General features: G+C 46.7%; 2 protein-coding genes across 3 annotated transcripts; both read right to left on the reverse strand.

The window, feature by feature from the left end:
• Nucleotides 1–8,876: 8,876 nt before the first annotated feature.
• On the reverse strand, nt 8,877–57,491 carry XPNPEP1 (X-prolyl aminopeptidase 1). 2 transcript variants are annotated; one of them, XM_054728976.1, is made up of 21 exons: nt 57,393–57,491; nt 48,755–48,831; nt 43,037–43,161; nt 37,164–37,227; nt 35,904–36,008; nt 33,028–33,120; nt 32,560–32,703; nt 30,671–30,766; nt 28,370–28,451; nt 26,685–26,895; nt 24,784–24,873; nt 24,112–24,162; nt 22,139–22,197; nt 21,933–22,010; nt 20,226–20,297; nt 18,367–18,427; nt 16,643–16,712; nt 14,975–15,148; nt 14,056–14,132; nt 12,923–13,021; nt 8,877–9,428 (listed from the first exon to the last, which is right to left on the reverse strand). In XM_054728976.1, exons 1-21 carry the CDS (start codon nt 57,422–57,424, stop codon nt 9,300–9,302), a joined length of 1,989 nt encoding a protein of 662 aa, XP_054584951.1. In that variant the 5' UTR covers nt 57,425–57,491; the 3' UTR covers nt 8,877–9,299. The 2 variants fall into 2 exon arrangements, with proteins under 2 accessions (XP_054584951.1, XP_054584950.1); XM_054728975.1 differs by having other exon boundaries at nt 48,743–48,831.
• Nucleotides 57,492–61,651: 4,160 nt separating this feature from the next.
• LOC103288660 (homeobox protein NANOG-like) lies at nt 61,652–64,841 on the reverse strand. The gene is made up of 3 exons (XM_054729373.1): nt 64,830–64,841; nt 63,232–63,320; nt 61,652–62,549 (listed from the first exon to the last, which is right to left on the reverse strand). The coding sequence occupies exons 1-3, from the start codon at nt 64,839–64,841 to the stop codon at nt 61,652–61,654; spliced, it is 999 nt and encodes a 332-aa protein (XP_054585348.1).
• Between the last annotated feature and the right edge of the window lie 6,877 nt (nt 64,842–71,718).

Genomic DNA, 71,718 nt, shown 5'->3' on the forward strand with positions numbered 1-71,718 from the left:
TGAGGAAGGTCATGACTGTTGCCTCCTGTGAAGTTGACCTGAAAAGGTCAGGAATCCTATCTAATAAAGAGGGAATATGCTAATTGACCCTCACGCCATTGCAAAGATGGCGGTGCCCACAGCCAATAAGGAGGGGATATGCTAATTGACTGTCACACCCTCAAAGATGGTGGTGCCACAGCCATTAAGGATGGAATATGCTAATTGACTATCACACCCTCAAAGATGGCGGCGCCCACAGCCAATAAGGAGGGAATATGCTAATTGACTGCCATGCCCTAAAAGATGGCTGCACCCAGTCCCCTCAGCCCCCCAGTCACCCAGGGCCAGCCTGAGACGCAGGCAAGCCTCAGATGGCAGCTGCCCAGATGCCCAGGGCTGCCTGAGGCTCAGGTAACCAGGGCTGGCTGAGGCTTGCACTACTGGCAGTGGCAGCAGCAGAGGTGTGATGGGGCATCCCCTTCCCCTGATTGCCGGGTTGCCTCCTGCCCCTGAGGGTTCCTGGACTGTGAGGAAGCAGGCCAGGCTGAGGGCCCCCTCCTCCAGTGCATGAATTTTCATACACTGGGCCTCTAGTGCTATATAAAAGCCTTACCTTTCCATGACCCCATCTGCAAAACGCTGTGACAAGATGAGATGGTCAGTTGAGGACAAAAGCACCTAAGCTTTGGGACCAGCCCCAGACTGGGACCCAACTCTACCTCCATCCTTTATAAGTAAGACTGAGCAATATATCTTGATGCTCTGAGCTTCAGTTTATTCATATGTCAACTAGAGGTAATTATACCTACAGAAGAGGTCATAGAAAGGCTAAAGGAAACTGTATGTGAAGTGCCTGGTACAGTCACTCAAAGACACTGAAGCATGTGCCATTCCCCACACCCACTGTAAATCAGCATTGCTCTTAATTAGGCATGTGACACAGCACTGATTAGTAATAATGACGATAATAACGTTGCTGATTGTTCCTGATTACTAAGCATACTCTGTCACAGGCACAACACTAAATGCTTTTTCTGTGTTATCTCATTCAATCCTCGCAACAATCCTGAGAGTGAGACAATCCAGTACAAGTTTGTCCTTGTAAAAGTTTTCCAAAGAAATTATGCTCAAATTATGATCAGATTTGGACAAATAAGAACTTCTCTGTCATGGAGTTGGGCACAGTCATGAAAACAAATGCTCTCCCTCAAACCAGAGCCCATCAGGCTCTGGAAAATGTGAGTTCATTCCGTCACAAGAAGTGGTAAGGGGAGGTGGTTCTGGTCCAAAGAGCATTGACTGCTGGTCAGTCAATAACGTGAGAAGAAAGCAGTTGGGTGAGTTGAAAGAGCAGCATATAGAAAGGAGACTTTGGTCCTAGGTGCAGATTTGCTGTAAATTGGGTCTTTTGTGTGACCCTCAGACAAGTCACTTGACCTCTCTGAACTTGAGCTTCTTCCCTTGTAATAGGTAATGTTTTGTCAGGTAAAATTTAAGGAACTTGCCCCAGTAGGGGGCGTGCAGGAGGCAGCCGATCAGTGATTCTCTCTCATTATTGATGTTTCTCTCTCTCCCTCTCCTTTCCATATATACACTGAGTGGCCAGATCATTATGATCTCTGAACACATAATAATCTGGCCACTTAGTGTATATCCTATATAATAAAAGGCTAATATGCAAATTGTCCCCTTGACCAGGAGTTTGACCAACAGGCAGACCAACCAACTGCCCATGTCCCCTCCCCCTGGCCAGGCTGGCCAGACTTCACCCATGCACAAATTCATGCACCTGGCCTATAATATATATATATATATATATATATATATATATATATATATATATATATATATACACACACACACACACACACACACACACACACACACACACACACACACACTCTGAGTGGCCAGATTATTATGCGTTCAGAGATCATAATAATCTGGCCACTCAATGTATATGGAACTTGCCTTAGGCCAATGCTGTAATTCCTGGTTTACACGTTAGAATCACTTGGGGAGAGTTTTTTAAAAATAGGATGTCCAGGTTTCTACTGAGGCCAATTAAGTCAGAATCTCTGGAGAGTGGATCCCAGGCATGGAGTTATTGTGTGTTTTTTTAAATTCTCCCACATGACTTTAATGTGCAGCCGAGTTTGGAATTCAGTGAGCTAGGTGATTTTTAAGAGCTCTTTCAGGTTTAAGATTCAAAGCACCAGATATTTGATACAAGAAGATGGAGAAAAAGTAAATAAATGCCTCATTGCTTAAACTGAAACAGGTCAGTGAACACGGTGTGGTGCAAACAGAGGTGTGGCTGCCTGGGATTTGGACAAACTATTTGAACAGATAAGCCCAATGTGGAGAAAAGACATATGAGTCCCAATAAAGATGGTGGGATTGGTAATAAACTGAGAGATCAGCATCCTGGCAGATTTACTGAAGGTGTTCATCAATATTTGTGGAGCATTTACTATGTATGGGTCAATCCCCGTTGGACTCTGTAGCCGAAACACAGACACGTTGGACATGGATGATTAGATATGAGATAACAGAAACACCATTGCTGAAGGCATTAATCACTTCTCTGTGGGCACCAGGAAATGCCTCATGGAGGAGGTGGTGTTTTAATTAAACCTTGAAGAATGGGTGAAGGCATATGCACATGAGCTCAGGTTGGGATGGAAAGCACATTCAAGGCAGAGGAAGAAGAGGACAAATAAAGCTTCGCACTTCACTCTCAGCAAAACTCAACTCTTTGTTTCTCCACACACACTCTTTCACGTCCCCATACTTTTCATCAAGGTGTTCTGCCTGTCCTCTTTTCTCTGGATAATTCCTGCCATTTTTAAAAGCAGCTGAGGTTAACCGCCCCTAGGACCCCATTGCTGAGGCACCAGCTCTGTCTCCCAGTATTTCCCAAGTTCTCCTCCCTCATGACATTGACACATAATAGCCCCAATCCTGCTGTGAGCTCTTTGAGGACAAGGATGTCCTATAGATTCATTTATGGTCTTGTTTCCAATGCCTTCTTCATGTCCTGCCTCTTAATGAGTCATAAATAAGTATATTTTTAACTGAACCAAAAAAAATGAAGCCATCTTTTTAAAAGAATAAGTCAGATTATGTTATTCTCTAGCTGAAAATTTTCAAATGGCTTTTTACTTACTTATAATAAAATCCAGACTCCTTACTGGCAGTGATTTGGCCCCTGGATATTTTTCTAACTTTAAATCACGATATTTTTCTAACCCTTTTTCACTCTGTGCATACAACAAGCCTTGAAAGGATCCACAGGTAAATAAACTGCCTGCCAAAACGAAAACTTAACACTTCTATTCAGGAAGATGATGAAATACAGATAATCACACCACAGCATCCAGCATACAGTCAAAACTTTCCAGGTATGTGGAAAAACACGAAAACATGACCCAAATTCAAGAGAGAAATCAGTCAATAGAAACAGATACAGAAATGAAAGGGGTGATGGAATTATTAGCAAGGGATTAAAAACAGTCATTAGAGGCAATAAAATAACATGCTAAAAAAAAAAAGAGGTCTATTACTCTTAAAGAATGCAGGGAAGGAGGGGGAAGGAAAAAAGAACTCATGGCCCAAATAGAAAAACAAACAGCAGTATGGTGAACTAAAACCCAACTAAAGGAAAGTAGATTAAACTCTCCAATTAAGGGGCAGGGGCTGTCTGATTGAATAAAGGTAAAACAGAAAATAATCACACGGTAAACAGCAAGTGACCAATTCACCAGGTTTCATAAGTAACAGGAGATAAGACTGGGAAGTTTGAATGGAGCTAAATCATGTTGGATCATAAATGTCAAATCCTATACTTACTATAGACACTTGTGTTTTCTCTGTGCAAATAGTTAGCTCACCCTGTGGAGATGGAATGACCTTCTGGAAAAACAAGTATAAAGCTGACTTACTTTTCAGAATGTTTTATTTGATAAAGAAAGTACGTCTTCATCCCATCTCCTGATTTTTACTTTCCTGGAGAGGAAACAGAGTGGCCGTGGCCATACCTTTCAGTTGCCCAAGCCTGCAACACATAAATAAGCCAGGTGAAGAACAAAACCACCTTTCAGCTACACACTATGATCTTTCCTTTAAAAGTGAAAATGTACTTGGAAACTGAAGAAAGTACTAAGTCTAATCTCCCCTTGTCATTAAATCAATAAAAAAAATTAAAGACAACATTACTCAAAACTGCGGTTCTTGGAAGATTGTCGTTTTTTATTATTGTTGTTATTATTATTGTTATTTCATTTTTCAGTGGCCACCGAGTATGAAGGTTCCTAGAGCTAAAGGCATGGCCAGATATAGGAAAGATATTGCTCTTGCCTGAGTTTCATGAAGCTGATATCAATCTATTTCATAAACTTCAGGCTGGTTATTGCTTCAAACACGGGCTTTGGTGCAGTAAATGTGGCGCCGACAGGAATACAAATAAGAGATTTCCCAATGATACTGAGCAGGGGGGATGAGGAAGGACTGGATTTCCCCCACACCTGAGAAGGAAATTCAGGAAAGGTCACAAGGCAGCCAGACTGACTCAAGGAATGACTCCAAGGTACAGTTTTTGTTGCTGTTTTTCCCCAGTAAGAGAAGAAAGGATAAAGGATTTGATTGAGCTCAGAAGGTCAGACTTGGGGAGGTTGAAAGGGCCCAGACCTCAGAGTCAGAAGATGTGGAGTTTACCCCAAATTCAGCCCCTAAATAGCCCACCTCTCTGGGCCGTAATGAGATCTGTATAGCAGTTCATCTCCAAAAAGTCCTTTCTGACCTGAAATGTTAAGGACCTACGTGGGGCAATCATTAATATTTGGAAAATATTTTCCAAAACACAGTTGTCTTGATGCTAATGACAACCTTGGAAGGAATGAAGGGGGTAGTGGAGTAAGCTGAGGTTTAACTAAGCTGAAGGACATACAATTAGCTAACGAGTTGCTAGATCTGGTCCCAGGTCGAATGTCTTCTAGCTTCTAATCATGGGTCCTTTATCCCTCACTGCCTTTCAACAAAGAGAATACAAGACCTATTTAAAGGGAACAATCACACCTGGCCTATGTGGCTCAATGGTTGAGCATCAACCTATGAATCAGGAGATCATGTTTAGATTCCTGATCAGAGCATATGCCCAGGTTGCAGGCTCAATCCCCAGTGTGAGGCATGCAGGAGACAGCCGATCAATGATTCTCTCTCATCATTGATGTTTTTAGCTCTCTCTCCCTCTCCCTTCCTCTCTGAAATCAATAAAAATATATCTAAAACAAATAAAGGGAACATTCACACAAAACAGGGAAAGGGTGCTTTTGAGTTCTTCAGGAAGGATTTGGATCTGGGACCAAACTGTAACAGCATCAAGACTGGAGTTTGCCCTACTCCTGGGTGTATACTCAAAAGAATTGAAAACAGGTTCTCAAATCATTGTACATAAATGTCATTAGTGTTGGGATAAGAACAAGTCCTTATGTTATAGGGCATGTGGATAATATCTCCACAGATGATGTTTTAAGGCAAAATCCTTAACTTCCAAAGTCCCCCCCCCCCCCCAAGTAATCTATTCTTGTCTTGCCTTTCCAGGCTAATCCTCACCACTCCTCAGTGCTACACTCTCCGATTCTTCCCTGCACCTGTCCACACCTTCCTGCCACCCTGTCCTTCCACTGTTTCCTTGGTCCCTAATTGTATCCTCTTCTGTCATGTAAACACATCTCCATGGTTCTAAAAAGCCGACTCTGATTCTTTGAGCTGAAGTACTACTCTTTCTCCTCTAACTTTCCTCTTTCTCTTCTGTACACTTTACTTCTAACACTGTAACTATTCCTGAACTCGGCCTTACTTCCCTCTTAAGTGGTGCACTCCTTTAAGAGGAATGTGAACTGTCACAGAACATGGACTTAGGGATTCAAACCAATATTGATCTCTGGGGTGCCAGGAACCCCTAATCTTTATCTCAAATTTGAGATTAAATGGCTCAATACATAGTAAGTGCACAATAAAACTTGTGAAAAGTGATTTGTTTGTTCATTTGATCTCAAGCCCACATCAACATTAAACCTCTTTTTCAATCTTTATTCACCAATTTATTTGAAAACTGGCTTTGGAATAATAATATTTGCTGCCCAAACAAATGTGCAAAATAAACTAGTACCTCCATGAGCATTTGTAGGGGATTTTCTCCTAGAAAAAAAAAGTGGAGGCACCAATGACCTTGCAAGACTCAGGATTCTCTCTTTCCCATTGCTCAACTCTGGCATCGCCAGCACCCTAGCCTGGGAGAGCAAATCTTCTTTGTGGCATATTTTTAAAGCCTCCAGGTGGAAATGCTCAACTGAAAGAAAATGCCTTCATTTCGTTGCTCTCAACCCTCACTCAGTTGACTACTGAACACACACCTGATCATGGCACGTTTAAGCCGTGAAGTATTTATGGCGCAATCAATGCCTAAGGCAGAGGATGTAGTTTTATTCATTCTACCACTCAGTGAATTCTGAATGCAGAGACTCCGACTGTGCAAGAAAACTTTCCTTAAATTAAAAAAAAAAAAAGTCCTTCATCTCCAGAATTTGATTTTCACTCTGAAACATGGTGTTCTCCAGACATGCCTGAGATGATGTGAACACACCGAGGCTGTGGCTCAGTCCTGCACATTCTGCCCTGTGGCTGACCCGTTTCTGAGCGGGTGACACTCTCCCTGCTGGTCCTGACATGGGAGAGCCACCACATGAAGGGCTACGTCTAAGTGCATGTTTGCTAAATGAAATAAAAAATCTCAGCTGAATTTCCCAGAGCTCATAACAACCCCCCGCGACCATTTTGATGTCCCCCAGAAAGTGCTGACTGTATCAGTGAGTCTGTAATCCTGGGAACCACAAGCACGTGGCAGTAGATATGAGTTGAAGTGTGACCTGCCAAGAGCCTTTCTTTGTCAGGGACTGAGAAACTGTCTCATAACTTCTATATGCCATTCATTTGCCTCTTAAAATCATGTTGCCCCTGCAACTCCCCTCTTGCCAGCAATTCCACAATCATCCTCTTCGGGGCTCTTGCTTTCCTTTCTCACACTGTATAGTAGTCACTACAATCAGTTCATTGGGTGCTCAATCATTATTTGTTGAATAAGCAGAAAATTATTTGTGAGACTTTATTGTGCTAGGTGCTAGAGATGACATTGTGCTAGAGATGACATTGTGAGAACAAATATAGCCTCTTACACCCATAGAGTTCACTGTCTAATGGAAAACAGACCACCAGTCAATCATGACAAAATAGAGGTTGGCTTACAGATGCCATAAATACCATGCAAAAGCAGCATGACACCTTCTGGGGAGACAAAGAAAGCACCAGTATTAACATGTCTCATATGTCTCATCTAAATTGGTGAATTGCATGGTATGTGAGTGATATCTCAATGAAGCCACAATTTCAAAAAGACAAGTGTCTCACATATTAGAAATGTGAGCAAGTGTGAATCAAAGGCATTCAAGAATTGATCTTTGGCAGGTCAAAATATGTCCTATTGTTGTGAGGCCACATGACAAACACAACCTGAGAACTAGCCGTGTTCTCTGGCTTCCTCCCACAGAGCAAGCTGGAATCAATGATCCCTGAGAGAAAAGAAGAAAGGAGGGGTGGTGAAAGGTTGGCAAGATTGTCTTTCGGCGCTCACCCTATCAAAGGCAGTAAAATTTCCTCTGCTGCCACCTGGCTCTGAACGGCAAATACATTTCCTGCTCTGGTAGTCGGGGAAAGTAACAGACACTGCCAACCATGCTTTGGTGAATGGCCAAGCCAAAGCCATCCAAATCAAAGAAGTGGTTCAGGATTGAATGAGACTGGTTTAAAAAATAACAGAGCCATACAGTGGCATAGTCTACAGTCATGAAAAAGACTAGATCTCTATGTAACAATATGGAAAAATAACCTAGCTGTATTGCCAAGTTAAAAAAGCAAATTGCATATGTACAGAATAACCCACTTTTTGTACAAGGGATATGTGTGTATCTATATTCTTTTATACGTAGGCACACTCTATATGTTACTGAATATAAAGAAACTGGCAAAAATATATAGCATATGTTATTAAATATAACATATACATACTTATATATTAACTACATAGCATATATATTAACTGTATGTAATTTATAATTAGCGGCTCTATCGGTCCATCTTAAGTTGGGCCCTAAAGAAGCACAGCCTAAAACAAGGATGTGCATGTAAATAATTTATTGGGGGATGGTCTCAGGAAACAACGGTAGGAGAAAAGAAAGCGAGACACAGAAAGAAAGAAAATAAAGGATGTGTTATTAAACGAGTTATCATAGTGGGCAGCTAGGGCTCTACCCCATGGGGAAACCGCAGGAGGCAGTATGGCCCACGCCTCAGACACCCCCGCCAGGAGAGAGGAAGTCAGTTTTCCCATCCCCAGCCATGATGGTCTGAGGTCACAGGACATTAGCTCAGCCAGCCCTTCGAGCTTGCCCCACGTGTGCAAGTCAAGAGAAGCCCCGTTGTCTACAAGTAATAAGATCTTGTGGTGCTATAGGTGAGGCTAGGCCCCGAGGGTAGGGTCCAAGGTTAGGCTTCAAGGCACCAAGGCTAGGCTAGGTTCCGAGGCTCCAATGCTTTCAAATTTTTTTTTTTTGCATATTAATGACATTTTAAAATCAGAAAGAAAAACTGATAATAAAAACACTCACCAAAATATTAGGTTTTCTAAGAAAAAGAGGCTTACCACTGAGCCAGACAATGTGCAGGGAGCCCAGGTTCCTCACCCCAATGTCTGTTCCAAAGGCCACCGGCCCTGGAGACGAGCTCACCTGACACGCAGGGCGGCCAGCGTCGCGAGGAAAGAGACAGCTGAGACAAAGCACTGTTGGGCTTTTTATTCACTGGTCATAAATAGCATCTCGTGAGCATCAAGGTGATCATGGGTAATGGACTAGCACCTGGAACTTGGCCGTCACAGAGCACTCTGCTTCCCCATCGCCGGCTGAGAACTCGCTGCAGCTGCTCCGCGGCTCCCGGGTGGAGCGCTCAGCTTTGAGGGGACCCGGCCTCGGGTGCAGCAAGTTTATTCTTGGCTCGTTCTTGCCAATTTTTTAAAAAATCATAAAAGATCAAGTGTTTGCAAGAAAATATCAAAGAGGATAAGAAGATTTTCCGTTCTTCTCAAGTGTCTAAAAGTAAAAAGGAGAGGTAAGAAAGGAGGAGAGGAAAGGGGGGAGATGGCAGGGGCTGCCCAGTGTCTTCCTTCCCCCAGAGCATTTTCGGAAACAAACACCGGGCAGGTGTTAGTGCTGCTTGGAGATGGGCTGCGTCTCTCTGATGAGCCACTCGAGAGCTTCCTGGCGGCCCTGTTTCTGCAGCTCCTTCCCGATCACGTCCCTGCAGGTCTGGTGGTAGTTGTTGAGCCAGTCACACTAGAGAGAGGGAAAGACAGACGGACGCAGTGTGTTCATCGTCTCCTTTACCAAAGGCTGCACAGGCAGGGTGTGAGGGGCCCACGTGCTGAGCGCACCAACGAGAATAAAACTCTCCCCCTGCTCACGGACAGGTGACTCCCTGTGCTCTATTTCTCAGACGGGACGAGGCCACATCGCTTGTGGTGAAAATGCTCCCAGACAGTCTACTACACGTGGCCTGGCAGTGGCTAGGAGGGAACCACAAACACCTAATGGCAAGCAATGCCTTCAGGCTTCCCTGAGTGCAGAGTAACTTGCAAACAGGATCCTGGGAACCAAACTCACAGGCCATCAGAAGAGGGAGGAGGCTGCACCCACCCAAGGGGCCTTATTCCCCTACACCCGAGTTATCTGAGGGTGCTGAGGGCAGAGAGGACCTGGAAAACAGTCCCTGGGCTGCTATGAAGACGCCTACTAAGAGACACTCTGTGAGGCTGGCCTGCCCACATGCTCACTTCCTATCCTGTATCCACTGACCAAGCTGAATCAATTAGGACAGTGATGGCGAACCTCTGACACGCGTGTCAGTGCCATTTCTGATGACACGTGGCTGCTGAGGCAACCGCATGCCGAGGATGAAACATTTATGTTATTTAAACTATAAATATCGCGAAATAATGTTTTTTCCTCAAAGTGACACACTACCCGAGTTATCATACCAAGCTCAAAAGGTTGCCCATCACTGAACTAGGATGTGGGCCTTTAAGTGTGGCCCAGGCTATGTGACTGCAGGGCGGGGCAGGGAGTGACCTTGACTGACAGCCTCTCCTGTGGCCAGGAGATGAAAGATAAAAAAAAGGAGGTAGACAGGACTCGGTGCCTGGTGAGGCTGATCACTGGGTCTGACAGTGAAAGTCCGGCAGCTGTAAAAGGGTGGGATGGCCCCCTTGTGTGGGTGGGGTTTGGGGGATGAAGGTTGGAGTGAAGTTTCTACCTTGAGGACAACAACCCACTCCCTTCACTGCCCATGAAGTGGGCGTGCCTGGACACCCAGCTGCAGCGAGGCTGGCAAACTGGCACCACCACGGACGTGGTTGCTTTAAGGAGCCAAGAGCTACTGGGGAGACTGTTACAAACTCATGGGCTTTGAAGTCTGCAGTCTGGACCAGGTACGGAAGCCTGGCTAAGGAGTCAAGATGGGCACACAGGTCTTCAAGGCCCAGGGGCAGACAGATGGGGTGATGTTGCCAGCTGGCCTGGGCCCATCGAGGGCTCTGATCCCCACTGATAAAGAGCCTGCAGGCCCTGCTGGGAGTTGGGGAAGGAGGTAGAGTCAAAAGAAAGCGAGTGCTGTGTCTGCAGCAGGGCCACGCAGGGCTACAAGGCAGCCTGCCGCCCAAACAGCTCAACAGTGAAGGCCACAGCGGGAGCCAGCCAGGGACCACAGGGGACCCCCCAAGGCCCTGTGGGATGGGGAAGGAGGAGCAACCTCCCAAAGGCCCTGACAGTCTGCAGCTGCCCATGTTCACATCCAACCAAAGTCCTCTGCTGCCATCTGGTGATAATTGGTGGGAATGCTGACCCGACCCCCAAACTCCACAAAGTGACAAGGAAGACCATCTGTCTGGGAGAGAGTGGAAGGCCACAACCAGGTATTTTCATCACCCAGCGAGCAGAATCTTGTCGGGGAGTTTTACTATGCCTTCGAACTATACCTTGAACATCCAAATCACTGAACTATTCTTCTGTCCAATTAGTTTTTATAGAATATCTTCTTACCTTAGGATCATAAGCATTTCCCACAAATAACTGTGGACAACAGAATTTAACATATCAAGCGGAGCACATTATCTCTTTTAGCAAAAGGGTCCCTTTCCCACTTACCTCTTGATAAATCTGGGGCTTCCGAAACAGCAGTGACTTACTCCTGGAGGGTCCCTAGCCAAGACCCCAGAAGCTGTGCCTAAGGGCCACCACAAGAGATTGGTGCCAATGGGGCAGAAGCCTCTAAGCAGGGTGGCTCCTGTGCCCTTTATGTGTTCTCATCCCCTTTCACCTAAGTCCGTGGTCGGCAAACTGCAGCTCGCGAGCCACATGCGGCTCTTTGGCCCCTTGAGTGTGGCTCTTCCACAAAATACCACGGCCTGGGCAAGTCTATTTTGAAGAAGTGGTGTTAGAAGAAGTTTAAGTTTAAAAAATTTGGCTCTCAAAAGAAATTTCAATGGTTGTACTGTTGATATTTGGCTCTGTTGGCTAATGAGTTTGCCGACCACTGACCTAAGTCATCCCCCACGGGGGCTGGAGAAAAGCCCTGGACCGTGGCAGGCCTTCCTGCTGAAGAGACCCACCTGACCCTGGGCTGCTCACAGGTGCTTTCAGTTCTGCATCGTCTACACAAGCTGAATAACCTGCATCAGCGGGGCCCGCTTAGGTCCTGTGAGCGGGAATGTTTGGTTGAACCAAGGCACCGATGGTCAAGCAGAGGTGCCCACACAGAGAGGAAAGCTAAGCAAAAGTGGGTGACTTTCCTCTGTCATCCATCTGTGAGCCAAACAAGGCAGGAAAGGCGTCTAGCTGGGAGGATCCCGGCCACAGGCCCACGGAGACAAGCACCAGGCCCAGGCAGGCCCCACGGAGAACGTGTTCCTGCCTCCAGAGACGCTCAAAGGCCCTGGGATGAGGCCAGTGGCTGCCTTGGTCACAAAAATGTCTTCTTTCTCCAGGAGCCGCTATGCCTGTCCTGCCTTTGGCTCCCGTCATTCACTTGCTTTTTGAAGGCACTTCTGCCCACCTGCCTTGTTCTAGAATTTGTGTCCTGGCTTGTCTCCCTGGCCTGGGAACTGTTTTGTTGGTTGCTCTGCCCCGTTTTTCACCCTTGTCTCTGCTCTGACCTTGATCACCTGCCTGATCCCTCAGCCTTACTCCAGGGTCCTGGGCCTGCCACTTCCCTGGCCTCATGAGCCTGGGAGCCACCCTAAGATTTGAAGGGGCTTCAAGGCCTGCAACCCTGTGAGCTCAGTAGGTGACACCCTGGGCTCCTACTCTGCGAAGGGCGCCACAGCCCCGAGGGTCCCGGGGAGCAGGTACCTCCTCTCTGTGTGCAACTTAGGCGGATGGTAACAGAGTTGCTTCTCATTTCCTTAATGCTTAATGCAGCACAAGAAAACAACCTGCTGTGTGCAACAACCCACAGGCCCCACCACGGTCTGGCTTTTTGTAGGGAAGACACGTGGCCCACATTTGCTCAGGCAGCCGTGGCTCCTGCCCTCCTGGAAAACAACAGCACAAAGCAGGCTTCCACCTGCGAACCTACAGCCCCACAATGGGGGCGGGAGAAGGACAATCTCCACCCAGAGGCCCAGCAACTACAAGAAAAGCACCTCATGCTCAGGAGACCCAGGATTAGCAGACTCAGCTGGCCCAGACCTCGGACTTCAAAAGTGAGAATGCAGAAAAGAGGATGAGGTAGCTCTCCCCGCCCCCACGCTGCCTCCCCAGGACTCCCTCGTTACCTCTTTGTCTGTAAGAGAATCCACATCTATCATCTTGGTCTGTATCGGGACCAAAGTTAGAGGTTCAAAGGTCAGGCTTCCCCGGTTGCTGAAGTTATACTGTGGGGTAAGGAAGGAAACAGAAGTTTTGACTCCTCTTTACCACCAGGCACCACCAGCGTGGCCAGCCCTCGGAGCCAGGTGTAGCGGACAGGCATGGCAGGCACGATGGACACAGATGAGGCCACCGAGGCCTCCCAGCAGCAGGGCCACAGACCACTGTCCTCTGTGACGGCAGGGGAGTGGGGGCAAGGGAGTAGGGGCGTCTGGGATCAGGGGCTTCCCTGGTTTCGGTTCTCAAGACTCTGCTGGGGTATAATTCCCAAAATCATTTGTTAAATGGTCAAATATGTGGCCAGGCTTGACCCAGCCAGGCCCGAGATAACAGGTGTGCCCACTCTGAGCGATATGGAACAGCCGGGGCGCCTGAGCACACTGGTCTCTGTCCCAGGCAGGGCTTTGGGAGGGAGGCAAGTGGCCACTTTCATGGACAGGGACTTCCACGTGGAAGCCGAGAGCAGGCCCCTGCTGTCAGCCTCACCGGAGGCATGGAAGCCACTCCCCTCCGCCTGTTCAATCCCTAGTCACCAACGGAGGAGGAGCAAACAGGTCTTCTAGGTAAAGCTCCCCGTGACCTCTTGGTGATGCTGATGGGGGAGAAGGTGAACATCCGTCTTCCCGAGGGCACCACACCTGCCCCTCGGCCTGCCCCTGGGCCCCACCCATGTGCCTCAGCTTTACCTGAGAAAAATCCCCCGGGGCTTTAGTGAAAAATACTCTCCAGGCCTGGAAACTGATTCAGGGTCTGAGAGGGGCCTTTAAATAAGCATGGGCCCAGCAGAGGAGACTTCGTGACAAGACGCTGCCTCTAGTAAACGCACAGCCACAGATCACGCCAAGCAGGGGCCTGCCTGAGGCTCCACCGATCCCATTCCCGGGTCCCCGTTCATTAAGGATTTTCCTTCCGGCTTTGCAGAGGATGAGTCCCAGGAAAGTCCCCGATATCAGGGAAAGGAAGCTCCAAGCATAAAAGTCTCCGACCTCCCCATTTAAGGAATAAGGAAATTTTAAAAGTAAATACATCAATTACTCACCTTGGTCTTCACAGGAACCACCAGGACCACATTCTCAATGCGAATTCCAAAGGCCCCGTCTTCATAGTACCCTGGCTCTGAAGCAAACCAAAGCCCGAATGAGCAGCGGTCCAGGAGGGAGAGGCACACAGAGGCCTGCCCACCCCAAACGGGGGGTAAAACAGGTGAAGGGCCCACTCAACCCGACGCGAGAGCCCAGAGATGCCCCTTCTCCCATGTGGCCCATTCTAATAAGTTCCTGAGCTACCGAAAGGTTTTGAGGTTCCTGAAAACTGGCTGCAGGGTAGGGAGGACAGTAACCGGGGGCTACCAACTAAATCCCAATGCATATGCGAGAGGCATAATGATGCAGGCATTCAAATACATTCACAAGAACTTGGTGATGATATGGCAATAGGCAATATATTAAGAAAGCAGAGCCCAGCCTGCATGGCTCAGTGGTTGAGCATGGACCTATGAACCAGGAGGTCATGGTTTGATTTCTGGTCAGGGCACATGCCCGGTTGCGGGCTCAATCCCCAGTGTGGGGCATACAGGAGGCAGCCGATGGATGATTCGCTCTCATCATTGATGTTTCTGTCTCTCTCTCTCTTCCTTCCTCTATGAAATCAATAAAAATATATTTTTAAAAAAATACGTACATATACGAAAGACCAAAACTAACATGTTGAAATATTAAGTCCTGTTTCCCTTGGGTGGTCAGATTACAAATGATTTCTTTTTCTTCAGACTGTTCCAATGTCTCACTTTTTCTACAGTGAACGTGTATCACTTTTATAATCGTAAAAGGTGTTTAAGTCAAGATGACAAGGGGAAATTGTTTCCAGTTTAGTTTAAAATAATTAAAATATAAGAAACAACAAAGAGCCTTCAGGAGACAGGAGGATCCGTGCTCGCGTCCTAGGTGAGGGCTGCCTACCGTCAGTGACAATCATGCCCGCCTCCAGCGGCTCGTCGGAAAACGTTTTGTAACTGATGCCGCAGGGACCCTCGTGAACATTCAGGAAAGACCCAACACCGTGTCCCGTCCCGTGCAGGTAATCCAAGCCCGAATCCCACAACGCTGAGCGGGCAAAGGAGTCGAGAAGGTGGCCTGAAAGACACATGAAGAACCACTTGATAACTGCACAGCACTTTTCAATCCACAAAACATTTTAGCGAAGAGGCTTGTTAAGTTTGGCTCCAGAAGGTGAAACAGAAACCAGGAGTAAAAGTTACCAGAGGGTTCAGATTTCAGCCCAGCACAGGGAAGAACTAATGATCAGAGCCTCTGAGGAGAGCAGCTCCCCAGCCAGGCAGCGCAGTCTGAAGCTGGAGGATCTGTCCGGGATGCTGGTGAGGGGATGGCAGCTGCAGCTGGTGAGGGGGTGGCAGCCCACAACAGGTGAGGGGGTGGCAGCCCGCAGCTGGTGAGGGCAGCACTAGAGCCTGGCTGGTGTGGCTCAGTGGTTGAGCATCAACCTATGAACCAGGAGGTCACAGTTCGATACCCAGTCAGGGCACATGCCCAGGTTGCAGGCTCAATCCCCTGTGGGGGTGTGCAAGAGGCAGCCAATTGATGATTCTCTCTCATCACTGATGTTTCTCTCCCTTCCTCTCTGAAATCAATAAAAATATTTTTTAAAAAGAAAAAAAAAAAAAAAAAAAGAGCTGCACTAGATAACGTGGACATTCCCTTTCCAGCTCTGGGACCCTGAGGTTTTAGACTTACAAAGATGATATTCTCACCAGACTCAAGCAAGCAGGCAGGCAGGACAGATGAGGAAACCGACCCCCAGGGAGATGAGCACAAGCCCAGCCTAAGCATATTCAAGGCCCAGGTCTGGTGCATTCCCCATTCAGTGCCCCGCCCACCAGTCCTCAGCAAGGAGGTACATATTTGAAGTCAGGGGCCCAATAAAATAAACCCCAACACGCATCCTGAAAGAACGCACTGGCCCAGAGCTGAAGGACAGGCAGGAGGCTACACAGATGTCCACTGGCCCTGAGGCTCATGCCCCGCTGCCCTTTCCTGGAAGCCAGCAGCCCGTGTCACCCAACACCATCCATTGTCACCCAACACCATCATTGTCACCCAACACCATTCATTGTCACCCAACACCATCCATTGTCACCCAACACCATCCATTGTCACCCAACACCATCATTGTCACCCAACACCATTCATTGTCACCCAACACCATCCATTGTCACCCAACACCATCATTGTCACCCAACACCATCCATTGTCACCCAACACCATCATTGTCACCCAACACCATTCATTGTCACCCAACACCATTCATTGTCACCCAAAACCATCCATTGTCACCCAACACTATTCATTGTCACCCAACACCATTCATGGTCAGGAGTGAGGCACACAGCTGACACCAGGCCAATCCCATGCCTATTTCCTGAGAGGCCCTCTGAACTCAGTCGGTGGGTGCAGGAGACTCACTCCGTGCAGCACCCCACCCCGTGCCCTGGCTGGGCCAGAAGTGGGCTGGGGGCTGACACCGAGAGAGAAGGCCTTCTTTTCTTCCACTCAGACGTGTTTGATGCCTGGATGGGAAAAGGCTGCCATGTGACAGAAGGAACCACCTACCTTTGGTTCCGGTTGGGAAAATGGCTGCGCTCACAGCTATGTGGCCCTTGAGGACATACGTGAAGCATTCCTGCCAAAGAAAACCCAGGGGGGCATGTTGCAGAGCAGGCATGGGCACGCGATCCTGTGGTTTTCTGGTACTTCAGAAAGCCTTGCCTCTGAAGATTTGTCAGCAATACCACACAGAAGATCAAAGTAAAAAAAAAAAAAGTCTGGTGGAAAAAAGGTTAGCCTTGAAACCAATTTTCCAGAAAATCTTGGAATTAAATTCAGCAAAGAACTATGGGAGAGATGGCCCCCCAGGTCCTCCCCTTATCATGAGCATTCGGACACCCTCAATGTCACCTGAGCCTCGGGAAGACTGGAAAAGTAACCAGTGCTGAGGACATGAGCTAACATTACCGAGCTACTCCTCTGCGCCAGGCATGATGCTAAACACTACGTTTCATCCCACATCTCACACCTGGGCACTACTGTCATCCGCACTCCACGGAGACCGGGGGTAGCAGGCCGGGCCATGCAGTTCCGAAGTGGTAGCATCTGGCCTCAACCAGGCAATTCTGCCTCAACTTCTGGGCTCCCTACCACCTGCTATACCTAGGGTTATCCCTAGTGCCTGGACAAGAAGAGGGCTGTTTGGAAGGTCAGTGGCTTGCCACTACTGTGCCGAGTCAGGACTCAACCCCACACTCCTCAGTCTGGTCTGGGGCTCTTCCCGCCGCAAAAGGGGAGTCACACCCAAGGGTATCTGGACCCAAGGTCAAACTCTTCTCAGGTGCTGGTGCCCACAGAGAGACAAGGCAAGGGACCAAAACTATGAAACCTGCCCCAGTGCATCACAGAAAACCCTCCTTCCTGGGATAAACTTCCTGAGGGGCTCCCCTGCGAGATTCACGCAGAGACTCAGTCAACATGCACTGAGCAGTGACTGGGACCCAGGAACTTGCTCAGCTCATGGAACCTTCCCGGCCAGCCTTGGAGGCGGGTGCTTTTATCCCCGTGTCAATGGATGGTCTAAGTCAGGCGTCCTCAAACTACAGCCCGCGGGCCACATGCGGGTGTTTTTGCCGTTTTGTTTTTTTACTTCAAAATAAGATATGTGCAGTGTGCAGAGGAATTTGTTCATAGTTTTTTTTTAAAACTATAGTCTGGCCCTCCAACAGTCTGAGGGGCAGTGAACTGGCCCCCTGTTTAAAAAGTTTGAGGACCCCTGGTCTAAGTGCTTCATTCCAGGTCACGGAGCCAACAGGCAGCAGACAGGACCTGAAGTAAGTCTCTCGATTCCTGGTTTACCTCTCTCCACCTCACAGCTGCTTCCTCTCCTGACAGACAGACCAGAGCCTGAGCAGTGTGTGCCACTGCAGAGCCTAGAGAGATGAGCCCAGACACAGAAACACTGAACTTGAAAAAACCTAGATACTGTTTATAACAAGCATGGATTTCAGTAACCCACTCCCATCCCCAAAGAGACTTCCTGACTCGAGGCCAAAGCCATTTAAACTTGAATCTGAGCTGCTTTGACCTTAGCAGACAGAATGCTTTTAAAAGTTCTCTAATGATTAATTAACTGGATGTCATAAAGCAGATAAGCCTGACTCCACAGTAATGGGCTATTTTACTATCCCACACATAATTGTTACTTATTTATACAATCCCTTTTCATAAAAACAATGCTCTTCTTAAGAAAGCAGAGAGGGCCTGTCAGGTTTTCTGCTCCACCTTACCTTCTCATAGGCCGTAGGGGTCCCAAAATGCATCGTCCGGGTCACGTCTGTGGTTCCATCTCTTTCCAAAAGAAAAGGGCAAGTTAGTTTTCAGTCAAAATAAGCTTTTGCTCACATATGAGACAGGCAAGGGTGTGAAGAAATTAGAATCCTCATGTATCGCTGGTGAACTTGTAAAATAGTGCAGTCACTTTGAAAAACAGTTTTCAGTTCCTTCAAAGGTTAAACCTTGAGTTACCCTATGACCTGGCAATTCCACACCTCAGTAAATACCCAAGATAAATGAAAACATATATCTGCACAAAAACCTATACTCAAGTGTTCATAGCAGCATTATTTACAATGTCCAAAAGGTAGAAACAACCTAAATGTTCATCAACTGGCAAATGAATAAACAAAATGTGCTGTGTTCACACAATGGAATATTATTCAGCAACTAAAAAGACTAAAGTATTGACACATGCTACAACATGGATGAACCTTGAAGACATTATGCTAATGATAGAAGCCAGACAGAGAAGTCCATACAACTCCATTTATATGAATTGTCCAGAATAGGCAAACACACAGACACAGAAAGCACAGCAGTGGTTCCCTGGGGAGGGCAAAATGGGAAAAGTCTGGAATGGGAATGGGGTTTCTTTTTGGGGTGATGAAAATGTTCTAAAATTGACTGGGGTAATGGTTGCATAACTCGGTGAGTACACTAAAAACCATGAATTGTACACTTTAAGTGAGTCAATTGTGTGGTGTGTGAATTATGTCTCAAAAAGGTTGTTATCCAAAATAAAATGAGACAACAAGTGTGAATGCAAGGCTGGCCCAATGCAGTGGGAGCGAACTCAGGCCCCGACTCACACGCTCTTGGTCTACAATGTGAGGACTGTTTCACGGGAGACGGCACTGCAGGGATTATGAAGAAAAGGCAGGGAAACAGAGTCAACAGGAGCCTGTTTCTAGCAAATGACAGCCAAACTCCAATTCCTCTTATCAGGACAGAAAGTTTGCTGGACTTAAAAATACCCAAATGCGTCTCTTTTTAACATCCTAATCCACAGCCCTGACACAGAAAGGATAACTTCCTGAGTCCTGCTAAAATGTAAAAGCAAACCAGAGTTTACATCCCATGCCCTAAGTGCTAGGCTGCTATTTGACACCCAAGGCTGGGCTGTGGTCTCCATGTACTTGGCTGAGCTCATTGAATGAGGTTCTCCATCAGCCCCGGTCCCGGTGGCAGTGGGGAATGGACCATGAAAAGGCCTTGCTCCTACTCTCTTACTACAGACAACACCCACTCCAGCTCCTTCTCATGGGTTCCACATCAAGACCCAACCCAATTTTGGGTTCTCCTCTGAGAAACTATTCTAGGGGATGACGATGAAAGTAGCAAGACATGAAGAAGGAAATTCAGAAATTCAGGGGTACCCTTCATTTCTCATTCATTCATTCAAAGTCATGCCCTCACTTCACAAGGCCCTGGACCGCTGCAAGGCCAGGGAGACAGCAGGAAGTTCATGGGTGGGGGCAGAAGACTTTGCAGTGGTTCTGAAAGCTCACTTTCAGTTATTTATTTAGTATTTAACAACTTCCGGCCAAGGGCTTCATATTTCTGTCAAACAGTCTTTTGTGGACGAGAGTCACAACTGGGCTATGTCAACGAAGGGTGAAAAACAGGACAAGACGTGGGAAAGGCTGAATTAACGGCCGGTGCAGAACGGGATGACCAGCTGAGCTCTCGGCTGGACACTGGCTCACCCCCCCACTCAAATTCCTTAACTCAACAGAGTGGAGTTCTACACATCGGGCCACCTTTGCAGTCACACTTTGTCTAGTTAAGGGAACAGCGCCAGTTCACTTACTTGTACTGAGCACCCGAGTCAATGAGGTACACCTCATCAAGCGACAAGGTCCTGTTCGTCTCAGGGACCGGCCTACGGAAGTAAATAAAAAATGAGTTATTCCACGAATGTATTCACCTGCTAAGTTCAGGAGGAGGGCACGTTTCATACTATTCTTACAACTTATGTAAGCCTGAAATGATATTTTAAAATTAAGTTGCCCAATAACTTAATTATTCCAACTAATATTAAACTTCCACTATTTAAAGTCCCAGTCAACCTATCTCCCCAACTAGAGAAAGAGCTACGAAAAGGAAGAATAACATACTTCTTTATGCCTATCTCCATTTGTGTCTGGAACAAAATAGGTATTCGTGAGATAATTGTAAAAGCTACAAAAATAATTATCAATAGACACAACAGGGCCAAACTAGAGTCTTGAAAACTAGGCAGAGAGCAGCCTAGAGTCGCTTATCTCTGGGTGTGTGTCCCTGTCTCAGGCTCCATGTCCCTCCCTCAGTGCTCACCCCATCAGCTGCCTCCCCACTTGCCTCTCAGACCACCAGACAGGCGATGAATTGCTCCATTGGGGAGAAAAACTACAAGGGATTTTTGTTGTGAATAGGGATGGATCATGATGCTCTTATGCCGGAGCACTTTTTTCAAAGGAGCATGAGGTATTTTTAAAAAGTGATCTCATTTCCTCGTGCCTTTTTCCACACAATGTCACTGCCCTGAGAGATGCTAAAAAGGGATGGGAGCAGTCCAGGGCTCCGCCCCACAGCTGAGAGAGGTGCTCCTTTATTTCCAAGCACCACCCCCTCCATGGCAATGAAGGAGGAGAAGCAAGTCCCCAGAGGAGAAGCAGAGCCCTCGCTCTGAAATGTTTTAATGTGTTAATTATCTGGAAATTCTAGGATAGTGTCCAGCCAGGAAATTTATCACCTAAGTGACACATAAGACAGAAGCTGGAGTCCTTCTGACATCTGAATGTTGGAACAGAAGCATTCATGCGAGAGAACTGTGCGATCACATGTGTGACTAGCTCCCACACACAGCTTCAGAATTTGCCCCAAGACCAGAAACGCGAAAAGGAATGATCAAAAAGGGGGGGGGGGGGGGGGAGGACCTGTGCCCAAGTGCAGCACAGCGAACCTAGCAGCACCCTCTTGTCTGGCAGGGATGCTCGGCTCTTGGTCCATGGGCTCTTGCGGGTCTCCTGGTAAAATCCCCAAATGCTGGGGTGCCAGGCTTCAAGCCCACAGAGAGGGAAAAGGAGGTGCTGATTATTTCCCCATCCATAACGGGGTGTTCCCCAACATAGTGATAAGCTTTTTTAGTATGGAGTTTTTTAGGACTAGTGCATCAGGGAAAGCTGCCATTACAGGGAAAACACACACACACACACACACACACACACACACACACTAAAGAATTATAATCATCAAGACTCAAGGGCTCTGAACACAGCTCCCGCCGCCTCAGAGAGGAGGGAGGGACAACCGTGTGACTACCCCGTGGAGAACGTCAATGCCATACATCTGAGCCTAAGAGGAGGTTCCCCGAGGCAGAGACTGGGAGATTTAGAGAAAATAAGACCTTAAGGTCTTACTGCCCATAGAGGAACAGTGTCAGCGGGGACACAGCGGTGGGCACGGGGCCTCCCCTGCTCAGACCCGGTGCAGGAGCAGCCGCAAAGCCGGGCAGCGGGCTCCTCGGCGGCCTTACGCGTAGTGAATGATGGCACCGTTGGGTCCCGTACTGGAAATCGTCGGGAAGCTCAGGTCCACAAAGTCAGCCTGTTGCCTGGAGCAGAAAGACACACGGAGCAGAGGGACAGTTTGTTACTGTGCAGAGAATCAGGCCCTCCCAGCCTCATTTAACTGGCCAAGGAGATGAGCACAAGGTTCCCGGGACCCTCAACAGACCCTTACCTGCGAAATTCCTCCGCTTTGTCGGCAGCTGAGATCTCCGTCACGCCACCTTTGGGCACCTAACGAGGAAGTGACCATTCATGTGTCTCCTCCACATTAAAGAGGGCAGGAATACTGAAAGCTTACTTTTTCCTCAGCTCCCATGTCCCAACTGCCCAATGTATAGGACGCAGATTAGGTCTCATCTTTAACAAGGAGAGAATTTCCAAAGGTCTCACCAAAGCTATCCAAGGTGAAGGGTTTCTATCTAGTTTTTCCACTCACTATTTTATACCTCAGGATTATATCTGGCACCTCCCAAAACTTAACACATCTAAGTTTAACAAATCCTAAAGCATCCCCTCCTAAGAAAGTCATCCAAAATAAATAATAAAGATAAGTATGATGATATTATTACAGGGTTACTGATAACAGCAAAAAAAATCAAAACAATCTAAACATCTGAAAATAGGCAGAATGGGTAATTAAATCAGTCTAGCCGCTAAATGCAGTCTCCATTTAAATCATTGCTTAAAAGCCTCAAAGCACATGGAAAATGCTCACACTATTATGCCAAGTAAATAAAATAAACAAAACAAAATCTTATTTGCATACTGAGAATTGTGTGAAAATGGTTTACAATGAAAAAATGGTTTACACAGATGAACACAGCCAGCGGAGAGAAAAATAGTCACACTGGTGGCCAATTTAAGTTACTTTTCATATTTAAAGGAAATCTGATATTATGCAATAATAGCACAAAGAAACTATCCTCATGTCAACCACAGGAACTGAAAGGGCAGGAATTAACATAAAAAGTTTAATGGCTTAAATTGATGTTCAAACTGTACACAAAGAGCCTGGCCGGCTTGGCTCAGTGACTGAGCATCAACCTATGAACCAGGAGGTCACAGTTCGATTCCAAGTCAGGGCACATGCCCGGGTTGCAGGCTCGATCCCCAGTGGTGGGAGTGCAGGAGGCAGCCGATCAATGATTCTCTCTCATCAATGATGTTTCTATCTCTCTTTCTCTCTCTTTCTCTCTGAAATCAATAAAAATATGTTTTTTTAAAAAGTACACAAAGATGTTTTTCTCTTAATATGATCAGTTTACTGATAATATTTCACGAGCGTCATCTATATATATAAAAGCCTAGTGACAAAATGACCAGTAGATCGGTTGCTATGACACGCACTGACCATCAGGGGGCAGACGCTCAATGCAGGAGCTGCCCCATGGTGGTCAGTGTGCTCCCACAGCCAACCTCCTGCAGTCCCTCCCTCTGGCAGCCTGCCAACCTCCGTGGTCCCTCCCCGCCGCTGGCCAACCTCCCGCGATCCCTCCCCCGGGCCAGCTGGCCCTCCCGCACTCCCCCCCCCCCCCCCCCGCATTGGCCCCAATTGCCAGCCAGGCCAAGGGACCCCACCCATGCATGAATTCGTGCACCGGGCCTCTAGTTTTTCTTATAATGAAATTCCACTTAGTTACAATTATAAGACAATTCCTTAACCCCCAAAGGATCCTCTCTGTTTATCCTTGTACTATTTCTTTATCCTTGTTACTATTTTCTATAATTAACTAATTTTTAGCCCAGCTGGTGTGACTAAGTGTTTGAGCATCAACCTATGAAACAGGAGGTCATGGTTCAATTCCCGGCTGGGCACATGCCTGGGTTGCAGGCTTGATCCCCAGTATGGGGTGTGTAGGAGGCAGTTGATTAATAATTCTCTCTTATCATTGATGTTCCTATCTCTCTCTCCCTCTCCCTTCTCTGAAATCAGTAAAAAATAAAAAATAAAACAAAGAATTTTTAAACACACACAAAGCAAATTTCCAGAAAGAAAAATAAAACTATTGAAAGAGAGGATTAAAATCAGATCCAGATCTTAGACAACGTGAACACCAGAGCACAGAAGGTGCCTTGGTCAGAATCACACATACTAATTCCTGGACAATCTGTATCCATTTATTAAACAAAGACTAAAGAACCAACCTCTTTCTCCAGCCAGTTGAAGAGTTCACAGAGGGCAACAGCATCTTTAATCTGTGCAAACAATAGAGACGTTTTTCAAGTATTACTGAATATCAAATAGCAGTTTCAGAACCTAGTCCTAACATGATACAGAGAGGGCTGTACCTGCAGAGCACAAACCATCAGCAATTGGGGCTCGACATGCATTTCCTGCGACAAGTCTGCAGCAGTCCCCTATCAGGGACAGGCTGCTCTGCTGTCCAGCAGTTCAGGTACAGCGAGGAAGGACCCCCCTCAGAGCACACGCAGCTCCCTCAGCAGGTTCACTCCTATCCTATAGGGACCATAAAAGACAGGCCATTGCCAAAAGCTATCTCTGGGCCCCAAATCTTTCTAGACCCTCCGTTGGTTTTGAAACACAATCTGGGCCCTTTAAGAGGCTTCACCTTCTTCATTTTCATCTTGGTAATCATCACCATCATCTAAACTATCATCATCAATATCTCTTTTTGTGTTGTATGTTATAGTTTGTCAAGATCTAGCCCATCAAGTGCTTTATCTCATTCTCTCATTAACTCTAGAAGGCTCAGAGAGGTTCCAACCTTGTGCCAAGCTCAAGGCCACAGAGCAGGTGAGGAGCTGGGCCTTCGGACCACCACACATCCCCTCTTCTGCACAGGCTGCCTTACTCACATGAGCTCGCCTCATGCCATCTGATTCGGTAGAATTCTTCACAGCTTTGGCAATGCAGATGGGGGTGTAAGGCATACAGCAGCGATGCTCCTAGGGGCAAAGGGCAGTAGAATGGGAGATCGAGGTTGGCTCCCCTCACCCAGACCAAGGCAACCACCTCTTCACCTGGCACACCACGCTTCACACAAACCACTGGAAGAACTTCCACTCAGGACCCACCCAAGCTGGCCGAGCCCTGGGATCCAAAGACCTGCTTCTGTTGGTTGATGACTGAGCATAAAGAAAGGGGCTTGAGCTCATCAAAAAAGAGGAAGTAGCCCATCCGTCGTGGCTCAGTGGTTGAGCATTGACCTATGAACCAGGAGGTCACAGTTCGATTCCCAGTCAGGCACATGCCTGGGTGGTGAGCTCGATTCCCAATGTGGGGCATGCGGGAGGCAGCTGATCAACAGTTCTCTCTCATCATTGATGTTTCTATCTTTCTCTCCCTCTTCCTTCTTGTCCGAAATCACTAAAAATATATATTTAAAAAACAAAAACAAGATGAAGTACATCAAACAAGGTATTTCTTTTCTATCACCTACCCCCTGAGCTCTTTGAGACTGCTGGCTGCCAGATCAGCAAGATATTGCTTTTCAAGCTTCCATAGTTGTGGTGAGAGTTCCCTAAGGGATCAAAGTTAGACTGAAATAACCCCTTTATTGCTGCACAAAGGAGGCTTTTTCCAATGTCTGGGGACACACATGACTGACGAGGGAGGACTCCTGCTCCTTCCCCTTCTTCTTCGGGGCTCACACATCAGTACTATTCATGGTCTGATCTTGAAGGACTGGGAAAACCCTTCCCCATTTGAGAACAAGTTTGAATCCAGCCTGTGTTATAGGGAGGGGGTATCAGGACCACCTCACACTTGCACAGAGCTTCTCAAAGGGCTTTTGCTCCCTCCACTCTTGTTATTCTCTCTCACACACAGAGAAGGCAGGCGTGATCCCCACTTAAGTCAAGGAAGAAAAGCTCTAGGTAACTGAGTGTATCCCAGTGTGTTGGTGGCAGGGGTGTGATGACAAGCCAGGTCTAGAGGCCCAGGCCTGGGCTCTCCCCCAATGGCCCAAGCTCAATGGAGAAGGGGGACATCACTGGGCTTGTCAATGGCCACCTGGCAGCCAGAGGCCCAGGGAGGACAGAATCGTGACATTTCAGGTGGTTTGGACTCCAGTCCTGCCCCGGGCCCCAATTAAAATGAAAGGACAGGTATCGCCCAGCAAAAGCTCAGTCAAGGGCAGGGCTACCACTATTATTTGACCTTTGACAAGTCGCCAATTCCCAAAGCTTCTCTGGGCCTCAGGTCTCCTTACTTATAAGATGTTGAGGGGCTGGGGGTGGAGTTATGTTCCCCAAACTTCAGGTTTTCTCATACCACCTGAACAGCTCTTACCCTGGCTGCCTACCCCCTGCTCTCGCATTTACTTAAAGCTTTTCTTTAAACTATCTTTAAATCAACTTAGTTTCTTAAACTCAACTTTGTCTTAAGAAATAATTTTTATATCATGCTATCGCATGCTGATTATATTTCTCCTAGTATACACTAAACACTTTGAAAGCAGATGCCTTTAAATAAACCAAAGTATTAATGTGTACCAACTAAGACCATCTTTCATACCACACTCTGGAAAGCACACTCTGGAAAGCACAGGTGGGCTCTAAGGGCCCTGAGACTCTCAGGATGGCTCCAGCCCGAAGGGCTCATCCAGGCAGACGACACCTCTGACCCGACAGCCAGTCCTGGGGGTCTGCCTGACCAACCTCTGCTTCAAAGACAAGGCTACGCGATGCCAGAACTGGGAAGGGACCGGCCCGTGGGGTGTGGCGGGGTTTATCTGGGCTTCAGTGGGGCTACCAACCTTGGGGATGGCCTCGCTCACAGCGTAGCTGGCCTTGTCGCTGACCCACACCTTCTCCTTCGGGGAGAGGCTGGTGCACAGAGCCTTGAGCTCATTCAAGATGGACTTGTAGGGAAGCACCTGGATTTTGTACTCAGCTTCCAGGCTCAAGTCAAGCAGCAGGTGCTCCTTCACGCTGGGGGCGTCTATGCGGTCACCATCAATGAAGAGCCTGCAGAGGGGCCACAGGTGAGGCAATAGGAAGAGGAGGATTCATGGATGGGAGCACAGACCCACATGCAACAGGCTCGGCCCTCTGGCAATCAACACCAGGCAGCTTCTCCTTCCTCCCCATTCCTTTCCCAAGTCCAGGCTGTGTACACTGTCCCAGTGTGTACTGTCACCATCCACCCAATTCCCCAAGTCACGACCTGGGCACGGTCTTCCTTGATGCCCCTCCTTCCCTCCTTAAACTCTTTAGACCAATAGCCTAAATGCCTATCAAATCTGTCCAGCTTTAGCTACAGGCTGTCCCAGTCACTGCCTTCATTCAGGCCACTGGCATCTCTCAGCCTCCTACCTGGTTTCCGTGCCTGCAGCCTTCCCTGCCCATCCTGTTTATCATATCCAGAATTCTTATAATTTATAAGGCTGATCCCTGTGAAAAACTCATTCGATAGCTCCCCTGGGCCTTCAGGATATGTGGCTTCTGCTCACCTTTTGGCCTTACACTCTATGTTCCGACCACACTGACTCCTCTGGGTCCTCCACACACACTGTGTCCTCTCCTGCCCAGAGGCTCAGAAATACTGTTCCCCATGCTTAGATCACCACCATTCACCTGGCCAACTCACACGAACCCTTACTCTCTGCTTTGCTCTCCCCAAGAGTCTCCTGACCCCAAGTCTAGCTCTGTCTCCTCCTATAACACCTGTACCCATCCTACTGACCAGCTGGTCCCTACTTACGTGCCCAAATCCCCCGAGGAGACACCCATCTCTCCAACTCTAACCCGGGGCCTGGTCTGTCTCATTCACTCCAGCACCCAATAGAGACCCTAGCACATAACAGGCACTCAGTAAATATGTTGTCTGCATGCAAAAAGCCATCCCAACAGAAGAGTAACGGCAGGAAGGCCGCAGGCAACGTTACAAGGTCAACTATGGTCTGAGGAGGTGTGGCTCAAGGGGTCTTCTAGCGTCATTCTGACCTCCCAAGTGACTGGGTTTATTTGCACTGTGACCCCAGGATTGTGAACAGGGCGGCCTGAACGAGACTTTGCAGCAGGAATTTTGGGAACTAACCTCACTTGGTTTTGTTCGGATGTCCTTGCCTACTTATTGTTTTATCCCATAACTAGAGGCCCGATGCACGAGATTCGTGCAAGGGGCTCGGCCCTCGCAGCCGTGGTCCTCAGAGCCCCGGCTTCGTCTGGAAGGACATCCAGAAGGTCGTTCGGCTGTCCAGTCTAATTAGCATATTATGCTTTTATTATATCCCATAATAATATGGAGACTTTCCTAGATTTTAAATCATCTGGGACAGAGGCAGGATATAAATAAATACCTGCTGTTAATGAAGGCAAGAGGCGGGGGGGGGGGGGGGGGGGGGGGGGCAGGGAGGGAAAGAGCAGAATGTGAGACAGAGACTGGGGGGCCCAATCAGAAAGGGGACACGGGCTCCAAGGTGCTGTGGGGCAGACTCACTTGATCGTCTCTAGTCCTATGATCGCGTAGGAGAAAAATACCGGATTGTGCTCCACATCTGATCCTCGGAGATTGAACAGCCCTAGAAAACACACACACAAAGAAACATGTCCCTGTCACCTGCCTGAGGGGAGACGTGAAGGGGTGCCTCGCAGGGGAGGTGAGAGCTTTGGCTCGCAGTGGAAGGGCTCAGAGGCATCTCTCAGAAAGGCAGGCACCTCACTTCCTGCTTCCACCTCTGGGCTGCAGTTGCTCGTGTCCGCCAAACGAGGGCGCCAGAACTGTTTCTTAAGCTGCCGCCTCGCTGGCCCAAGGAGGGAATGGAGGAGTGATTAGTCAGAAAACACAAGAAATGCCCTTCAAACAAAGAGTTGCAATGGTCCGCCTGGTGGTGACCTGCCAGGCCTGACCGCAGAAAACCTCTGGCACTCCCAACTAACGGGGAAGGAGCCAAGCACTGTCTCCCTTCCGAGGCAAACAACGGAGGGTGAAAAACTGAGACCCACCCAGGAGGGCGGCCAGATGAGGCCCTCGGGACAGGGTCACGGAGCCCCGCGGAGGCGGAGCTTCCCGGCAGAGGAACAAAAGCATGAGTCAGAGGGGCCCACGATGAAACCGGAGCCTGCGGCCCACCCAGGGGTTAGCCCTGCAGCCCTGGGTAGAGGCCGGCCTACAGCCAGCCAGCCAGCGTCAGGGGGTTTGGTGAGGTCACTGCTGTCTGTGAAACTAGAAGGACAGGCAGAGAGCACAGCTCTGGTCCCTGGGCTTCCAGTTGCCTAATTCTCATTGCCTAATTCTTATTCTCTCTCTCTCTCTCTCTCTCTCTCTCTCTCTCTCTCTCTCTCTCTCTCTCTCTCCCTTCCCCCCGCCCCCCCCTCAGCCCAGAGTGCTACAAGACCTGGTGCAAAAAGTGCTGCCTCTGTTTTAAAAGAACAGCTTCTCAAAGTAAAGCAATGAGGCAACAGTTCTTGTCTATCAGACTAAACTAGTACTTTAAGAAAAAAAAAAAGAAAAAAAAAAGCTAGTGCCTGGGCATGAGGGGCCTACTCACATGCCCCTGTACAACCTTTCTGGCAGGTAAGTGGCAAGAGAGGTCCAAGCCCCACCACGCACATATTCTCTAGTCTGTGATACCACCACTAAAAGCCTACCCGAAAGAGGAAGAAAATGATCGGAAACTAAGACCCAAATTTTGATGCATCAAGATTTTGATGGCAGCATCAGACTAAAATCGTGGGGATACTGGAACTAACCAAAGGTCGTCCTTAGGGGAATGGTTAAGTAAATGGTGGTATAACCATATGCTAGGATATCTAATAATCATTTGAAATAATGCTTTCACATGCTTACAGTATACTGATACATTAAAAAAATCAGGCTACAAAATTATATATATGCACAGAATGTTCAAAGTGATTATCTCTGGGAAACAGGATTATTGGTGATTTTTTTTTTCTTCTTTCTACTTCCTCTGCATTTTCCACACTGGGAATGTGTGGTTTTTTTAGTAACAAAGGGGAGAAATTAGCTTTATCTGTTACCTTCTCAGGTGCTGAGGTTAAGTTAATTAGGGATGTAAACACTGATACCGTTGACAAAGTTTGGAGCTGGGGACTGGCAAGATGGGACACTATTGGGTCTCTCACTCGTGAGAAAATAAAAAGTGAAGGCAGTGCCTCCTCTCAGCTACCCTGGGTCAAATCTAGTCAGAATAGAGCAGACAGAACAGATTCCTTCAGTTCGAGGAGATAACAGAAGGTACTGAATAATTACATGCGGGTCGTTCAAGGTTTAAAATTTGAGAAAACTGCTACTCTATCAAAAGGCTTCACGAAGAACTTTTTGGGTTCCTAAGTTTTCTGAGGTAGGAATATTTCTAGAATACTCTCACTGTAAAGAACTTAGGGCACCACAGGGTAAGCAGATAAAGTAAAAATGTCTCCTATGACAGCCCTTGTCCCCCTATAGAGACATGAATGTTGGCAGGTACACAATGTGGGGAGCAAAGGTCCTCCCTCACAGGTGTCCCAGTCCCGGGAAACTGGCCACAGGTGGACGCCTCCGCAGATTGGGCATCAGCAGATTCAGCACCAGCCTCGGTGAAACACTGCTCGGAGCCAGGATACCCGCCCTCCCCCACTCCCGGCAACTCCTTCTCCATCCCACTTGGCATATGTAGAACCATTTGGTGACACAGACTCCTCGGTATTCCCTGGCCACTCGGAGAGCTGAGTGGCCTGAGAACACGGATTCCCAGAGAGCCAAAGGAGAGATGAGGCAGCATGCCCACACGGCACTCACACGCAATCTCATCCAGGGCGGTGACCACAAACCACACCACGTTCCTCTCGGCCATTTTCAACCGAAGGTCCGCAACCTTGTCCTTCCAGGAGATGCCTGCAAAAAACACACGGGCTTCAACTCCAGCCCTGGTCCCGGGGACCTGCGTCCCAAACATTCTTAGCCGGCGCCACATCCTAGGGAGCGTGTTGTGCGAGCAGGCGGAAACCTGCAATCAAGCCCTACACAAGAGGTGTGACTGTCCCGGCCACTTGACCGGCGAGAACCATGACGACCCCGCCAGCAAAACGAATTCATGTGTTTATCCAGCAAATGTCTATGAAGCATCAAACTTCCCAGGGGTAGATATCTGCCGGGCCCGTGCTGATCCTGCTGTCACAGCTCTGAGCTACACCCAGTCCCTGAGCTACACCCAGTCCCTGAGCTACACCCAGTCCCTGCCCTCATGGGGCTTACAAGTCTAGAAGGGAAGACAGGCAATTAAACTAGCAATTAGTTGCACTATTGTATAAAAATCAGTGCTGCAGAGGAAGCCCTGGGAGCACTGAAAACACACTCCCCTGCAGAGAGAACTCATCAAGTCTCCACTCAGGGGAGTAACATCCACCACTCACATTCCTGGAGCAGCAAGGCTCATCTGTCAGTGCGAGGACCGTGGGGTTCTCTGCAGCCTGACTCCGTGTGACTATGGCTTCCAATCACACCTGCCCTGTAGGATAAAGGCTCCCTGCTGCTCCCCAGGATTAAATCACACACACACACCCACACACACACACACACACACACACACACCACCATCACCCACCATCCAGCAGCACTGGTAACTCTGGTTGCAGCCACCTGTGCACTGGATAGGCATCTGTCCTATTCACCCAGCACCTCGCATGGTATCCTGCACTCAAATGTTTGCTGAACAGAAGTCTTACCAGCAACATTTGTTCTCCCCTCTCCCACAAGCAATAGGCCAGAGCCTCTGCTTCAGTTTTGAAAAAAAATTCAAAACACGCTGATGGAAAATGTTTAGCTGACCTGGGCCACTCAGTGGACCCATTCCCCCCCCCCCCCCCCGCCGTCCCCGCCCCCCCCCCCTCCCGCCCCACAATCAGCTATACTCTCAGCGAGGGCATCACAAGGAGAGAGAGCGGGGGCTGCCCCCACGACCAAACGCTGCTTTGAAGCTGAGCACAGGAATGCTATTTAAAACTTGGCCGAGAGTCCAGGCTGTAATGCTTTCTTCCCAGGACCCCTCTGGGCAATCTGCCTGCATTCCAGACATCCCCCATCCACCTCTCGTCTCTGTGTCTGCAGCAAGGCTCTCTCCCCGGCAGCCCCACCTCCCAGGCCTTCCCCTCGGCACCCCTCACTGTCCCATAAACCCACACTTTCATCCCTACAAACTCTCACAGAACCTTCTCCTCACCCACCAACTATTACACAGGCCAAAGAAACCTACCCACACCCCAAAACCTGGGAAGCAGACGGCACAAGAGGGCAGGGGGCCTGGGAAGGTAAGCCCACAAAATGCCAGCAGAAGAAAAGGAAGTGGCACCTAGAAACCAGGATAAGACAGCTTCAGGGACAATGAGCAACTAAGTGGTAAAAAAAAAAAAAGAAGAAGAAGAAGAAATAAAAAAACACCCTAGTGGCACCCAAAATCTGCCCCGAGCGCTTTGTAAGAATAAACTCTGACAAAGTAAGTGGTGAGTAGGTGGCAACAGTGGAAATAAATAAAGCTACTGCTTTCATCAAATGCCCCACTGGACCAGGATGGGGCAAAAAACTCCCATCAGCTCAGCCTTGACTTTGACTTAGAGGACCGGGATGGAGACCTGGGGACGGGATGGCGGGGGATGGCGGGAAGCCCTGCTGGGCGCAGCTGCAGTTCTGACCTGCGTAATCCAGGCCCAGAGTGAGGAGGGGCTTGCACGGGCGCTCAGGACGGTCTGTCCAGATCTTGTCCACCAGGTTCTCCTTGACAGGAATGAGGTGGTGGCCGGCGCTTCGCAGGACCTTGGCCATCTTCTTCCAGTAGTCTGAGGAGAAGCACACCAGCCCAGCCATGAACGGGATGCCCAGAACAGGCAGCGGGGCCTGGAGAGTCGGGCCCCCTCTGAAAGGCGATCCTGCCGGAGGCCCTGCGCTGGGTGTGCGGGATGAGAACTGTGAAAGGACGTCTTCACCACCAACGGCCTTCCCTGGCCTCGATGCCAGAATTCATCTCCTCACCGTGACCTTTATTGCGATATCGAGTCGTGCTGAGCCCACAAGTATTCCACAGCCCACGAGCAAGCAAGGGGGGCGGAGAGGCACCAAGCACCCACTTCCTCCCCCGAGTGGAAGGCCCCCCACGCACTCACCTGTAGGAATGATCAGTGGGTCCACACCAACCCTGGATCCTTCCGGAAGCACACTCACCAGCCAGTCTTCCTGAGTCGGCGTGTCCTTCAGCCCTACAGAGGGAAGAACTGATGAGAAACAAGTCCCAGGGGCCCGGGCTCAGGTCCCACCCAGAAGGATGTGGTTCACCAACAGAGCGTGACCGCAGGGTTGTCACTGAGCGCCTCTTACGGTGGGCAGGCAGGACTGCAAAATCTGACCCTCCCTGACCGCGGGAGGGCTGTGAGAAGTGTGAGGCGGTTTGTAGGGAAGCGTCAGATAACGGCGAGAGAGAAGAAGGAAAGCAGCAGGATTCTCATAAAGCCCTGGTAAAGGGGCATCCTGGGAAACACTGTGTCATAGTGAGTCTCATCTCACCGGCCCTCAGTCACTTCATCAAAGGCTGGTCACTGGGCGAGAATGTAGGCGGCGATAGGGTGAAGGCGGGGGGCTGGGAGCTCCCCTTACATCCACAGCAGGTAAGGGGAACACACGCCCCAGGGCCCTCCCGTCATCTGGAAGGCCTCATTGAGGAGAGCAGAGCCTGTCCCACAACCAGCCCTGACTAGAGGGCTAAGCACGAGTCTCAGCAGCAAAAAAAAATATTTCCTGAGATCCCAAAGGGGACACACAAGAGTCCAGGGGTCCTCAAACTTTTTAAACAGGTAAAATATATGCATATTTAGAGTGAAAGTTCACATATTCTACAACAGTACTTATCTTTACTAGTTTCTCTACTGAGCACTGATAACCTCGTAACCACAGAAGGGAAGTTCAAAGGTTTAAAAGGAAATGAGCTCATGAATAAGTTCTACAAAACTTCCTGAAAGCTGGAACTGGGTTGTTCTTCTGCTATTCGATTCTTTCCTATTTTTTTCCAAACCGCTCAACAAGCCACTTTTGAACGACGTTCCTTTAATGCCCTTAGCGTAACGTTCACAGGACGAAGTCATGTCCTCCCCTAGCAGACAGATACTTGGTAAAGCCAAAGGATGAATCACTCAGCAACCAAACCCACCAGAACCTCCCCACACAGGAGAGTCGCCTGAGGAAAGGGGGGCTTAGGGAAGAGAAGTCTCAGAGAAGAAACTAGAGGGGGGCTTGGAGGGAACAAGGCCTCATCCCTCGGGGCCACCACATCCCACTTCAAGGAGCGGGCAGACAGTATCGCTCCTCGGACACCTGACCCCCAGAGTGCTCCCAGAACTCACAGCTGGAGTTCTGGGCCCCAAGGAGAGATGCCCACACCCTCAGGGTTACGCCAAGTGATCCACTGGGTGCAAGCAGAAAATATGAGAGATTCCATTTGTATTTATTTTTTCCACAAAATAAAGAAATTAATCTTTGCTCAAATTTGAAATAGAGATGAACACTAACACACAGATATACACACATATTAAGGGTGCATGAGCGATTAACAGTTTATAGGCCTAGTGGCCTGTCCATTTATAATAGTCCCACAGCCCCAAATGCCTGTGTGTTATGTGCATGTGTGTGTCAGAGAGAGAGACAGACTGAGAGAGTGAGAGAGAGAGAATTACAATAAATCTATAAATCCATTGTCAGGACAAAAATGTTCCTCAGGCCGCCCTTAGATAAACAACACATTAACTATGTATATGGAGAGTGTGGGTCCCGCACAAGCACACACACCCCCCTCAGCAGGCTAGCTGCTTAGATCTTGGTGTCACCTCAACTCAACTCAGTGCTAACAGCCTCTGTTTCCTGGACTGGGAGTCTGCTTTCCTCTTTACTTCCAACATCAAACAAGAAATGTCAGGTATTTGCCTCCTCTTCTCTTTCTGGCAGCCCCCTTTCCCTCCTTATCTTCTACTCTCCAAGTTCCCAATTCAAGAGAAAGAGACCTCTGTACAGCCTCTAAAACCATGTTCCTGGAGACTACTTTAATGACAAGGAAAATTCAATGAAAAACCAGAGACCAGAGTTTTTACACACACACACACACACACACACACATATATTAGTCAATAAACACTGAACTCTATACTTTCCATATCTTTTAATTTTTACTATTATTACCCCATTTTACAGATGAGGAAAGTGAAGTCCTGAAAGTGGAGTAACTTGACCATGACAGTTCCAGACCCGTGCTCCTGCCCTGTGCCCTTCTCCAAAGCTGAGCTGCCAGAGGCGAGTCCAGGATCCTGGCGGGAGAGCTTCCTGGCCTGTTGCCAACAGCGCCTGACCTTTATCTGACTCCGAATCACGAGGCAGCAAAGAGCAGTGGCCACGGGGCATCGTCAAGAACATGGCAAGGCATGGGATCCGCAGCAAATCAGCTGCCCTCTCTGGCCCGCAGTTTCCGCTCACTAAAATGAGTATCCTGAACCGGAACCTTCCAAAACTGCGCACACGAAGGTATGTGCACACAAGGATGCTATTTTCTTGGTTTCCCTTGTGCCATGCACTGGACTGTGTCCCCTCACAATTCGCATGTTGAAGCTCTAACCCCCAATGTGACTGTCTATGTAGGCAGGGGTTTTAGGAGGTTAAGTGAAGTCACAAGGGTGGAGCTCTAATCCAACAGGAGTGGTGGCCTTTGAGGAGGGAGAGGAGACAGGGACCTAGCCATGTAAGGACACCGTGAGAAGTCTGCAAACCAGGAAGAGTGCTCTCACCAGACCCTGACCACGCTGCCCCCCTGATCTCCGACTTCCAGCCTCAGACTGAGAGAGTAACGTTCTGTTGTCGAGGCCACCTAGTCTATGGCATTCGGTACGGCAGCCCAAATAGACCAACACACCCTGGATTCTAAAAAGGGCCCATGACACCATAAAAGGGTTAAGATCCAGGAGACCTGGCCAACTAAGCTTAGGATGGCCACACGTCTACGCACCCATCTTCATGAGCGTCCAGTTGCTGTCCATCTGCTTGGCAGCCTGGAGAAAGTAGCGCCCATCCGTCCACATGGCTGCATGGTCTTCTGTGATGATGGCTGTGCCTGGAGCAAGGGAACAAGGACATGAGAAAGGTTTCTGACAACTGCCCCAAAGCTGCACAGAATGAGAACAGACAGGCAAGCACAGTGTGAGCACCAGCTCCTGTGCAGCCTGGCCACCCCCCACCACCCAGTGGGCAGGTGGCCTTTCACTCCAGGGCAGCCTCCAGGCCAGAGAAGGCAAAGCCCTTAGAACCAGCTGTGGGCCAGGCTCTGAAGGAAACAGCCCTGAGGCAGCCCAGGCTGCCTGGACCCTGGTACCTGTGCGGCATGAGTCAAGGCCAGGAGAACAGAGGACCGGGATCTAAGGCCAAAATGTCCTCATAATCCATGAGACAGAGAAACAGTTCCTGCTCAGTGATCACAGTGATCCACTCCACCAGACACCCCGAAGGAGTGGGAGACCCCCAGGGCCCCCTGGGAGTGTTCGTGATGGCTCAGTGGGAGTGTGTGCCTCCCACCTCCACCTGCCTTCAGTTCCCACAGACCTGGCAGAGCTCAGGGCTCTCGGCAGAGGTGTCAGCCAATCCTAAGTGCCAACCAACACAAACACTTACATCAAAGGAAGCAACAGGCCAACTCCGAGGAGAGAGGGGCTCTCGCCAACTCTAGCTAGCTTAAGGATGCGAGTCTGAAATGGGAACACCCTAAAACTCAAGGGCACAACAGCTTTGGGAAAGTGATGGCAGGGTGCTAATGAGGCTCAGCATTAACCTTTGCCATTTACACCGGAAGTGAAAAGAAAGAAATCAAAAGCCAATCATCTGGAGAACTAAGCAGGACCAGTAAGCGAAGGCGGGGGTACTGGGAGCTGTGAGGGTCCCATGAATTGTTTGCAATGCTAGTTGCAGAGGTATATTCAATTTAATTGATATGATTTCCCGTATTTCTGTTATATTCAAGAAAAAGTTCCAAAACGTTTTTTAAATAAAAAACTTTAAAACTCTAAAAGCCAAGGCACCGAGGAAAGGGTCACTCCAGGGGACCGCGGGGAGCTGGAGGATGCTGGGAACTCGCACGTTTCTGCAGGGGCTCGATGGGGAACGTCTGGTTTGCATTTTCTTTTTGGTGCTTTATCACAGGCTGAAACTCGTTCCAGTTATTTTTGGGAGGCGAACAAAAGTATAGAAAGAACAGAGAGCGAGTTTAGCGACTCACCCGCAGAGCCATCAAATCCAGAGACGAAGGCCCGCCGACAGTCACACGGAGCAATGTACTCACTCTGAAAAACAAAAGGACGAGGAATTGGACCCCAGTCAGGCACACGCTGGCGCTGCCGGGCTCAGCCCTGTGCGAGGCCCACAGAGACTACACAGGCTGGCGAGTCCTTGGCACCTGGCTTCAAGGGACAGACAGGCTAGCTTAGAAGGCAGGCCGAACACTTAAAAAAAAAAAAAAAAATGAGTGCACAATGCAGAAGACCCTAATTAATGAAGGGCTCAACAAGCTTTTCCCGTTTGTCTCTTGTTCCTCATCTGGAGAACAAAGCAAATCAAGAGAAACAGATCAAAACGGCTCTTTCCTCACCAAGATCTTACCCAAAAAACAAACCAAGAGTCTTCCCCCTTCCCGCCACTGACATTTAGGCATCTGTTATTTTTCTGAAAAGTAAGGCTGGATTTCTGTCTTCAGTGCCAACAATTCTCTAACTTAAACCTCTCTGGGTATGAGCTTGTTTCTGCACTTCCTGTGTGTGTCCCTTTTCCCAGGTAGCGTCACCAATCGCTCCCACGCAGACAGACCCTGTCCCTTCCTGTTAGGGAAAGAGGGGAAACGCTTCCTCCAACCCGGAGGCGTTAGCAAATGAAACCTCATGTCCAAACCCAGGTCCTCCCCAGAGGACAATCCCTTGCCTCTGAAGGGAAGCGGGTAGGGACTGAAGAAAGTCAGAGGCTCTCAAGTCCTGGGCAGAGGGTATGAGGCCACAGTGTGCAGCTTCTGCTATAGTCAATGGGGCACAGGGAGTTAAGGCAATTGCCTGACACAATCTAGTAAGTGGCAGAGGCAGGATTTGAACCTGGGCTGTCAGCTCCAGAGCCTGGACTCTGAAGCCTTCTGCCATGCTGCCCCCGTAGGACACATCATCTCATCCTCATAAGGACTCTCCAGGATAAGACCAACGGCAAACAAGAAAACGGAAGCTCGAAGACAGAATCTTTAAGTAACTTGCCCACTGCCAGGTCAACAGCAGGGCCCGGATCCGCTTCAGACCAGAGCTGCGGCTCCTCCTCCTGTTAGCAGTTTCTCCTGAGCTAAAGAACCTGGCAAGGTGAAGAATGCTTTGGGTGGAAAATGGGGACCCCGAGGCATTTTAGGGGGTGCCCATGATGTTAGGGGGAAAAGTGCTCATGTTCCACTCCTGCTGTGAGAGCTTCCCTTTCACCAAGGCAGCCACAGCACATCCTCAGACCAGCCACAAGCCCACCACCCAGGGAGATGCTAGAAGAGCCAGCAGAGAGAATCGTGATGGCAGGACGAAGGGGCTCTGAGCCACACCTGCCCTCTACCGGCCCAGCTAAGTGGTCTGCATCGAGTCTCATCACCTCCCTCGGCATCAGTTCCTCCTTCCAAGAAGGTCATTTCAGATTGCTGAATGCAACAGCAGGCACATGTTTTATCCCGAAAACACAAAGGAACATTTCATAGAGAGCACTAAAGACGCAGAAAGAAATGGTGATCAACGGTATGAACTGGAGAATCCTCATTTGTTTATTAACCCAGCAATCATTGGTGCAAGACTTAAAAAAAAAAAAAAAGGCAAAAATGGGTGGAGAGAGAAGCCACACCCTTCTCCTAGGACTGCTGTGAGGAACAGTAAGTTAATGTTTAAAACAACTCTCCAGAAACCTAAGAGTGCTGTGCATTTGCAGTGGAAGAGGTAGTACTCATGTCTGCTTCCGGAATGGTGAAAAGGCATCTAAGATAACTAACAAAACTGGGATAACTAAGTTAACAAAAATAATTCTTACACTAAAAATCACAGTGCATGCTGGGGAAGACACAGCGGGGACACTATGGACGACAACGAGGTTCCCCTGGCTTGGGGCTCTCCCACCTGTGACACACAGTCAGGACACTGGCTTGGGGCTCTCCCACCAGTGACACACAGTCAGGACACTAGCTTGGGGCTCTCCCACCAGTGACACACAGTCAGGACACTGGCTTGGGGCTCTCCCACCAGTGACACACAGTCAGGACACTGGCTTGGGGCTCTCCCACCAGTGACACACAGTCAGGATACTGGCTTGGGCTCTCCCACCTGTGACACACAGTGAGGATGTTGACGGTCTGGCAGAGAAGGTACTGCTGATCTTGGCCCAGCTGGACTCCTCCATGCAGGGACACGTTTCTAGAGGATGCCCCTCCCCTCTCTGGGCAAGCCTCAGAAGAGGGACAGGGCACCCATGGGGGTTTACCTAGAGGTACTCATCAGCAAAGGCAAGAGGAAGGTTTCTCCAAAGGAAGGTAATATATAGGGTGTTCACCCAAAAAATGCATACACACACTTTGAATAATTATAAAAGCAGTGTTTACTAAAATACATTTCATTTTCAAAATTGAGCTATCAGCTGTTAAAGTGTGTATAAATTTTGGGGGGGACACCCTGTATTAACAGCAGGTGGACATATTTGGTTTGGGATCAAGATGAGGTCTGGGGCAAGAATGTCTAGACATGACCTAAGTGGCCAACCCGCCAGAAAGACGTCGCCTACCGAAGCTGTCACCTCCAGGCTCAACAGAGGCCAGACAAGCACTAGGCCCAGGCCTCCTACTCTTCCCCCAGCCATGTGCTGGCAAAGCCCAGGAACACGCTCCCCTGAGAGCAGCAAAAGGTCGTAACATGCAAGGAGCAAGGCACAGCAGCACAGCTGTTGGCTTCTTCTCCAAGCCATCCACTTCTCTGCATCTCCAATGTCAGTACTCAGTCCAGGCCTCCATCATCTCTACCTGGACCACTGCCTACAGCAAGCATGTCAAACTCGCAGCCGCAGGCCTCGTTTCTGCGGCCCACCGGATGCGAGTTTGACATGCTTGGCCTAGAGCCACTCTTCATACACTCAGAGTGAGCTTTTCAAACTGCTGACCCACCAATCCAGGTTAGAATGTGCATGGAGACAAGGGCTACCTGTCCCCAAATACTAAGGTAACTTCCCGTCTTTGGCATCATCTGCTTTCTTAAATGAAACCAAGTCAAGGTATGTGGGAAAAACAGCTTCACACCCTTTCCTTCGTGTACAGCTGCTGAAAGGGGGCTTCCCATCCTGGACTTCACCTCCCAGGCCCCCTTGCATTTAGGTGGTGGTGTCACATGACTAGTTCTCACCAATGAAATGTGAGTGGAAGTGATGTCTGGGGCAGGAAACTTGGGTGTGTCTTTACCACACTCCTACCCCTTCCTCCAGCTAGGATGTTGGTGTCACAGGATGGAAAGAACCTAGCTCCCTAAATCATTCTTCTTCCCCGCAGAAGAAAGTTACCCACCAACAGGGAACACCCACTCGGGACTGCTACGTGGGCAAGAAATAAAGCTCCACTGAAACTTCAAGATGTATCACCACAGCTAGCATTACTCTAATTAATAGTAGATAAAATCACTCTGGGATAAAAACCACCACCTCCCACCCCAGGGCAGAGTCTGTTTAAGAAATACAAAACAAAACAGGAAGCCGACTCCAGGAGGAATGGGAATAGGATCCAAGGAGTTTAGGAAAATCTGATTCATGTCTTCCAGAAGGAGGAACCATAAACACAGCCCAAGTTGGCAGAGTCACCCCGGACAGAACGTGACCCTTTGACTAAGAGGATGGGGAGGGTGAAGAATTTGGATTTCTCAAAAGCACACTGGCACAACCCCAGCCCCTACTAATGCTCCTCCTGGTTTGGGGCCAGTGGTGCCCACCAATCTCAACATCTGACTTAGATGGTCCATGAAAGCCTTCAGATTACCAGAGAGAAGGAACAACCCTTCACTGTAAAAGTCCCGCTGGGCCCAAGCTCATTAATACCACACCCTGTTCAGAGTTTACATAGAAAAAAAACCCTTAGAGTTGCAGAGAAGCAGACCCCTGGAGTGCCAAGTCCTTGCGTAACTATGCATTTGGGGTGCATTTTCTCTCTAACACAGAACAGTGTGTGGGTGTCTGTGTTTGTGTTTTGGAAGATACAAAAACAAGACAGAATTCAAGATTCCCCTTCATTCTCCAACACTCTCCCTTCCCCACCCATAGGAGAAATCCCAGCAACCCTGGATCTAGCCTGAAATGAAACAATTAGGAACAAGAGCCACAAAGAACAGCGGCCTCGCTATTACTGAGGAGGCTGCTGTGGCAGGTCGCACACAAAGCCAACCCTTCCTCCTTGTCCTCCCAGTCCTGGCAGGGACCCAGAATCCCACTTAACAGTCGCCCAACCATGCCCAGCCTCTCCACAGAAACCGAAAGAGGAACTCATGGCTTCTCATTTCTTTCTGTGGGTGGCACAAGGAACACTTGGGTTCCTAACTTCCCAATGCCCTCTGCCGTTTGCCTGAAGGTCCAATCTCTGTCCTACTTCTCCTCCTCCAAACCCTTTCCCCCTCTTCTCTGCTCCTAAAGCCAGCACCCATGTCCAAGCGCTCTGCACCCCATCTCTGGGATCCTGCAAGAGCCTCCTAACAGGTTTCTCAGCCCCCAGTGTTTCCCTTCTCCAGTCCACACTAAACACTGCTCCCTCTCACAGATCATGTCACTCCTTTGTTCAAAGACCTTCAGTGGGTCCCTACTATCTAACAAAACATAAACTCCTGACTCTGGTGGTCAAGGATCCCTATGACCAGTCATGGGTGGCTCATGAGTGGCCTTGGCCGAGCCCCTATTTTTCCTTCTTTTTCAAGGTTATCATTACTCATGTTCTCCTACGTCCATGGATTTGCTTATGGTACTTCTTATACCTCTTTCTCCAAGCATTTAAATTCTACCTGTTCACATTCCAATTAAATGTACTTTCTCCATGAAGCCTTCTTTGATCCTGTGAGCTTAGTATTCCCTCTCAGCTATGAATTCAGTCCACACTTTATCTTTCTACTAAAACATAAGCACAGTGAGGGCAGGAATTCAATCTTAAATTCATCTTTGTAACCCTATAGTGCCATGACCACAAAAAGAAATGAAAGTATTTGCTGACTCAAAGACCAAAAGCAGTAGATCCTAGAATCCTTTCTTCCTTCTGCCTTTCAGCCCCATAACATGAGGTCTCCACCCGTCCAAATCTAACTCTCCCATATTTTTTTTTTAATCTTCACCCAAGGTCATTTATTTTATTTTATTTTATTTTATTTTATTTTATTTTATTTTGAGAGAGAGAAACATCAATGTGAGAGAAATATTGATCAGTCACCTCCTGTACATACCCCAACGGTGGATTAAACCCACAACCTAGGTATGTGCCCTGACTGGGAATCAAACCTGCAACCTTTTAGTGTAGGAGACATTTCAACCAACTGAGCCACCCTGCCAGGGCCCTCCTATATTTAAATAACTAGTGTTCTCAGAGGTAAAGGGCACTTCCTGAGTTGCTTCCATTAAGATGGAGGTTGGGGGAAGGAGGGAGTGATACTCAGAATCACCCCTAAAACCCACTGGGTGAAGATCAATAATGACTTTACAGATGCTCTTCTGGCTGTCAGAAGATGGGACAGTCTGGATGGAGAGAAAGGAGGAAGCACAGACAATTCTGCTAGGGACAGAGTACGACAGATGAGGTGGGTAAAGTGTGTCAGCAACAGAAAGGTCCAGACTTCTACCCCTCATTTGTCCACTAATTCTTCCATCATTTGTTAAAAGCTGGCTATATTCACTGGGAACAAGGAAGCCAGAACCAAATCAACAGGCATTCAGTGGAGCACACTGAACACAGGTCCCTATGCCAGGCCCTGGAGGACATGCTTAGTTGTGGGTTGACAACTAGAATCCGATAAACACGTTGGGGAAAAGAATGAAATGAGAGGAGAGACTGATGAGTTCCATCACCACCAACCCATCTCCACTCAGTACCTGGTGGGCATCCCCCGACGGGATAATGTAGGCCTGGATGGGTTCTGTCACATACTCCAAGTTCCTCATGGCTTGTCTCAGCTGCCGAAGCAGCTCGGAAGTTACTTTTGGAGGCATTCTGCCGTCTGCAACAACAGGAGAGTTTGTTTCAAAACCAGCCTGCCCCGTGCAACTCGATGACTACGCAAACGGAGCCCCAGGGAAGCACCCGCTTTGTTCTGCCGCATTCCCAGAGGCAGCTTCAAAATGACCGCCCCGCCATTCGACCAAAACCAAAGCTGCCCCAAAACTCTCCAGTTCACAGCTCTTAAATACCACTTCCAAACAGCCACTTGTGGCAAAAAAAACTTGAGCTACTAAGACTAATTTCCAAATTGATTAGTTACCTCTTTCACGTCTAGGATTTTATGCTAAGGAGATCATTAAACAAGTACACAAAAGTGTAGGTGCTTATCTTTGTTTATAGTAGTAAAAGTATGGAGGGAAATACATGACCGGTTAAATAAATTACCTCCCATCCAACAGTACACAATCAAACAATTAAAAATTACATCGTTTCCGCCATTATGAACAAAGCTGCCATAAACATCCACATGCAGGTTTTTGTGTGAACACAGTTTTCAACTCCTCTGGGAAAATAGCAAGGAGCATGATCGCTGTAAAGAGTATATTTAGCCCTAGCCGGTTTGGCTCAGTGGATAGAGTGTTGGCCTGCAGACGGAAAGGTCCCGGGTTCGATATCAGTCAAGGGAATGTACCTTGGTTGCAGGTTCTTCCCCGGCCCAGGCCCTGATCAGGGCACGTGCAGGAGGCAACCAATCGATGTGTTTCTCTCACATAGATGTTTTTTTTTGTCTTTCCCTCTCTCTCTTCCATTCTCTAAAAGTCGATGGGAAAATATCCTGGGGTGAGGATTTAAAAAAAAAATAGTATATTTAGTTTTATAAGAAACTATCAAACTGTCTTCCAACCTGGCTGTACCATTTTATATTCCCACCATTAATAAGTAAAAATTCCTATTGCTCCACATCCTTGCCAGGATTTGGTGTTGTTGGTGTTTTTGATTTTGCCAACCCATTTTTTAACAAACAGAAAATGTTTTACTTAACAAAAAATGTGCTGGTGCACAATGCTCCAAGTAACGGAGTTACACGGAGGCAACTACACCATAGCTCATCCTCCAGGGCTGTTGCCCTAACTCATTGGGGCTTGTACTCAGTTAGGTATGGACCCTTTTTTTGGTTAACTTTTCATCTGCTTCTTTCTCCTTCATCACCAGCACCTTGGGCTTCCATATATCAGTCGAGATGATTTTCTCCGATAGAATCCCCTATGCGGTACTAGACTGATCTTGGGACTCACTGAACAAGAGCCCCATTCATAACCTGCAGCCAGGGCAGCTTCAGCCACAGGCCTCAGGCTCCACCTCCGGAGTCTCCGAAGGACAGTAGTACTCAAGGAATGCCCGCTGAAAAAGGTCCTAGTCACAATTCAAACATGTCCATGTTCCGGGCATTACAGCTGCTTCTGAGTACTTCTCAGACGGGCATCCTTTCCTTGCATCTGATGTCCTGAGCCTGTAATCTCTCACCTATCTGAGAAAGAGGAGCAGAAGTACCGGGGCTGACCTAAGTTTATAGGTCAACACCTCCACTGAGTTCAAAATGAAGCCCACTGCGACCTCATCATCTTGCCAGCATCTGAAGGTGTTATTATGACACCTTCCAGGAGCTTCGAAATAGACTTAACGCATTTCAAAACCATACTTCTGAGTAACTTAATTCTTAGAGTCAAGAAAAAATGTAGACTTCCTTTGGACCAGTACTTCAACCTTAACTGCATATTAGAACTACCTGGGGGACTTCTGACTTAATTAGTCTGGAGTACAGCCTGGGCATCTGGAATTTTAAAAAGCCAATGTATTTTCTTTCTCAAGACCATTAATTTCTTTATAGAACCTGGCTTCTATTTGGGCACGTTCTCACTTAAGAACTTTGATGGCACTGACTGGGTGTTTATAGCATTGACTGTGGTATGTGTCAACATTATCAGCCACTAACTTCATCAGCAAAGTCAACAGAACCAGTGGCAAGCACAAAATCCTCAATTAGAAAACTGTAAACCATCCAAGGCAAATGGAGCCAGCCAAAGACATCCTCTGCTTCCTGGGACCACAATCCCTCTCCTCACCACCACCTTCTGACCTTACTCACCATCTCCTGCCTCCTCAAAACCATCGGCATCATCAGCTTTACTCTATTGCAGTGGCATTTTCCCACTTCCCCCCACAACGCCACCTGCCCCCATCACCACACTTGATACCCTGCTCCTTCCTCCTCATCCTTCATGCCCTTATTTGCATGGTGTCCTTGATCAGATGCAGCCACTTCTTTGTCACCTATATCAGACTGTTGGAAGCTGCCCATTGCCTTCACTAGCAGAGAGGTATGGACAAGGAACCCAGAAGGCTGGTCAACCTTGAGGCTCTGGCAAGGGTCAGAGCCATACACCCACTGTTTAGTTGAGACAAAGGTAGCCAAGCAACTTCCAAACCTTTTAGTCTCATGTAAATCCTTACTGATAAGATAGTTTGCCTGTTACTGGAAATTGCCTGCCTAAGGACTATGGGTGGATCCCAAACCTGAATAAAAGGGAACACAACGCCAGAGCAAAGTGGAGTCCTTTCTTGGGCTTCCGCCTGGCCCCCGATTCCCAAATTAATATTTTCTTGTCTAGTCTCTTTCATTTGTGTGCAGCCTCCTCCAGAGCCTGAACCCTGAATCACGCAGGTACATTTGCAACTGGCGCCCAACATGGGGCACTCGCATCAGACCCAATGAAAAAACTCCCAATATTGCAACCGGTTGTTAGGCTGCAGCAGCAACAGCAACATGCAGTGGCTGAGGCAGTGTGTGCTGTGGCCGTGGAAGCAGCTACCACTCATGTAAATACAATGAGCAAGGTGTTCAGACAGCTGTGGCCACAGGGACAACAGGTCTTGAAAATAACTGAGTGGATGAGCAGCTAGAGCTGAGGGGGGACAAAGCTAGTACAGGTATAAGACCCAGCCATCGAGGTGGCAGCAGTTGAAAAAGTACTCAAGATGGAGAAGATGAGGCCCGGCTGGTATGGCTCAGTGGTTGAGTGTCAACCTATGAACCAAGAGGCCACAGTTTGATTCCCAGTTGGAGCACATGTCCAGGTTTTGGGCTTGATCCCCAGTAGAGGACATACAGGGAGGCAGCCAATTGATGATGCTCTCTCATTATTGATGTTTCTATCGCTCCCTCTCCCTTCCTCTCTCTGAAGCCAATAAAAATATATATTTTTTAAAGATGGAGAAGATGAAAGGCATGGCTGGCGATCCTCAGAGGGTAATTTTTATAAGGATTAAATGGGTTACTCTCTATAAAGCATTTAGAAACAGTGCCTGGCACATAGTAAATGTTATGTGCTTGCAATTTTTAGAGTGAGTGCACAATTAACTAACTCTGACAGCAATGTGATAAATGGTGCCACAGGTGTATCTACTGCTTCTCCTTAAGGCAGGGCCACATCATCTTCATCTCTGATTCCATTACCTCTAAATCCATTAACACACCCATACGCTCACTCAAAGATGGCTGGGTGGATATCACAACTGTGTATCTGTGATCTTCTCAGACTCAATATAATGAACAGTAATGAACCTTCCGTGAAAGCTAGGATCTTAGCCGATGCCGTATTATGGCATCTGTTCATTCCACATGCCATGACTTTTCAGAAATGTCAGAAGCAGCCAAGAGCTAATCAGGGTGTGCAGGAAAGTGGAAAGCCAAGAGCAACAAACCTAGTCCATGATGTAACATTAGCCCATACACTGCCAGGTATTTTTAAATCATGCTTTTAAAATGAATGACTCATTTAAAAGTCTCTTGCGTATGTGGATCTGCTTTTAGAAATAAGTTTCTAAACCTTCAGCCTTTATCACAAACTAGACTTTTCACTCCCTGGAAGTACATGAAAAGCACACCACATTAACCTCACTGGGTGGCTAGAAGTATTTAACATGACAACATGCGTGAAAGCAACATGCACGGCATATGGTACATTGTAGGAGCTTAAGAAATAGGATTTGAATCTGGATCTGAAGCACCAGCCGGGATTTCTACAAGCCTTGTTATAAGAATAGAAGGGGATGCTCGCTCTCCCTCCCTCCCGGGAAAACGCCCTAGCCTTTCCCTCCCTCCTCTCCCTCCCCCACAGGCCCGCATCTCCTAAACTCTAAGGGTCCCCACGAGACTTGCAACCAGGGGAGCAATGGGCAGCAGCAGCTCGTCCTGGGCTAACCCCCTGAACCTGTCTCCAAGGCCCCTTTTCTCTGACTCTCCAGTGAGCCAGGGCAGCCCCACCTAGGCTCTCTCCTGTTGCTTCCTCTACCCTAAGCCCTTGCTTGTTTCACTGTCTCTAACTTTAATAAACATACTCTAAAAATAAAAAATTAAATTAAATTAAACTAAAAAACAATAGAAGGGGCTGCTTTTCTCCAATTTCAGCATCTTACCACGTACACAGATGCGAAGCTGGGCTTCCAGCATCTGAGCAAGGGCCAAGGGGTTTCCAGGCATTAGTGGTTAATTCTCACAATAATCCTCCAAGGGAGGTTTCACTATTCCCATTTTTCAGATAAAGAAACAGGAGTTAAATACTTGCCCAAGTCAACTGGATCATTAGGAACCAAAACCCAGATCTAATTCCCAAGTCCCTGTTCTATTATCTAAGGGATCGTAACAGAGGCTCTCTTAAAGCTTTCTAAGACCAATGGAATCAAAACAAGCACGTTCCGGTTTCCAGCTGGGATCTGCAACCTCAGACTACTGAACCCCCTGAGCCTCTATTTCTTCATGTATAATAAGAAGTTCTCTTCAACCTCTAAATTGGATAGTCCTATCACTTTTCCCCTTTCTTTACTTCCCCTTTGCCCCTCTCCTCCCTCCCAAGATGGCCCAAAATGTGTTGCGTAATCTATATTTTTAAAGAAAAAGGATTAGTACAATTATAGCACTAATCTTCCAAAGAGATTAGTCATGGTTTCTTGTGTACTTCGGGATTGATTTTTTCACTCAGCTAGAAGGAAACATTGTGGTTCTCCTGGGTAGTCCATAGAAAAGCACTGGCTTGTGGGGGCTAAAAATACAGACATGCGTCACTTTTCAGAATTCAGGTTTCTGGCAACCCAACAATGCAACTAACCAATTCTGGGGAGAAGATATAGTTCCAGAAATTTTTCCCAAGAGATTTTCCTGAATGCACATTCAATTTATAAAGCACAATAATACGTATATTACAAACTTTTCTCATTTCATAATCATATGATGAACATTGAAAGCTAATCTCTAAGGCAGCCAATAGAGGATTATACTAGAGATTAGAAAAACTAGACTAGTAACTTATCACAACTACCCCTGGAATGGGAAATGCCATAACTTTCATTCTCTAACTTACTACCCTAAAAAAAAAAAAGTAGCGAATACTTAGAAACAGTAACCAACTACCCAGAAAGCCAAGAAACAAAGTGGTTTTTTAAGTTCCAGATACATCCTCCCAACCCCAGCCATGATCAATTATTAATCCCTTACCTTCTCTTTTCTCCCACCTTGAGGTTGAGGCAAGGGTAACTAAAAACCCTTTTGAGATGTTCCATCTAATAATCGGCAAAATTATTACCTGTGTCCATACCTGGGGTTCCTGAATATATCACCTCGTAAGGCTCAATTATTCTTAAATTTTTCAGCTGAAAGTCGCGGTGGCTTGCCCTGAAGAAGAGAAAGAACAGGATATTGCAGACTTTGACCGCAGTAAACGTGGCAAGGCTTAGTCAGAGAGGCCATCAACTTGACTGAGCAATTTTCCTTCATGAGTCCAAAGAACTCTTACCCCAGGATCAGTAATGAAATAAATGGAAACCGCAGATAAAACATCAGCATGACAGTAAACCTTTTCAGGCCTAGCCTATAGTTCATGAATTTTCATCAGCTGTGTCTCACCTCCTGTTTAACTATGATAAAAAGACTTTATTTGCAATGACTGTCACATGTACAAATTCTTGGTTCTTTTTCAGATTTCCCTGTTCTTTCTTCATGGTGCCCTATTCTTTTTTTTTTCTTTCTTTCTTTATCCTCACTCAAGGATATGCTTATTGATAAGAGAAAGGAAAAGAGAGAAATATGGAGAGAAACACCCATCAGTTGCCTCCCGTATGTACCCCAACCGGGGATTGAACCTGCAGCCTGGGTGCCCTGACTAGAAATAAAACATGCAACCTTTTGGTGTAAGGGATAATGCTCCAACCAACTGAGCCATTCAGGCAGGCCCATGGTGTCCTATTCTTTTTTTTTTTTTTTTTATGTTATTGATTTTTCACAGAGAGGAAGAGAGAGGGATAGAGAGTTAGAAACATCGATGATAGAGAAACATCGATCAGCTGCCTCTTGCACAACCCCTACTGGGGATGTGCCCGCAACCAAGGTACATGCCCTTGACCGGAATCGAACCTGGGACCTTTCAGTCCGCAGGCTGATGCTCTATCCACTGAGCCAAACCGGTTTCGGCTGTCCTATTCTTTCACTATGGTTTCTATTCCCTCTCTTAGCTTTAATTATTTGGGGCCCTTGTTTTATAACTCATTTCAGACTTTCCACTATGGTCTGGGGACAGTAATTCTCAAGTTTGTTGGGTCTACTGGCTCCCTCCTGGTGGGTCATTCCTTGTGAGCTTTGTAATCTTTTAGTAAGAGCTTATCTTCAGTAGAAAATGAGATGTGTCCTGGATTGTATAAGCATCTGTCACTGTCATTTGCTTCTGAGACTAATTTTCACGTTAACTTCTTAGCTAGGAGACTCACACACGAGTCTCCTAAGGGGATAATCTCACACCTTGGCCCCCTGGAACGAAGGCCTATAGCAGGGGTCCTCAAACTTTTTAAACAGGGGGCCAGTTCACTGTCCCTCAGACCGTTGGAGGGCTGGACTATAGTTTAAAAAAACTATGAACAGCCGAAACCGGTTTGGCTCAGTGGATAGAGCGTCGGCCTGCTGACTGAAAGGTCCCAGGTTCGATTCCGGTCAAGGGCATGTACCTTGGTTGTGGGCACATCCCCAGTGGGAGGTGTGCAGGAGGCAGCTGATCGATGTTTCTCTCTCATCAATGTTTCTAACTCTCTATCCCTCTCCCTTCCTCTCTGTAAAAAATCAATAAAATTTATTTAAAAAAATAAAAAACAAACAAACAAACAAACAAAAAAACTATGAACAAATTCCTATGCACACTGCACATATCTTATTTTGAAGTAAAAAAAACAAAACGGCAAAAACACCCGCATGTGGCCCGTGGGCCGTAGTTTGAGGATGCCTGGCCTATAGCATCCGATGACCTCCCCAAGGCTCAGTTCCAGCTAAGTTCCCCAAAAATTCAGACTTTAAGTTCCACTAGTATGAATTTCTGGTACCTGAGGATTTTTCTTTCAAGTCCATTCAATCAACAAATAATTTTATTGAGAATCTTCTATAATCCAGGCCCTATTCTAGACACAACAGTGAACAAAGCATACATCTCTAACCTCAAGAGGTTTACATGGGGGTGCGGGAAGGGAGGTTACTGGGAGGGAAGGGTAGGAGAGGAAAGGCAACAGACACAAAACAAGAATACAGTGTGTCAGGTAGTGAGTGTGTGTTCTATGAAACAAGTCAAGTGGGGCAAGGAGAAGAGGTCAGAGACATAAGGGGAAAGTTCTCTGATATGGGTTTGTCAGGCAAGGCCTCTTTGCTAGCAGATGACAATTTATCAGAGACCTAAAAAAAAAAAAAAGTGAGGGATCAGCCCTGTGGATTGCCTAGGGGAGGAACATTTCAGAAATGGAGAACAGCAAGTGTGAAGGCACTAAGGCAGGCATATGCCTGGCGTACCAGAGGGAAAGCAAGGCGGCCAGTGTGCTGAGAGATGGGAAAAATAAGTGGTTAGGAGACAAGATCCAGGAGGCAACAAGGAGCCTGTTACAGGCTACAGAAGGGGTTTTAGATATTATTCAGCTATGAACTTAAAAGGGAATTCTGTTCTAATTTTACCACATTTTTATGTGTTAATAGCGGGAAAGGCGTTCACATTCGCTCAGTCCACCACACAGCCAGAACCAGAAGGCCAGACATTGTCACCAATCACTCCAGGCCTACTCTCAGATACCTGCTACTGTCATTTCATGGCCAGAATGAGATGTTCTTTAGTGAGGGAACCATGTATTCTTTCATTCAAAAGTAAGACATCTCAATAGTTCTTATAAATATAAATGCAAATGTCCTCAAAAAAATACTAGCAAACTGAATCCCATCTATATCCTACCTAATAAAAGAGTAATATGCAAATTGACCATACCTTCGCTACACCCACAAGCCACGCCCACCAGGAAACCATCCGCTTGGGGTCTGGCCGAGCCCAAGGCCGGGAAAGCCTCCGCTGGAGGCTTTTCCAGCCTTGGGCACGAGCGGAGAGCCTGTGATGGATCGCAGGGAACTGGGGGTCCGCTCCTGCGATCCGTCGCAGGGAGGCTGGGGTCCGGCCAAGCCCAAGGCCGGGAAAGCCTCCGCTGGAGGCTTTTCCGGCCTTGGGCACCAGTGGGGAGCCTGCAATGGATCGCAGGGAACTGGGGGTCCGCTCCTGCGAGGGGGTCTGCTCCTATGGTGGATTGCAGAGAGCTGGGGTCCCCTGCCCAATGGGCGGTGTCTGCGATCACAGGGAGCTGGAGGTCCACTGCCCAGGCCTAAAGCTTTGGCCAGAGGCTTTAGGCCTGGGCAGGGCACAGCCAGTGATTGGTGTGAACTATAGAGGAAACACCTTTTCTGACTGCACATTGGCTAAGCTTCCTGTATGCCACTGGTAATATTCTTAGTAACTTGGGTAATAAGAATCCAAAAAGGTGATCTAGGGTTTTTCTACCACACTTCTGGAGAAAAAAACGAAGGTCCGCTGCTGGAGGGCTAAGAAATGTCATATCCTGCCCTAGCCGGTTTGACTCAGTGGATAGAGCCTCGGCCTGCCGACAGGAGGGTCTGGGTTGATTCTGATCAAGGGCAAGTACCTAGGTTGCAGGCTCCTCCCTGGCCGGGGCCCAGGTCTGGGCTCATGCAGGAGGCAACCAATCAAAGGGTCCCTCTCACATTGATGTTTCTCTCTGTCTCTCCCTTTCTCTTCCACATTCTCTAAAAGTAAATGGAAACATATCCTTAGGCAAGGATAAAAAATAAAAAAAAAAGAAAGACAGAAATGCATATGCTATGAAAGACACATCTTGGAAATGCCTAAAGAAAATTGTCATTTTTTTCTTGGTGAAGGGACTGGAGTCATGTTGATGAAAACACCTTGGTGGCTGTGGTGACTGGCAGTGGCTGCAGCAGCAGGGTGATGGGGCTGGTGCCTTCCCCTGACCAGCCCGGTTGCCTCCCACAAAGGGAGGCCAGACTGCAGCTTAGGCCCGCTTCCCATCGGGCCTAAGCCATCAGTAGGACATCCCCTGAGGGCTCCCAGTATGTGAGAGGGGGCAGGTTGGGCTAAGGGACCCCCCACTCCAAGTGCACGAATTTCGTGCACCGGGCCCCTAGTGTATGTGTGTGTGTGTGTGTGTGAGTGTGTGTGTATATATATATATATATATATATATATATATATATATGCCTAAGAAGTGACTGAACGACCGCTCAACCAGTCGCTGTGATGCGCACTGACCATCAGGGGGCAGATGCTCAACGCAGGAGCTGCCCCCTGGTCAGTGTGCTCCCACAGCCAACCTCCCGTGGCTGGCCAACCTCCCACAGTCCTTCCCCCCACCGGCTGGCCGGCCCCGATCACCCCGATGGGGACTGGGCGAGAAGGCCCTGATTGGTCCCAATTGCAGGCCAGGCGGACGGATCCCACCCATGCAAAAATTCGTGCACCAGGCCTCTAGTAACATACAAAAAGGATCCAAGTGGAATTTAGTCCATGAACACAAGATTGGTTCAACACAAAATAAATAATGTAATATACAATATCAATAGAAAAAAGAACAGCACTAGCTGGTTTGGCTCAGTGGATAGAACATTGGCCTGCAGATTGAAGGATCCCGGGTTCGATTCCGGTCAAGGGCACATGCCTGAGTTGCGGGATCAACCCCCAATAGGGGGCATGCAGGAGGTAGCTAATCAATGATTCTCTCTCATTGATGTTTCCATCTTTCTCTCTCCCTCTCTCTTCCTCTCTGAAATCAATAAAAATATATTTTTTAAAAAGAAAGGAAAAAGAACAAAAAGTACATGATAACCTCAGTAGAGACAGAAAAAGCATTTGACAAAACCCAACACCCCTCATGATAAAAGTACTCAATAAACTAGAAGAGAAATTCCTCAACTTGATCAAGAATATTACAAAATCCACAGCTAACATCATCCCTATTGTTAAAAGGCTGAATGCTTTCCCCATTAGATCAGAAACTAGACAGACATGTCCACTCTTGCCATTTCTAGTCAATCGGGCAAGAAATTGAGTTAAAAGGCACTCATGTTAGAAAAGAAGTAGTAAAACTATCTATTTGCAAATGGCATTATCTTGAATATAAAAAATCCTAAAGAATCTACACACAAAAATTAGAATGTAAGATACAAATCAATATGTAAAAATCAATTATATTTACATATACTTGAAATAAACAATTCAAAAATGAAATTTTTAAAAGTTCATTTACAATAGAATCAAAACAATAAATACCTAGGAATAAACTTAAACAAAAGATATGCAAAATCTACACTCCGAAAACTACAGAACATTGTTGAAAGAAATCAAAGAAGACCTAAATAAATAGAAAGCTATTCTATGTTCATGGATTGGAAGACTTAACATTGTTAAAATGGTAATACTCCACAAAGTTATCTATAGTCAATGCAATACCCATCAATTCTAGCTAGCTTCTGGGCAGAAATTGACAAGTAGATCCTAAAATTAATATGCAAATGCAAGGAAACCAAAATAGCCAAAACAATCCTGAAAAAGAATGAATTTGGAGGAGTCAACCTTCATGATTTCAAAGCTAATAAAACTATAGTAATCAAGATAGTGTGTGCCCTGACCAGTTTGGCTCAGTGGATAGAGCATCGGCCTGCAGATTGAAGGGTCCCGGGTTCGATTCCAGTCAAGGGCATGTACCTTGGTTGCAGGCACATCCCCAGTAGTGGGTGTGTAGGAGGCAGCTGATTGATGTTTCTCTCTTATCGATGTTTCTAACTCTCTATCCCTCACCCTTCCTCTCTGTAAAGAAATCAATAAAAAAATATATTAAAAAAAAGATAGTGGTACTGACATAAAGATAGACTTCTAGATTAATGAAGTAGAATTGAGAGTTCAGAAATAAACCCTCACATTTACTGTCAAGGGTGCCAAAACCATTCAATAGAGAAAAATAGTCCTTTCAACAAATGATGCTCGGACAATTGGAGATCCACATGCAAAAAAACAAATATATACTATATATACATATATATACTATATATACCATGAATGAACTCAAAATAGATCATACACATAAATGTTTTCTTAGAAGAAAACAGTCATAAATTTGCCTGACCTTGGATTAGGCAATGATTTCTCAATATGACATCAAAAATACAAGCAACAAGAGAAAACAGATATACTGGACATCGTTAAATGAATGACTTTTATCCTTCAAAGGACACAAGTGAAAAGACAATCCATAAAATGAGAAGAAAATATTTGCAAGTCATATATCTGATAAGAGTCCAGTTTACAGTGTATATAAAGAACTATTACAACTCAAGAAAATAAAAAGACAAACACCCAATTTTTAAATAGTCGAAGGTTCTAAATAGACATTTCAATGTCTAAGATATACAAATGGTCAATAAGCATACGAAAAGATTTTCAACGTCTTTATCCATTTGGGAAATGAAATCAAAACCACAATGAGATGCCACTTCACATCCACTAGGAAGATTATAATTTAAAAAACAAACAGACAATAACAAGTAAGGGCAAGGATGTGAAAAAATGAGAGCCCTCAAACATTGCTGGCGGGAATGTAGGTTTGGAAACAGCCCAGAGTTCCTCAAACAGTTAGAGTTTTCCTATAAACCAGCAATTCCACTCTTAGGTATAGAAACTGAAAACATAAGTCCACATAAAAACTTGTACACAAATGTCCATAACAATATTGTTCATAATATCCAAAAATTAGATCAAAGAACTTGCTCAAGGCCTCACAGCAATTTGGTGACAGGAATTGTCTAGAACTAGAGGCCAGGACTCTCAAATGGACTCAGTGCTGTTCCCCTTCCCAATACACCTTCTCGACACCATGAAGTGCCACTGGGTGGGTAAGGGAAAAGAAGGGTGCAGAGAACTTTGCATAGGTCAGTTATAGCACATTTTTCTCCCTCTCTCTTTTTAAAGAAATCCCAGCAAGGTTCTTGTTACCCTCCACCCTCCCCCAGCCCATGATGAGAATCTATCCCTCAGGATGGGGCAAAAAAACAAGGACCACCAAGATTCTCAATCATACCCCATGAGGTGAGGCAACCGTAGAACGGAACAAGTTCAAGGGTGAAGATGTGAGTAATGTTGTCTTTGCCTACCCAGAATCCATCTCTTCTTCTTTTGATGAGAGCACCTTAGTTTTCTTTTTGAGAATGTCTCTTCTCCAGTTTCAGTCCACAGAGCTGAGATGAGTCACCTACCAAGTTCTGGGATCCAGATCTGGTCAATCCATCCCTCCAGCCGCAATGACTGGTTCAGGATGGTCAAAAGGATCAAATCAGCCCAGGGAGACAGATTTCTGCTCCAACCAGTAAGTTCTAGGAAGGCTCTATTTCTGCGGAGGCTGTCAGCCTAGAACTGCTATTGACCTGCCATGAGGAAAACCTGCCTATCAGTGAAGCCCACACGGAAGAAATCAGAGCCAAGAGGTGTGAAAGAGAGGGAAGACTGATGCCAGTGTTGGTCTACTGACTCAGCTGCCCCAGAAGCCAGCTCAACCCCTTTCCACCTACATCAATTTGAGTTCAATTTCCATCACCTAAGCTGCCTCACTCTTACACTGAGTGGCACTCAAATTCTGCCACGAGGGGAGGTGCCTGGGGCAAACGATCTCCCTTCTCTCAGCCTCTGGGGGCCTCTGGTGCAAGGTAAAGAGGTTTTATCAGCGGATGTTGAAGGACCCTTCTGCCCCTCCAATGTTGTGATCCTGGTAAGAGTCCAGTATAAGACCACCTTGGTCCTCAAAGGCTCTCCACCCAGGGCCTGACTCATCATTCTGAGCTTGCCTGACCCCACTTTCAGCGTGGAACCTGCAGGCCGCTCCTTCCACATGCAGGTGTGCCGCATCTCATGCCTAACGTGCTGCAGCAAGGCCACGGCCACGTCAAGGTCGGCTTGTGATCTGTCCAACTCACAAACACAAGCCCATGCCATGGTCTGTGTTCAGCAAGTGAGCCTGGCCATAGTGCCAAGCGTGTTCATTCCAATTTCAACGGGTTTGGAGGATGGCTGACTGACCCCATGTGGATATCCAGGGAGTCTGGCTTCTGGCCTTGGTGAACACTGCATGCATGTCTCTCTCTCTCTCAGTCTCCTGGTCTGTTAGCTGCTCTGATAAGTATGCCCTGGCAGCAGCCAGGAGAGGGGGAGAGGGGAGGGGCGCGCTACATGCTGAAATGTATTTAATGTGAGACTTGGGGATTTATCTGGGGAGAAGACAGGACATGTTACTGATGGGAGTCCCCAGGAGATGATGTCAAAGTATGGCCTCACACAGCCTTCTGCAACCAATTGGGTGGGGAGGAGCCCGCGTTTGCCTATCTTTGTTACGGTGACAGGTTAAGTCCTGCGAATTGCACGTGTCAGTATTGTCAGGTTGTACACTGAGGATTAGATTCCCAGGGCCCATGGGCGAGGGCAGGGACTCGCCGGAGGAGCCAGGGGGCGTCAACTTCCAGAGACAGCGTGGCCTTCCAGCGGGCCGGGCCGGCCCCAGTCACCGCCCCCTCGGGCCGAACGCGGCCGCTCAGCAGACACACTCACCAGGGGCCCGGACTCGGGCTCGGGCAGCCTGGGGGTGCCAGCGGCCCCGCCTGAAACAACCCGGAACTTGCCCGCTGCAGGGCGCCCTCCCCCAGCTCTGGTTCGGGGGAGGGGGGCTCCAGCCAGCCCGGGCCTTCCCCGGCCTGCAGCGGGCCGCCCGCCGCTCTACCCCCGCGCGTCCCGGCCCTCGGGACGGCCACACGCGCCCCGGGCCCGGGGAGCCGCGCGCGCCCTACGCCCTACGGCTCCCGGGCGGTCTCCTCACCTTACTCGCGGTGCCTTCCTGGAGGCTGCCATTCGCGGTGACGTGCCCCGACCCACGTCAGGGGTGCACAGACCAGCTGATCACCCGCGGAAGGGATGGAGGGAGGGAGGGAGGGAGGGAGGGAGGCCGGCCGGTGCGCGAGTTGCTAGGCGCGCGCGCCCGCCGGCCACGCCCCCGGCTGTGGCGTGCGTGGGCGCCTCGGCTCCGCCCACCCGCAGGGCCCGCCCACCACCACCCTGAGTCCAGCCTGCAGGCACCTGCAGTCCGGCCTACACACAGCAGCCAGGTCAGTCCTTTGCAGTCTGAGATCATGTCCCTCTACTGCTGAGCACTTGCCGATGGTCCTCATTTTTTTTGGGGGGGGTAGGAGGGTTGGCCTAGGGATTCAATGAGACTATTTTTTTAAATAATTATTTATTGTTGAAAGTATTACATATGTCCCCTTCCCCCCCCCCCCAATTGTCCCCCTCCAGCCCGGTCCCGCCCCCCGCCCCCTGCCCCCGCCCCACTCCCAGGCCATCACCACCCTATTGTCAGTGTCCATGGATTATGAATATTTACATACAAGGTCTTTGGTTCATTACCTCCCACCCACAACCCTTCCCCCCGCCTTCCGTCGGAGTTTCTGCACTCTGTTCCATGCTTCCATGTCTCTGATCCACTCCATTCATCAGTTTGTTTTGTAGTGTTGTGAGTTAGAGGGTGTGTCATTTCTGTTCATTTTTCTGTTAATAAGTCCCCAAAGAGGAAAAAGAAGGGCTTTGTTCTCTGAAAGGACAGCAGCACAAAGAGCCGCCTTCCCAGGAGGGTGAAGAGGAGGGACACATAGCCAGTTCTGTAGGGTCTCACATCCTGAGGTCTTAGAGTTGTCCCCAAAATCACTTCTCTAGATCGCTTCAAAATCCAGCTGTCCACTCCACTTGGCTAGCTCATAGGCACCCCAAACTTAACGCTTAGGAATGGTGCTCCGGGCCCTACGCACCAAAAAAGTGCGCCACCAAACCGTTTTCGCCATCTCAGTCAGTGGCTACTCTGCTCTTTCAGATGCTCAGGCCAAAATCTTAGAGCCATCCCTTCCTCCTCTTTCACACCCTACATCAAGCCAGTCAGAAAATCGTGTTGGCCCTGTCTGCAAAACAGATCCATAATCCAACCACTTCTCACCACCCCCAGCTGTACCGCTTCCTCCAACCTGTGGGCCTGTGTCACTACCGCCTCACCCAGGTGACTGATGACTCTGGCCTCCCTGCCCACACCAGGCACCTGCAATCTGGCCTACACACAGAGGCCAGGTCAGTCCTGTGCAGTCTGAGATCATGTCCCTCTGCTGCTTAGCACTTGCCAATGGCTCCTCATTTCACTCCGGCTAAAAGTTGTACTTGATCTGCACCTAACTCATCACCTTGTTCACTCTGCTCCAGCTAAACCAGCCTACTTGCTTGTCCTTGAAAAGGCTGAGTACCCTCATGCCACAGGGCCTTTGGACTTGCTCTTCCCCCAAGTATCCAGGCTCCCTTACCTTTCCCTCACCTTGCTTTCTAGTCTGTTCTGATAGTGTTACAGAAAAAACGGAGAAGAACCAAGCAGTGCTTAGAGAGATGGAGTTACATTTATTATTATTATTATTATTATTATTATTATTATTGCTCATGGGCCCAGAGAAAAATGTCTTTCAAATTCTGGGCCCCAAAATGGAGGAAGTTTCCCTATTTATATCTTTTTACCTTCTTCGTCTCCCAAATATGGGGTTTCCCCAGTCCCCTTTGCAAGTTCTTAAAGAGCCCTATGTGCTGGGGCTTTGAGACCTCAACCAAAGGCCTGGCCTGGTGCCAGCACTGATAACTTTGTCTGGGGAAGGTTTTATGGCCTCTCTGGAATGGGAGTAGTCTTATTTTCCTTATTATTTAAGCAAGCAAGCATTTACAGAAGCCAAAATAGCAGGGTTAAAATTTCAAACAGCAGTTTTTATATAAGATGGATGCTTCAACAGCACCTTTTCAATGAATGAGACCTCCCTTGACCACCCTATTTAAAATTATAAACTACACACACACACACACATTCACATTCCTAATTCCCCTTACTGTGCTCTATTTTTTTCATAGCACTTACTGCCTTTTTACATGATAAAAAAAATTATATGTATTGTATTCTGTCCACCAATACATACCCCACACACACACACACACACCATAGCCATCAGTGCAGGGATTGTTTCTATTTTGTTTAATGGTGAACAATACCTGATATGTAGGAAGTTCTCATATATTTTCTGTATGAATGAATGCCCCAGAACGTGAAGTCCTCAAGGGTAGGGACAGTAGCTCTCTTGTTCATTGTTATGACCCTGGTGCTTAGAATGGCACCTGGCACAGAGTCAGCACTTCAGAAATATTTGCTAAATGAAAGTGACCGCGTTTTTTTTTTTTGCTTTGACCTTGGTGAAGGCCTGTAATCAAATAGGTTCTGCTGCCTTCAAGAGCCCGAAGTTCTAATTGTTATTCAACAAGCATTTCAACAAGCTAAATCCGGCCCTGTAGACCAAGTATGAAAAAATAAAAGTAAATGATGTGGTGCCTTGGAAAGCAGCAGATGTCTGTTCCATTTCCCCAAATTTATGGAGCCAAAAAGAGAGAGCTTGTAAATAAAGTGACTGATTCCAGCCCACAGCTGAGAGATGGTGGGAAAGATCATGTTGTTCTAGGGAAAAGGAGAAGTCAAAGAGATAGATAACTGGGACCTAAAGGGAACAGGTATTTCGTAATCACGTTTGCCTAGAGGAGTCGGCTCAGAATTTATGGCATCTGGCTTCAGGGGAGAAAAAGAGAAATGATTGTGTTCCCTGAAACAGATCTGTAGTGCTGTTTGCAGGACAACAAGGCACCCTCCCCCCTCTTGAACTTCTTTCAGCAGAACCTTAAGGGGAAAGGGAGCCAAATTTTCACTAAAGGTTGAGAACACTAGGGTCTTCTCGTGGCTCTGCAGTCCTCACGTGTTTGAAGAGGTGGAACAGTCACACTAACATTTACTGAGCGCCTGACCCACAATGACCCAATGAGTGAAGGACTGTTGACCTCATTTTACTGGAGACAGGTTTTTAGAGATTGTCATTTGCCCAAAGTCTGCTAGCTCATGTGTGATGTGGCTGTGGTGTGCATTCAGGCAGCGGGATGGATTCCTAGCCCCTGAACACGTAATCACTAAATTACATGGAAGTAACACTGGAAGTCATATCATCCAGCCTAGCCCACACAGTGGAAGGAGGGAGGCAACCAGATTCATCATTCAAACTCAGACTGGGTAGGTTTTAAATGGAGCCAGAAATACTAAATGTGTGGAAACATGGGTTGAATTGTGTCCTCCCAGAGTTCATATGTTGAAGCCCAAACCCCCAATACCTCAAAATGTGATCTTGTTTGAATATAGGGTCGTTGCAGATATAATGAGTTAAGATGGCGATTTTCAACCTTCTTCATCTCATGGCACACATTAACTAATTACTAAAATTCTGTGGCACACCAAAAATTTTATCGTATTTTTTGCTGGTCTGACAAAAAAAAAAGTTATAATTTTGATTCGTTCACACCAGACAGCTATTGTTGTGTTGGCTGTTGTCATTTTTTATTTTAACAGTCTCAGGGGGAAAAGGTCAGTGCCCCTGACTAAATAGTCAGGCATTGCATGTTTTTTTTTGTTTGTTTGTTTGTTTTAATGATAAAATAGGCTTTATTTATTTGAATGTCAACTTGTAAACCAACCAGCCAAACTGGTACTATTGTCATGTCAGCAAAATACAAAAAACATCTTTTACAAATACTTGAGTAATAACAAATTAAAGGTTGTAGTAAAACAGCAAAAGGGAAATCAGTGAAGCATATTATAGCTTAACCATTCACCTGAATTGAGGCTTTTAACAAGCCTCCCAACCCCAGAAAAACATGAGGAATCCTTCATCACACACCTTTGTACTTTTGCCTTCTATTTTTGAGGTTAAGATTCTAGATCTAGCGTTATCCAAATACTAGACCTAGTATTATATCTAATTATCTACAGCCAGAGGCATCTTTTATCATTTGTCTGACAGCAGCAAGACTATAGAAGCCTCGTAAGCTCCAATCATACCCAACCCCCACCCACCCTCCAAATTGGCCCAGTAGGCATAATGAGAAGTAGCATATCAAGGCAGAGATATGTTTAAAAAAATCCTAGGAGAGATAATACAGCCACTGCCCAACTGAGATTGAGTAATATACCCATCATCACACTATGTTCATGGAAAAATCTGGGAATAAATCCGCGGATTGCTCGGTACCATAATACTTAGGGGCTTGCAGTATTGCATCATAGGCTTCCCCAGCCATTTCCAAGGAGGCCTCCAAATCACTGACAGGATTTTGCCGGAATTGGATCTGGGGCTGCAGGGATTCCTCTCCATAGCTACAGAACTGGTTGTTCCAAGCCTGGTTATTCCAAGCCTGGTTGTTCCAGGCTTGGGGACACCAGGTCTGACTATTCCAGGCAGGGTAGTTCCAAGATGGGCTGGTCCAGGAAGGGTTGCTCCACATGGAAAGGTTTCCAGAAGTGTTCACCAGGCATCCCTGGTGACAGGAGGAGAGGCCCAGGTACTCCGTAGTTGCTGAGCTCATCTGGGTCATACGGTGGCTATTCTTTGGCCAGTTGTATTTCTGCCACCTCTTACATTTCATTCTCTGGTTCTGGAACCAGGTCTTAATCTGTTTGTAGCTAAGGTTCGGGATGCTGGAAAGTTCTTGCATCTGCTGGAGGCTGAGATATTTCTGTCTTTGAAATCTCTCATTGAGTACACAGAGCTGCATCTGTGAGAAGACGGTCCGGATCTTCTGTTTCTTGACCTGGGCTTTCTCCTCCTTCCCAGTTCTGTTCTCTACAGAAGTGGGGAGTGTTGCGCTGGGACTGCTGGGACTGGTGGAAGAATCAGGGCTGTTCTGAATAAGCAGGTCCATGGAGGAAGGAAGAGAAGAGACAGTCTCCGTGTGGAGTGTCTCAGCAGATGACATTTGCAAGGATGCATAGTTTTCTTCAGGCTCATAAATCTCAGGCACTGGTGAAGGCTCCCTAGAACCGGATGATTCGGAGCAGGGCAGGCTCTGGGGATACGCCGAATCCACACTCAAGTTGCTGAGTTGAAGGAGAGAGAAAAAAACACCAAAGAGGTAGATTGTCAGGAAGACCTGGGTTTAAGTATTTAGCTAGAAGAGCTTAGAGAAATATGAAAATCTCCAGAGGTAAAAATATCAAAAAAAAAAAAAGGGAGGAAATGGGTCAGCTTTGCAGTGACAGGATCCAACCAGTCAATTTTGCAAAAAGATCTGCATGTTTTTAAAATATATTTTTATTGATTTTTTTTTTTACAGAGAGGGAGAGGGACAGAGAGTTAGAAACATCAATGAGAGAGAAACATCGATCAGCTGCCTCCTGCACACCCCCCACTGGGGATGTGCCCACAACCAAGGTATATGCCCTTGACCGGAATCGAACCTGGGACCCTTCAGTCCGCAGGCCAATGCTATATCCACTGAACCAAACCAGTTAGGGCAGGCATTGCATGTTTTAAAAATTCTTGCGACACACAGGTTGAAAATCACTGAGTTAAGATGAGGTCATACTAGAGTATGACCCTCATGTAGTATGACTGGTATCCTTATTAGGAGGGGAAATTTGGACACAAAAAGAATGCCAAGTGAAGATGAAAGAAAAATTCAGGGTAATGCATCTATGAGCCAAGGAATGCCAACAAACCACTAGAAGCTAGGAGAGAGGCATGGAACCGTTTCCTTCATGGCCCCCAGAAAGAACCAACCCTGCGAAGGCCTTGATCTTGGACTTCCAGCCTCCAAACTGTGAGACAATAGATTTCCATTTAAGCCACCGAATTGGTGGTACTTTGTTCTGAAAGCCCCAGGAAACAATACAAAATGAGTTCTAAATGTCCAAGTGTATGAATTGTGAAACTGTCATTTTGCCCACACAACATTCATCCACTACCCTTCTAGTTACCATCCACTTATTTCCCTCTGAGGATCCATCCTTTCCTCCTTCCCTCTATCCTTTATTCTCAGTCTGTGTTCTCTTACTGAAATACTTGGATTCTAGGAGCGTGACCCAGTGATAAGCCATAGGGATAGGCTCAGAGGTTGCAATCAGACCAGGGCAATGAAGTTTCCTGGTGAGTGCTGGAACAGAGCCTTGTTCTCCTCTGCCAGGTGAGAACCTGGATGTGGATGCTCTGAAACTCTTGCCTCCACATGCAACATGTGAATAGCACCAAAGCATCAGAAGATAGAGAAGAGAGGAACAAAAGCAGAAGTCTCACAATATTATTTTAGCCCTGAATCCTGCCCTGCTTGAAACTAGATCTCCCACTGGACTTTTCAGATGTCAGCCAAAAATTTCCTTTTGTGTTTAAGTCAGTGTGGCATGGATTTTCTTCTATTTGCAATAAAAAGACTCTCATTGAATAATTTTAACTTTGTTTCATCTGTGCAACTGAATTTTATATATGAAGTAGATAGAACCTTTTAAATATTGATCATTAGTTATGAACTAAGAAATGAAAAAAGTAATTATAAAACAATGTAATATTCTACTTTATAATTATACTAGAGGCCCGGTGCACAAAATGCGTGCACGGGGGCGGGGGTGTGTGTGGGGTGGATGGGGGCTGTCCCTCAGGCCAGCCTGCAGCCTCTCCAATCTGGGACCACTCGAGTGATGTCCAACTGCCCGTTTAGGCCCGATCCTGTTGGGATCGGGCCTAAACGGGCAGTCAGACATCCCTCTCATAATCCAGGACTGCTGGCTCCCAACTGCTCGCCTGCCTGCCTTCCTGATTGCCCCTAACTGCTTCTGCCTGCCAGCCTGATCACCCCCAACCACTCCCCTGCCAGCCTGATTGATGTCTAACTGCTCCCCTGCCAGCGTGTTTGCCCCTAACTGCCCTCTCCTTTAGGCTTGGTCACCCCTAACTGCCCTCCCCTGCAGGCCTGGTCCCCCCAACTGCCCTTCTCTGCAGGCCCAGTCACCCCCAACTTCCCTCCTCTGCTGGCCTGGTCACCCCTAACTGTCCTCCCCTGCAGGCTTGATTGCCCCCAACTGCTCTCCCTTGCAGGCCTGGTCCCTCCCAACTGCCCTCCCCTGCTGCCCATCTTGTGCCGGCCATCTTGTGTCCACATGGGGGCAGGATCTTTGACCACATGGTGGCAGCCATCTTGTGTGTTGGAGTGATGGTCAATCTGCATATTACTTTTATTAGATAGGACTAGAGGTCCAGTGCACAAATTCGTGCACTGGTGGTCCCTCGGGGTAGCCTGCAGGGATCAGGCCCCAGCTCATGCCCCCAGTCTTGCAGCCCTGCAGCCCCGCCTGGCACCCCGCAGTGGCCTGACGCCACCCACTCACCTGCTCCACCATCTCGCCGCAGTCCCGCTGTCCTCAGGGCCCATTGGAGCTGGCACCACCTTCACTGCTGCCCACTGCCAGTGCCACATCACTGATGCCCGCATGTTCTGCACTGCCCCCTGGTGGTCAGCTCACATCATAGCAAGCGGTCAGACTCCTGGTGGAACAACTTCCAAGGGGACAATTTGCATATCCTATATTTTATTATATAGGATATGTAATTTTATAATTATATACATTCTGATATAGACATCGTTTTAGAATAAAAAGAAAATTATCCACAAAATATTAACACCACTTTTCTTGAGTTGGCAGATTTCTGGGTGATCTTAATTTTGCTATGCTTTTTTGGGGTTGGGTTTGGGTTTTTTAGATTTTCTTTTTTATTTAAAAGAAACTCAAACACTAATAATTTCTCTGATCATTTCTCCTTTGAAGATAGAATGAAGGGCCTGTTATATCCTCCAAATCTGAGCAACACCAGCAATAGTTCTCCAATCTTCAATTTGATAACTGGTTGATGGCCTAACCATTGATCAAAGAAGAGGGTAACATCCCCTTTGATAAACCCCCAGGTGAAAGGACTGTAAAATAGAAATTCTTATAGACTAGCAAACAAATCACAACTCTAGAGGAGGTTTTTAACCTTTTCAAACATTTCCATTTGTTTTAATAAAATTGATAGTTATAGGAACAGTGATGAGTGAGGCTCTCATAAATTGTTATAACATGGCCTTTTTTTTTTTTCTTATGAAGTTAACTGGAAGATAAGCTTGTGGTTACACCCTAGAAAGGAATGAGAGAAGAAAGGCCAAATTTCAGGATTGTAGAGTCTGCCAGAACAATGTACTGTAAATTAAGGGTGAGAGAATGCATTTGGCTCAGTTCAGAATTCACTCACCCTTTGTATTTAATGAAAACTGAACTCAGACCTCTTGATATCTGAGTTCCATTTACTCTTGGCAAAGTTCACTTCTCTGGTTCAAATTTTAAAAAATGGCCAGGAGGGTTTCTTGGACAACGAATGGTTCTTGCACAAACAACATGCTGATGAGCTAAGTGTAAATGAATCAGAAACATACAGAGTAAGTGGCTCAAACACACAGAAACATCCCATGCTATAGGAAAATGGGCTCAGGGAAGCACTATGTTTGTCTCTTCCTTTAAGGAGCATTCCTTTTACCGTATTTTATCCCTTTCTCAGGAAGTCTTTGAGAGCCCTTCGTAAAATGTGGGGAAGGAAAGCGAATATATATCCGGCTGTTCCTAATGTTGACTTCTCATAATCCCTTCCTAGCTATGCCTTAAAAGCTGGGCTTTGGATAGAGGCAGCATGACCTAGAGGTTAAGGTCAAGAGAGAAGTTCTGACCCTAACCCTGCCACTAAAAAGGCAAGTGACTTCGGACCAGCAGACCACCCTCTCCACTGATTTCCTAAGAAAGTGCGTTTGACCAGGCTCTCCCAGGCCTGCTATGCATTCGATCAAGTCATAATCAGAGAACTTGAAGTTGACAGCCTGGCATATGTGTTTTATGTGACCCTCACTGTATTCCTTCTCTTGTGTGTGTGTAACAACTTTATATAATTCACATGCCATACAATTCATCCATTTAAAGCAGTGACTTTCAGCTAGTATGCTGTAAAAATTTTAAAAACACACAGTACCTTTCTATTTAGTCAGGGGCACTGACCTCTTTTCCCTTAAATTGTCAAATAAATTTTTTAAATGACATCAGCCAACACCACAATAGCCATCGTGTGTGAATGAATCAAAATCATACCTTTTCTTTGTCAGATCAGCAAAAAATATATATATATTTTTTGGTGTGCCACAGAATTTTTAGTAACTAGTTTATGTGTGCCATGAGATGAAAAAGTTGCCCTAACCAGTTTGGCTCAGTGGATAGAGCGTCGGCCTGCGGACTCAAGGGTCCCAGGTTCGATTCCAGTCAAGGGCATGTACCTTGGTTGCGGGCACATACCCAGTAGAGAGTGTGCAGGAGGCAGCCGATCGATCAATGTTTCTAACTCTCTATCCCTCTCCCTTCCTCTCTGAAAAAAATCAATAAAATATATATTAAAAAAAAGAAAAAGTTGAAAATCGCTGCTCTGAAGTATGCAATTCAATGATTTTTTATATATTCACAGGGCTGTGCAGCCATCACCACAATCAATTTTAAAACATTTTCATCACCCCAAAAGAAACCTGCGTGCGTTAGCAGTCACTTCTCATTTCCCTCCATTCTTCCTTCTCTAACCTCATATCTCTACAGCTTTGCCTCTTCTGGACATGTCATATAAATAGAATCATGTTTTGACTGGCCTCTTTCACTTATCATTGTTTTCAAGGTTTATCTATGTTGTAGCATGTATCAGTATTTGATTTCTTTTTATTGCCAAATAATACTCAGATAATGTTTATCCATTCATGACTTGATGGACATTTGGATTGTTTCCACTTTTTGAATATTGTGAATAATGCTGCTGTGATCATTCAAGTACAAGTTTTTGTGTAAACATGTTTTCATTTCTCTTGAGCATATATCTACACATGGAAATGTGGAGTCATGTGGTCACTCTATGTTTAACCTTTCAGAAAACCGCTGAAGTGTTTTTCCAAAGGGGCTATACCATGTCACATTCCCACCAGCACGTATGAGGGTTCCAATTTCTCCATATCCTCACCAACACTTATCTTTCTATTTGACTCTAGCCACCCTAGTGGATATAAAAATGGTACCTCACTGTGGTTTTGATTTGCATTTCCCTGATAACTAATGACATTGAGCTTCACTTTATGTGCTCGTTGGCTATGTATATATCTTCTTTGGGGAAATGTCTATCCATATTCATTGCCTATATTAAAAATCTTTATTATTGAGTTGCAAGTATTCTTTATTCTAGATGAAAGTCCCTCATCAAGATATGTAATTTATAAACATTTATCTCCCATTCTGCATTTTTTTAAGTTTTATTGATTTTTAGAGAGAGAGAGAGAGAGAGAGAGAGAGTCATTTTTTTATATTTTATTGATTTTTTTACAGAGAGGAAGGGAGAGGAATAGAGAGCTAGAAACATCGATGAGAGAGAAACATCGACCAGCTGCCTCCTGCACACCCCCTACCGGGGATGTGCCCGCAACCAATGTACATACCCTTGACCGGAATCGAACCCAGGACCCTTCAGTCCGCAGACCGATGCTCTATCCACTGAGCCAAACCGGTTTCAGCGAGAGAGAGTCATTGATTGGCTACCTCCCGCATGCACTCCAACCAGGGATCAAACCCACAACGCAGGCGTGTGCCCTGACTGGGAGTTGAACCCGCCACCCTTTGTTGTGCAGGACAATGCTCCAACCATCTGAGCCACACTGGCCAGGGTTCCCATTCTGCATTTTTTATTCTAATTAAGTAGCAACATTTAAAAAGAAAGGTCGCTATTTTAAAAATCCATATCGTCAGCTTCTGTTGGAAAACCAGAAGGTTGGTTTGGCAACACTGGTCCTTCCTTCTGTGCAGCAACAAGCAATATGAATAGAGCAAGGGCTACCCCCTTGAAATGGGACAGGGAGCCCTCCATCTGACCATGGAGGCACTTCTACTTTACCTGCCAGGCTCTTGTAGACATCCCATGTGTGACTCCTTCTCTTAGAGAATTTGACAAAGCATGGCCTGGATTTCAACTCCACTAAAATTGTCCTTGCCATTGAGTTACATCAACTACTTCTTGCCAAGATCTTTTCACCTTGGACACTTACAGAGAGGAAAAGGGAGAGAGAGAGAGAGAGAGAGAGAGAGAGAGAGAGAGAGAGAGAGAGAGAGAGGTTGATTGTTGACACAGAATCCCCCAAACTTAGCACCATGAACTATCAAGTCCTCCACTCTTCCTGTTTTGCCATTTGTATTTTGCAAAGTATGGGGTAACTCACTGGGGCTTGGCAAGGCCTCCAGAATTTTGGCAGCCTTGTTGGTACTGATGTCATGAGTGTCCCTTGCCATAATGCATCCTTATTACTAACACAAACCAGCCAAACTCAAACAAATGGAGCTAAACACACACACACACACACACACACACACACACACACACACACACACAGAAACAGGCTGCCCGAGCTTTGAAACACTACATAAAAATATCAGAAAAACAATTTCATGCTTAGAACATAGCCAAGAATGAAAATTACAATTTCTGATCGTTAATCATCCTTTTCCCTAATCATAAGTTGCCTACTAACCTGCTTAGAATAAAATTGGATCTCTAAAAAGACTCATTAGTAACTGAACCTTGTCACATAACATTCTTTTCACCTGTTTCTCTCACTGTTGTTTAACTTTTCATTCATCTATCTATTTAAATAGTTTTATTCTTTTTTTTTTCCTCACCTGAGGACATGCTGAGAGAGAGAGAGAGAGAGAGAGAGAGAGAGAGAGAGAGAGAGACATCAATTGGTTGCCTTCTGTAACTGGGGATCGAATCCACAACCCAGGTATGTGCCCCTACCAGGAATTGAACCAGCAATGTTTCAGTACACAGAACAATGCTCAACTAACTGAGCCACTCTGGCCAGGTGTAAATATTTTTTTATTCTTACTTGTTCTCTTTTTAAACAGCTTTATGGAGATATAATTCACATACTATACAACTCACCCATTTAAAGTGTACAAGTAAATGGTTGTTAGTATACTCACTGAGAGTTGTACAATCATCACTACTATCTAATTTCAGAACATTTTCATCACCCTGAAAAGTAACCTGATATCTTTTAGCATCACTCCCCATTTCCCCCATCATTTTCAGCCCTAGGCAACCACTCATCTGTTTTCTGTTTCTGTAGAGTTGCCTCTTCTGAGCATTTCATATAAATAAAATGATATCTACTATGTCAACTTTGTGTCTGGCTTCTTTCATTTAACACAATGTTTTCAAGGTTTATCTATGTTGTCGCATGTATCATTATTTCATTCCTTTTGATTGAAGAATAATATTCCATTGTATGGATATGCCAAATGTTGTTTATCTATTAAAGTGGACGTTTGGGATATGTATAAAAAATAATTTAATAGCAAAATAATAATAATCCAATTACAAAATGGGCAAAGGAGTTGTATAGAGATTTTTCCAAAGAAGACATACACATGCCAACAGGTATAAGAAAAGGTACTCAATATTGCTAATCAGCAGGGAAGTGTAAAACAAGACTATAATGAGATATCACCTCACACCTGTTAAGATGGATATTAAAACCATGCTAATAATGGATAAAAAAAGAAATGATAGTAAGTATTGGCAAAGATGTGGAGAAAAAGGAACCCTTTTGCACTCTTGTTGGGAATATAAATTGGTACATTTTGAAAAATAATATGGAAGCTCTTCAAAAATTAAAAATACAACTACCATATGATCCAGCAATCCCACTTCTGGGTATAGACCCAAAGGAAATAAAATCACCATATTGAGAAGCTGTCTGCATGCCCATGTTTATTACAACCTAAGTGCCTATCGATGGATGAATGGATAAAGAAAGTGTGGTATATATACAATGAAATATCATTCAGCCTTAAAAAAAAAAAAAAGAGAAAGTCCTCCCATTTCATACAACATGGATGAACCTCATGGACTTTATGCTAAGTAAGCCAGACGCAGAAAGACAATTATTACATGATCTCACTTACATGTGGACTCTTAATAAATTTTTTAAAAAGTCAAATCATAATAACTAAATAGAATGATGGTTACCAGAGGCTGGGGGTAAGGCGAAAAGAGGAGATTTTGGTCAAAGGGTACAAACTTCCAGTTGTAAGTTGAATAAGTTCTGGAGACCTAATGTGCATCAGGGTGAATATAGCTAATAATGTATTATATACTTGAAACTTGTGTCCCCACCACAAAAAAAAAGTAACTTTAGGAGGTGATGGATATGTTAATTTGATTATGGTAATCATTTCACAATGTCAAAACATCACATTGCATACCCTAAATATATACTTTTTTATTTTTTACCAGTAAATAAATAAATAAAATTTTAAGCAAAGTAATGCTGCTATAAACATTCATGGATGATTTTTTTTTGTAGGGATATGTTTTCATTTCCCTTCAACATATACCTAGGAGTGAAATTACTCAGTCATACGATAACTTTATGTTTAATATTTTGAGGAACTGCCAAACTGTTCCTAAAATGGCTGTATTATTTTAGATGCCCACCAGCAGTGAATAAGGCTTCCAATCTCTGCACAGCCTTGTCTGTTCTTACCATTCTTTATCAGTATATTTGTTCTTCTTCCTCCATCAACTCTCCCCAGATTCTAAATGAAATTCCTAATGATGTTATCCACTGGAGAAGTAAAGTGGCACTTCATTTCAGAGTGAACCCTTAGTTAGCCTCTGTTTTAAGGAAGCCATTGGGAAAAAAGTATACTCCAAAGGTCCCATTTACTCTAGTAAATCAGGTTTGTTTCCATAGAAACCATAAGCCTGGGTCTCTAAGCACCTTGTCTGGATATTTTGGATACAAGCAAAAGAAAGTAATTCAATCACATAAAGTAAAACCATAGATTTATGAAATTTTGAAACTGGAAGAACCCTAAGGATCCCTTCACCAGCTCTTTCACTTTATAAATGAGGATGCTCAAACCAAGAGAGAGATTCTCATGAGCAAGGCTACACAGCTGGTTTGCTCAAGAATAAGACCGAAACCCAGGTTTCTGATTCCATCACTTTGTCAGTTCAACCTGGTCTCTTAGTCAGCTGTGCAAACCCAGCTTAGCCAACACTGGAGCACTTATAAGTTCCAGGGCAAAGGCTGCATCCATACACACACCAAGCAAAAAATTAGGTGATCCCCGGCATACCACCTACCACAAACCCACTCAAGTGAAAACCTTG

This window comes from Eptesicus fuscus, chromosome 17 (assembly GCF_027574615.1).
Source record: "Eptesicus fuscus isolate TK198812 chromosome 17, DD_ASM_mEF_20220401, whole genome shotgun sequence".
In the NCBI taxonomy this organism is placed as follows: Eukaryota; Metazoa; Chordata; class Mammalia; order Chiroptera; family Vespertilionidae; genus Eptesicus; species Eptesicus fuscus.

Bases quoted from the DNA above. Each gene is read 5' to 3' on its own strand.
- XPNPEP1 (XM_054728975.1), bottom strand. From the start codon at position 57,424: ATGGCAGCCTCCAGGAAGGCACCGCGAGTAAG. The intron at 48,832-57,392 runs GTGAGGAGACCG...TCTCTTCTTCAG, and splicing joins AGGAAGGCACCGCGAGTAAG to GGCAAGCCACCGCGACTTTC. The intron at 26,896-28,369 runs GTGAGTCTGCCC...GCCCCTCTGCAG, and splicing joins ATAGGACTAGAGACGATCAA to GCTCTTCATTGATGGTGACC.
- LOC103288660 (XM_054729373.1), bottom strand. The intron at 62,550-63,231 runs GTTGGTTCTTTC...CCTTCAACTCAG, and splicing joins AAGATCAAGGCCTTCGCAGG to CAACTTGAGTGTGGATTCGG.